The sequence below is a fragment of the Alligator mississippiensis genome, chromosome 4 (genome assembly GCF_030867095.1).
Source record: "Alligator mississippiensis isolate rAllMis1 chromosome 4, rAllMis1, whole genome shotgun sequence".
In the NCBI taxonomy this organism is placed as follows: domain Eukaryota; kingdom Metazoa; phylum Chordata; order Crocodylia; family Alligatoridae; genus Alligator; species Alligator mississippiensis.
In genome coordinates, this window is record NC_081827.1 from 149,076,929 (window position 1) to 149,144,481 (window position 67,553).

At 47.6% G+C, this 67,553-nt stretch overlaps 1 protein-coding gene, 2 pseudogenes and 1 gene segment (V, D, J or C); all 4 read left to right on the top strand.

Annotated features, from left to right (window-relative positions):
• Positions 1–13,377: 13,377 nt before the first annotated feature.
• LOC102569023 (trypsin-4-like) lies at positions 13,378–16,118 on the top strand (annotated as a pseudogene).
• A 2,120-nt stretch (positions 16,119–18,238) lies between these two features.
• Positions 18,239–28,210, top strand: LOC102568788 (trypsin-like). The gene is made up of 5 exons (XM_006271793.2): positions 18,239–18,275; positions 25,629–25,788; positions 26,828–27,081; positions 27,421–27,557; positions 28,061–28,210. The coding sequence occupies exons 1-5, from the start codon at positions 18,239–18,241 to the stop codon at positions 28,208–28,210; spliced, it is 738 nt and encodes a 245-aa protein (XP_006271855.1).
• A 5,432-nt stretch (positions 28,211–33,642) lies between these two features.
• LOC109283448 (T-cell receptor beta-1 chain C region-like) lies at positions 33,643–42,259 on the top strand (annotated as a pseudogene).
• Positions 42,260–43,843: 1,584 nt separating this feature from the next.
• Positions 43,844–56,039, top strand: LOC102568558 (T cell receptor beta chain MC.7.G5-like). The segment is given in 5 exon segments: positions 43,844–44,774; positions 52,252–52,596; positions 53,033–53,050; positions 53,867–53,973; positions 55,929–56,039. Coding segments are annotated over 5 exon segments (564 nt in total).
• The last annotated feature ends 11,514 nt before the right edge of the window (positions 56,040–67,553 follow it).

Below are 67,553 nucleotides of genomic sequence, written 5' to 3' on the forward strand. Positions count from 1 at the left end.
GAAATCCTTGGATGGACCAACCCCTTTCCCCAGTCACAGCATGAGGACAGGAAGGGAGGACATGATATTTTCTCTGACCCTGACTTCTGTAGGCAGAAACTGCCTCTCTACTTTCACCGTAGAAACAGTCTTAAAAGTGTTCCCTTTAAGGTCTTGGTACCTAATTTATGTGCTGGTTAAGAGGGGATGCTTCCATAGCCCCCACTTTGCTCCCCTTCCCCCCAGCAAGCAGGTGAAGAGCACACACTTCCAGAGACTGCTCATTTATGACCAGATTGCAAGTCAGCACCTACACACCTCTGCCTTTGAACTCTCTACCTCCCTAGTCAGAAACTGGGCTGGAGTCTGTAAACCCATTCATGAAACACCCTCCAATTTGCCCCTTGATGCCCTGAGCTCTCCAACTCCTCCCTCAAGGCTCATCAGTTTCCTCCTCACACCCTGAGTTCAGAGTTGTGGCCCAGGCAATGATGCAGATTGTCCCAGTATGAGAGGTAAGGGTTGCTGTCCTGGTAGCTGAAGATCCAAGGTCCATGCTCCCTTCATCTAAAACGCTTTGAACCTTGTGATCTGCCAGAACAGTGCTCTAGCCTCTAAGATATGGGGGGGGGGGGAGCGCTGCCTGGGTGCTAGGTCCCAGAAGCAAGCTGGGAGTGAGGGGAGGGGGAGGGAGAGAGCGGTGGGGAGCACATGCTGCATAGCTCATCCAGCCCACAGCTGCCCTGGCACTGCTCTGCACGGGGCCAAGTTGCAGGAGCAGCTGTGGACTGGGCAAGCTCTGCTGCACACAGCTTTTGGTGGGGCTGTTCCCAGGATGGCTGCAGCTGGTCAGGTGGTGCTCTGCTCCCCTTGCTTCCAGTGGGAGCTGCCGGGCTAAAGCTACCTCCCAGCCTGCCTGGAGCAACACAGCAGGGGCAGGAGTGGGAGGAAGAGCTGCTACTGGAGGTGAGAAGAGCAGCACCTGGCTAGCTTTAGCTGCACCAGAACAGCCCTGCTGGAAGCTACATGCACTGGCTGGGGTCTAGGACAGCAGGGCTGCTCTGCTCCCCTTACCTCAAGCTGCAGCTCCTGCTCCTGCTCCTGATGCACCTCTCTGAGCAGGGGGGAGTTTCAGCGGGGCAACTTTGGCCCCAGCATGAGGGGCTCTGGCTCCTGCTCCTGGCCACCTTCCACCTGCTCTGCTTGCTCATAGGTGGCTGCTTATTGCACCAGGCCAGGAGCTGCAGCCAGACCCCTGCACACTAAGGCAGGAGCTGCCCTGCTAGGCCAGATCCAGCCCATGGGCCATGTTTTGCCCAACCCTGGTCATTCTCCAGCCTCTTTGAAACAACCTTCATGTTGTTGAAGCTGTCATTAAATCTTCCCCATCTTTTTTCTTCTCCAGACTAAATAAGCCCAGTTCCCTCAGCCTCTCCACAGAAGTCATGTGCCCCTGCATCATAACCATTTTTTGGTGCCCTCCACTGAACTCTGTCCAGTTTGTCCACATTCTTTCTGTAGTGGGGGGCCCAAAAATGGATACACTACTACAGATGTGACCTCACCAGTGCTGAATAGAGGGGAATAATCATTTCCCTTGACCTGCTGGCAACACTCCTACTAATGCAACCTAGTATGCATTATGCCCTCTTCACAACATGGGCACACTGTTGCCTAATATTCAGCTTACTGTCCACTGTAAACCCCAAGTCCTTTTCTGCAGAGCTGCTGCTTAGCCAGTTGGACCCAAGCTTATAAAAGTGCATGGGACTGTTGCAACCTAAGTGCAGAACTTTGTACTTGCCCTTATGAAACCTCAAGAGATTTCTTTTGGTCCAATACTCCAGTTTGTCCAGGTCTCTCTAAATCTTAACCCTACCCTCCAGCATATCTACTACTTGCTGAGGGTGCACCCTATTCCATGATCCAGGTCATTGATGAAAATACTGGGGAGAGAGGGAAAAGCGGCCCCAAGACAGACCCCTGGGGCACTCCACTTGATACCAGCTGCCAACTAGACATTGAACCACTGACTACTACCCTCTTAGCCCTACTATCCAATCAGTTTTCTATCCATCTTATATGCCATTCATCCAACCCATACTTCCTTAGCTTGCTTGCAAGGAAGTGGTGGCAGATAATATAAAATATCTTTCTAAATTCAAGTTATATCACATTCACTGGTCTCTCTGTATCCACAGAGCCAGTCATCTCATCGTAGGAGGCAATCAGGTTGGTCAGGCATGACTTGCCGTTGGTGGCTCCATGCTGACTCTTCCTAACCACCTTCTCTTCCAAGTGCTTAGAAATGGATTCATTGAGGATCTGCTCCATGACTTTTCCAGGGACTGAGGTGAGGCTGACTGGTCTGTAGTTCCCTGAATCCTCCTTCTCTTTCTGAAAGATGGGCACTATATTTGCCCTTTTCCAATCATGTGGGACTTCTCTAAATCGCAATGAGTTTTCAAAAATGATGGCCAGTGGCTCTGCAGTCACATCAACCCACTGCCTCAGCACCCTCAGATGCATCCCATCCAGCCCCATGGACCTGTACACATCTAGCTTTTCTGAATAGTCCTTAACCTGTTCTTTTGCCACTGCTGGCTTCTCACCTCTTCCCCAAAGTGTGCTGCCAGGTGCAGTAGTCTGGGAACTGACCTTGCCTGTGAGGACTGAGGTGAAAAGGGCATTGAGTACTTCAGCCTTTTCTGCATCCTCTGTCAGTAGGTTGCCTTCCCCATTCAGTAAGGGACCCATACTTTCCCTGATCCTCCTCTTACTGCTGACATACTCGTAGAAACCCTTCTTCTTACCCTTCACATCCCTTGTTAGGTGCAACTCCAACTGTGCTTCAGCCTTCCTGACTTTGTCCCTGTATGCCCAAGCAATACTCTTATAATCCTCCCTAGATGTCTTGTCAGGCCAGGCCTCTCTTGGTCTGCTATCTGGTACCATGTAAACCAGTACAGCCTGCTCCATGGTTGGGTTGTTCGCAACTAAACTGGCGCCCCCACCAGGGCTTGCCTGGGTGAGGACCATGTGTGGAGACCCAGTAGGACTAAAAACAAGACCTGTCAAAGGGCAGATGGGCTCTCTGTGAGCCAGCAGCCATCCATACCTGGAGAGGAGATGGACGCCACCAGGTTACTCTACCCAAACAATCACCAACAATGCAAAGCAACTTAACTAACCTCATCATAGTGGAGGAGGGTTGTTACAGCATGTAAGGTGCACAGTGGTCACAACGGCCTCAGGACTGACCTAACCTCCATACCTGTTTGTCCAAGTTTCTACTTCTTATAAACTTCCTTTTTGTGTTTAGCTTACTGAAGAGTTCCCTGCTAAGCCAAGCTGGTCTTCTGCCATACTTCCAGCACATTGGGATGTTTTTTTTTCCTGTGCCCTCAGTAAGGTTTCTTTAGAGTACAGCTCTCCTGGACTCCCCTCCCCCTCAGCCTGGCTTCCCAGGGGATCCTGCCCATCAATTCCCCAAGAGAGTCAGTCTGCTTTTCTGAAGTCCAGGGTCCTTACTCTGCTGCTCTCCATCCTTCTTTTCCTCATGATCCTGAACTCAGTTATCTCATGGTCACTGCTGCCCAAGTTGCCATCCACTACTACATCCCCCACCAAATCTTCCCTGTTCGTGAGCAGCAGGTCAAGAAGAGCATGGCCCCTAGTTGGCCCTCCAGCACTTGCACCAGGAATTTGTCCCCAACACTCTCCAAAAACTTCCTGAATTTCCTGTGCACTGCTGTATTGCCCTCTCAGCAGATGTCAGGGTGACTGGAGTCTCCCATGAGGACCAGGGTCTGTGACTGGGAAACTTCCACTAGCTGTTTGAAGAAAGCCTCATCCACCACTTCCTCCTGGTCTGGTGGTCTATGGCAGACCCCCACCATGACATTACCCTTGTTGCTCTCCCCTCTGATGCTAACCCAGAGACTTTCAACAGACCTATCTCCAGTTTCATACTGGAGCTCTGAGCAATCATACAGCCCTTTTACATACAGCACAACTTCTGCTCCTCTTCTCCCCTGCCTGTCCTTCCTGAACAGTTTGTACCCATCCATGACCATGCTCCAGTCATGCGAGCTATCCCACCAAGTCTCTGTTATTCTAATCATGTCATAGTTCTGTCCAAAGTCATCCATTTCTTCCTGCTTGTTTTCCAGGCTCCGTGCATTAGTGTACAGGCACCTGAGGTAACTAGGCAATAACCCTATTTTCTCAGGAAGAATGAAAATGCCTCCCTATTGCCCGTTCCTGCTTGCACTTCCTCCAGGCCACTCATTTCCCTACTTACCTCAGGGCTTTGGTCTTCACTCCCTGGTGAACCTAGCTTAAAACCCTCCTCACTAGGTGAATGAGCCTATCTATGCAGATGTTCTTCCTTCTCTTTGTCAGGTGGATCCCATCTCTTCCCAGCAATCCTTCTTCTTGAAACAACATTCTGTGGTCAAAGAAACCAAAGCCCTGCTCGCAACACCACCTGCACAGCCACGCACTGATCTGCAGGATGCATCCACTCCTGCTTGGGTCCTTCTCCTTGACTGGATGGATTGAGAACACCACCTGAGCCCCCACCCCCTTCACCCTTGGACACAGAGCCCTGTAGTCACTTTTGCTCTGCTCAGAGTCTCCCCTGGCAGTATCATTGGTGCCCACATGGATGGGCAGCATGGGGTAGTAGTCAGAAAGCTGGATGAGTCTCAATAATAATTGATGTCATATATCTTGACTTCAAAAAAGCCTTCGATCTGGTTTCCCATGATCACCTCTTGGCGAAACTGGCCAATTGTGGCCTTGGGTCCACCACAATCTGCTGGCTGGGAAATTGGCTCCGTGGTCAGACCCAGAGGGTGGTAATAGACAGAAGTTAATCATTGTGGTGCTCTGTGACCAGTGGGGACCCTCAAGGCTCTGTCCTTGGACCCATACTGTTCAACATCTTCATTAATGATGTGGACATTGGAGTCAGAAGCGGACTGGTCAAGTTCGCCGATGACACCAAACTTTGGGGCAAAGCATCCACACCTGAAGACAGGAAGGTGATCCAGGCTGACCTGGACAGGCTGAGCAAATGGGTGGATGAGAACCTGATGGTGTTAAACACTGAAAAATGCAAGGTTTTCCACCTTGGAAGGAAAAACCTGCAGCATCCTTATAGGCTCGGCAGTGCTACACTGGCTAGCACTATGGAAGAAAGAGATTTGGGAGTCATCATTGACCACAAGATGAACATGAGCCTGCAATGCGATGCTGCGGCTAGTAAAGCGACCAAAATGCTGGCTTGCATCCATAGATGCTTCTCAAGCAAATCCCGGGACATCACTCTCCCATTGTACTTGGCCTTGGTGAGGCCGCAGCTGGAGTACTGCGTCCTGTTTTGGGCCCCACAATTCAAAAAGGATGTGGAGAAGCTTGGGAGAGTCCAGAAAAGAGCCACACAAGATCAGAGGTCAGGAAAACGGTTCTTATGATGACAGGCTAAGATCTATGAGGGTCTTTAGCCTGGAAAGGCACAGGCTCAGGGGTGATCTGATGGCCAACTATAAGTTTATCAAGGGTGACCATCAGTATTTGGGGGAACGTTTGTTCACCAGAGCGCTCCAAGGGATGACGAGGTCAAACGTTTATAAACTACTGCAAGACCGTTTCAGGCTGGACATAAGAAAGAATTTCTTTACTGTCCGAGCCCCCAAGGTCTGGAATAGCCTGCCATTGGAGGTGGTTCAAGCACCTACATTGAACACCTTCAAGAGTAAATTGGATGCTTATCTTGCTGGGATCCTATGACCCCAGCTGACGTCCTGCCCTTCGGGCAGGGGGCTGGACTCGATGATCTTCCAAGGTCCCTTCCAGCCCTAATGTCTATGAAATCTATGAAATCCTTCTGTGACATCTCAGATCCAGGCTCCAGGCAAGGAACAGACCTTTTGAGATAAGTCAGGCCAGCAGATGGATGCCTCCGTCCCCCTCAAATGTGAGTCTCCAACTACCGCTACCCATCGATTCTTCTTGGTGGTGGTTGTCTCGATCCTTCCAACCTTGGGGAGGCCTGTCCTGTCCTGCTGCACCAGTGGAACATATTCCTCTCCCTGTGATGCTAGGGCTCCATATCTGTTTTCCAGATGAACTGTTGCAGGTGGAGATGAAGATTTCTTCTTGCTGCCAGAGATCACAAGTTTCCAGCTTCCACCTTCCTGGGAATCCATGTCTTCTCTCTTCTCTAGTGCTGCCTTTGGCAGTCCTTCCTCCACAGTCCTAGAAGTCCCTCTCAGCATCGAATCAATGAAGTCTTTGTGGCAGAGGATGCTTCAGAGCCTTGCCATCTCCTCCTGTAGCTCTCTTGCCTGCTTCCTGAGGGACACCAGGAGGAGGTACTGTTCACATAGCAGACACTCCCTTACCTGGCTATCACTGGAAGGATCCTGCAAGCCACAATCTCCACAGTGCCAAACCCAAGACCTTGGTGGAAGTTTCAACAATAAGTGGTCCTGCCTGGACAGGCACCTCATAGGTGCAAGCAGAGACAGTGGCAGTGGTTCTGGCATTGTAACAACCTCCAGCCATTTCCGTGGGTCCGTGAACACCGCATGCCCCCAGAGGCTGGGGGGGTGGGCATGGCGACCACCTGCAGGCAGCAGCGGCGGTGTTGGCAACAGGGACATGTCTGTGGTGAGCAGGGAGCCCCCACAGGCAGCTGCGGCGGTAGCAGGGACGGGGGCTGGTGAGCACCTACCAGCAGTCGGCAACCACCCGCAGACGCCGTTGCCACTGTCGGCAGTAGCCAGCAGCAATCGAGGACTACCCAGAGACAACACCAGTGGTGTTGGCAGTGAGGGCAGGGGGGTGGCAAGGAGCAACCACCCCCAGGCACCACTGGCAGTGTTTGCAACGCTTTTTTCAGGGGGTGCACTGCCAAGCTCGGGGGGGGGGGGGTGTGCACCCGCGTGCACCCCCTACACTTCGCCAATGCCTGGGTGAAAAATTTAGCTCTTTCTTTCTTTTATTTATTTATTTATTTATTTATATTTATAAGAAAGAGCTACGTTTTTCACATTCCCAAAGTGTAGACTTTAAGAACAGTGACAAAAATCATGCAAGTTGGCAATACTGCATGCTTAAGCTTGTCACTTTCTTCCAGGACCCAGATATCTCCCTCTCATAGTCCTCCAGGGGCCTCAGCCTCAAAAAGGCAATAAAGTACAAGACTGAGCTATAATGGGCCTGGGATGCAGTGGTTTGAGTAGTCATCTGGAAGTCACAGAGCTGCTGCCCCCTCTCTTGATAAGAGAGTACCAGGAATCTGTGTCTTCAGTTCCCTGTGCCCTATCCACTCAGCAACTGGAGCTAAAACAAGGGAAGGGCTACCTCCAGGGAGTAACCTTAGCTAGCCACGGGTTTTTGGCAACTCTTGTTTTTGTGACTTAGCTGCACATGTGCATCCCCAGTGAGTCAGACACTTTTAAAAACTTGCAAGGGGTTTGGCTATTGGTAAAGGAAGGTGAGGATGGAGAGGCCTCAACTGTGGTGTTACACATCTGAGGAGATAATATTCTGCCTATGAGAAATCAAAAGACTCAGGCCAGGCCCTCTTTTACCTCAAAGTTGTCAAGTGGGTACATATGCAGCTTTCCGCATCGTAGTGCACAAACCGTGATCCTACTCCACTGTACACAGTAGCCACGGAAAAATTAGGGCACAGAAATTACTCACATGTATCCATTTCAGCCTGAAAACCACTAAGTGACTGCATTTAGCCTCCAACAGAGGGTCAAAGGAAATCCAGAAGAGCCAGGTTGGTTGTGTTTGCCATCTTCAAAGCTAAACTGCGATCATAATCTATCAGGAAAAGTACTCCCAATATCTACGTAGATCCCTGTACCCTCAGTCAGCAGGACACCCTGAACAGTGACTGTTTGCCATGATGGAGATTTTGTAGCAGAGCCCACAGGTGGAGATGACCTTTCTGGATCACTTCTAAGCATGTGCAGGGAGCCCAGTTCGATCACCTGCAAAACTCTGCACACCAAAGACACTCAAGGAATCCAGCCCCCTTAGTGGTTTTGTGGCTATTCTGCAAGATGGCATGGGATTACAGTTAGTGATTTTGATCAGGGCTTTCCAAATCATGGGGTAAGGGCTATATGTGGACTCTGAAGGGTTGTCCAGCCACCACAACCTTCCTCACCCCCAGGTGCACCTGGCCCAGCAGCCAGGAGGAGGCTGGAATACCCTCACATCCCATACAGCAAAGGGAGCCAGGCTGCCTATGCAGCAGGGGGATGTGGGGGGAGCTTTTTGCATGGCATATGCAGGCAAGAGAGTGTGGGACCTGGACTGTCTGTAATGTGTGTGCAGTAGAGAGGTGTGTTGGGCTCCCCACACAGAACATGGACAGAAGACAGAGAGGTGGGCTTCCTGCACTGTGCACACACTGTAGGAGGGTAATGAACAACCCATGTGATTTGGGAGGGCCAGGGACCTGCGTTCCAGCCCTCATGGTGTATGGGCCCTGGGTCTGTAGCTCCAGGCTGCTTGCAAATTGGCCAGCCCTCAGACAAATGAAAGTCAGGTATAGGATCTGGGCCTTCATCTTTCCCTTTGGGAAATCCCTCTAGCTATTTCCTCCCTTCCTGTCTCCAGTTGCTAACTAAATATTTCTAAGCTGATGCAAGATCCTGGGAAACAGCAACCTGGTAGGAGTGGGGTGTGAGGAGATTAACTCCTTCCAGAGGTATAAAGCAGAGGGAGGTTTCTACACCACATGGTCTCGCAGCAGATATCTGCAGACATACTATGAAGTTCCTCCTGATCTTGCCTACCTAGGAGCAGTTGGTGAGTTTTGCAAACCCTATTTTATTCACAGGATCCTCCAATTGTCCTCAGACCTCAGTGATTCTCTGTTGTAGGCTCTAGCTTTCTATACCTATCAGGTTTCTCTGCCTTTCTTTCAGTCTTCCCTTTCTCCGATTTTTCTCATGCTTGTCCCCTTCAGACCTGTAACTTTCTCTGCATTTCTCTGCTTTTGCTTACATTATTTGATCAAAAACTCCATTCAAGCATCCAAGAATGCCACATCAGGACAGGGAGAGGACAAGGTATGAAAGAAACCATCCCCAGCCTCTTCAGCCAGTGCCCATTTTTTCTGGGAGCCAAAACATCAGCTCATCTCCTAAACACAGCAGCAAGCCACTTGCCATTTTGCCATACTTGTCCACTTTCTCTTGGCCTTTGCTAACAACAGAAACACTGCACAAGGATTTATATTGAAGCTGGAGTTGAGCAGAGCTGTGCTTGAGAACAGCCCAAACAGTGGTTCTGCCACAAATAATATCAAACTGTCATGATATTATCAAGGGTCTTGTGTTGCGGGTCTCAAGGAAGACACTCACCACAAATTCAGCCTTCCTTACTGATGTATGTGTACTGTCTTTCAGTATCGGAAAAAGCCCAGAAGCTGTGTCCATAATCCTGGCAACGCTGCATTGGACCTCTCACCTCAGAGACCATCAGGTCTCATGCAGGAAAGATAGCCGAGCAGAGGGCAAACGGCAGCTCCATAATCCCTTCTGACACCGAGCAGATTCTTGGGTAGCAGTTTTGCATACTCTGCCCTACAGCTGGCTCTGACACAGAGTTAACCATAAAATAGCTAACACCATCCACCCCAGTGCTTGCAGGGAACTATCTCATCTTGGACACAGTCTTCTGGATCAGGATCATCCAAATGGTGGCCAGCATGTGTCCTGCAAGCTGCAGTTCACATGAGATGCCCATCTCTCCCACTGCCATGCAGCAGGGAAAGACCCAGGGGTCTGTGTACCACCTGTGCAGCAGGAGCAGGGGGCCATGTGCTGCCAGCACAACCTGCATGGTGAAGATGATCCCAGGGGCATCGCCTCTCAGTGTGAAGCCTGTGTAATATGTGACCCAGAGCCACACAACAGCACTGCATTGGACAGCACTAGTCTAGATGAACCAAACCAACCTGAGAAATACTGTTCTGAAGAACACTGCTTTTGGCTTGGTGCTTTCCTCAGTTCTCCTTTACACTGCAGGAATACAGTGACCTGAATCTGCCAGCAGGAGACATGCCTTAAAGCAGGGATATCAAATTCACCTGGGGCCCCAGGCTGGCTCCAGACTGCAAGGCTGCTGCAAGTTAGATCCATCCCAGGGCATGAGGGCTGCCACAGTGCCTATGCAGGGTTCAGAGGTGGTAGGGGCAGCAGCAAGTCCTCTGGTGGCCTGGTGGGCCAAATATAGAGGCTCTGTGGGCCAAATCTAGCTCATGAGCTAGGTTTCACAGTCCTGCCTTAAAGCAAATGTACATATAAGACAGAGCCTCAGGTACTGTCGTGGCACTAGTAGGTGCATCCTCCTGTGCTCCTCCATTCACTTTTTTCCTCTTTGTGCCTTTCCTTGGTAAGTCTGGAGGAGTGACCAGTTCCTCCTGTGTACCGCACAAACCTGTGAGAACTGTGAAGCCAACAGGAGCATCAAAAGTGCTTGCAGCTTCACATGCTAAACCCCCTTCTTTGCCTATCGATGCATCTCTGCTGCATGCAGAGAGGTGACAGGACTGTCTTCACTAACTTGGGCCACTCGTATGGTTAACGGCCTGCAGACCAAGTCCTACGAGGAGAGACTAGAGAAACTGGACCTTTTCAGTCTCCGCAAGAGAAGGTTGAGAGGCGACCTTGTGGCTGCCTATAAGTTCATCACGGGGGCACAGAAGGGAATTGGTGAGGTTTTATTCACCAAGGCGCCCCCGGGGGTTACAAGAAATAATGGCCACAAGCTAGCAGAGAGCAGATTTAGACTGGACATTAGGAAGAACTTCTTCACAGTTCGAGTGGCCAGGGTCTGGAATGGGCTCCCAAGGGAGGTGGTGCTCTCCCCTACCCTGGGGGTCTTCAAGAGGAGGCTAGATGAGTATCTAGCTGGGGTCATCCAGACCCAGCACTCTTTCCTGCCTATGCAGGGGGTCGGACTTGATGATCTATTGAGGTCCCTTCCGACCCTAACATCTATGAATCTATGAATCTATGAACTTCATCCCTTCCCTCAGTCTCATGGCCCTCACCCTAAAGCCATAAACAAACTCAATTTCCCAGGGTCAATTCAGCAAGTGAATTATGGCCTAAAATACCTGTAGTCCCAGCAAGGCTCAGCACAATCTCTAAGCGCAACAGCAGACAAAGGTGGACTCAACTTCTCAGTCCCAACACCTTGTTCTTATTTATGTTAATTGCTGCTCCAGATACTGAGAATAATTGTAGGAGGGGTCAAAAAATAGGCCCCTTTTTCCATACTGCCACCTGCAAAGACACTATATTTGTAAATGGCAATAACTATCAGCAAGGTAGTTTCTAGGGAAAGCACTGACCTGATCAAAGACCAGAATGTGACCCTCTGCTTGCTCCAGCTCCTGTACCGGCCTTCCAAAGTGAAACTGCCTCCCCACCAGTCAAGCAGGAAAACCGGCAGTGCTGCTGGTATTTAAATGCAGCTGCTACTCATAAGGAGGTTTGTTCCTGAATCAAGTTGCTGTGACAATGCTGAGTGATACTCAACATGTCAGCAAGGCCTGGTATTAGGACCCTCTAACCCTGCTGTGCCCTGCTGCTCTCTCCTTTCCTAGTCCCCTGTATTTCTGGGCACAATTCTGCATGAAGAATAGGCCCCGCTCTGCCAAAGCCATGACCCCAAGCAAGGGAACCCAGTCCTTGCTTATCAGGCATCCCCTCCCCAATGTTAAGGAACTGCAAAGTAACTGCCTGTTATTTTGGGTAACATGGACCTCTATAACCTGCTCTTTCACTCCAAGTATTTTACCACCCTGTGCTCACTTTCCAGTCATCTTCCCCAGTTACTGTGCCTTGGGTCAGGGGGGCACAAATACTTAGCACCAAAGGAGCAAAGCCAAGTACATCAGTCTGTGCCCCACTGAGTGCAACCCAGGATCCACCCATCTGTGCAGAGACGCTTGTGTACCTGAGTGTCAAAAAAAGTCTGCACTGACTCTTTTACACCATAAAAGAGTCCCTTTTCTAGCCCAAAACATAAGGCCCACTGCCATATGAGCAAGAGGAATCAGTGAGAGTACATAGTCTCTGTCTTCCTTGAAAATTCTAGAGATGGTGTCAATACGATGGGATCACATCCCTTTTTCTTCCCCTAAGTTAATATGCTTGCTGTTTCCCTCCATTGCTCTCTTCCACCTGACAGATTGCAGTATGTTAGCAGTAGGTAGCCTAGCTATGTAAAGCACTTTAGGACCGCTCAGGATTTAAGGCACTCCAATCCTCTTTTAATCCTCCAATCCTCTTTTAATCCTCAATCAGAAAATGATGCATCACACCCATCTTCCTGAGGGCCATAGGCATAATGTACAGAAGACTCATGGGGAGTCTTCAGAGAGGTGAAGGAAGTTCCCGATATACCAACACTGTGGGCTTTTGCCAAATCCCTGGGGGCTTACTGGATGCTGTGGCATTTCAGATCACTCTGCTCTGAGATATTGTTCTGATACCCAGTTTGCTTCTTTCCCTCAGTTACTCTTCCTGTTGAGAATGAGGATGACAAAGCATCATCCTTTTTACCTGCCCAAAGGGTTCAGTGCCCTGTCAGGCATCCTTGAATCCTGGATACCATTTCTTTGGGGACTCCCTCAACCAGCAATTGGTTGCATCAGCTGCTCACTGCTAGAAATCTTGAGTGATAAAGACAGAATCATAGAACCAGGAGGGACCTGTACGATCACCAAGTCCGGTCCCCTGCCATAGGCAGGAAGTATTGGGCTCAGATGAGCTCGGCAAGGTGCTCACATTCTACCTGTCTGATAAGCACAAATTGTCCAGGTGAGATCTCTTTGGGTTCACTAGCTAATCAGATTTACCTAGACAGGACCCTTGGGCCAGAGCAACAACAGAGTGTTGCAGGATGTGATGCGAATGATGCAGAAGAGGGTACTGCCTCCTACTGCCCACTCTCCTTTGTCCCCATCAGCTTGAGCATTGTGCCAGCAAGATGCTCCTCTCTACTCCCAGCCACTGCAGGTCCCAGGAAGTTGCTCTCTGCATTTAGATTTACAGTTGGCCACCTGTCTAGGCCAATTTCTGAACCTGTTAGTCATGTTCTGTCCCTCTTCAGGTGCTCTAGAGCAGTGGTTCTCAACCTTGTTAGACTCAAGACACCCCTTGGAAAATGCCAGATTTATTTTCACTTGTTTTTTGACTATGGTAAAATAATAAAGCAATTCTTGTGTTGCAAAGAATTCAGAAAGACCACAGTGGGTTAGAATGTTTTTTTTTATCTAATGGATTCCTGTATGATATCTCTGGGTTTTATCTTGTGAATCACGTTTGTACACCTAACAGTGCTAACGTAATGTGGCACCCCATGGCATACTTGAAAAAATCAAGGTACCCCACAGTGCCACAACACTCCGGTTGAGAAGCACTGCTCTAGTCACGTCTATTTTGTCTCTTCGTTGTCTAACCTAACCTGTTAAGATACATTGCTGTTTGGCTGCATGTCTGCCCCATCTTCCCTTGATATAACTATATTTTACTGGGGAGGCTGAGCTGATGACACATCTGCACACAAACAAGCCAAAACTTCCAACAGAGGCAGGGAACTTCTGCACTTAGTATCCAACTGAATTGGTGATAGCATTTCATACTGACTGAGGTCAAAACTGAACCTACTTCTTCAAAGAACGGGCTTGGAGATGCAAATAGGTAAGAAATGGTGAGCTGCTATTGCTTCTGCAACATTTACAAACAAGGAGCAGTCACCATTCCTTGATGCATTAAGGGCCTGGTGAGCTTAGCTGGCTATGAGCTGCATGGAACATCCTGAGCAGGCACCAGGGGATGGATTAGGCCAGGGTTCTCTAGCAACCTCATTAGGCGGACATGTCTCAAGAGAAGGAGCCTTCTAGCCCCGCACCTCCTCCCCTTGGTCCTCAAAGCCGTTAATTCTTTTGAACAAAATAATTGGATCTGTGGGCTACAACAGGAGAGCCTCTGGACTGGGTATTGCCTTGCCAGTTCTGCCTTACATGAACAAGTAAATATTCTGTATCACAGAGCACTGCTCAAGAAGGGCAAGGCATCCCACTTCTGAATGATGACCACTTGGGACAGACACAATATTCCCCTTTGTGGCCTGCTTTGGTTCTCTGATGCATTGAGCTTCTGCTCCCACTGAAGGCAGGAACCCAGAGCTAATAGACCCCAGTAGTTGTCCAACTGGAATAGAGACAGGAGACCCAGTCAGAACTGCTCCCTCTTTTGAACAGTGACTGAGAACAAGTGTCTGCTCTCCCCAGTATTCAAACTCTTGAGACATGGCCAGTACCGCGCTCATGCGTAATTGCTGTTTTACTGTTGATTTTGCAGTCACATGCAGATGTGGCGTGGAGAGTATGATCTCAGCACATAAGAAGGGACTGAACAGGTTATCAATCCTGCAAAGATCATTCAACACCTGTAATACAACCCAAGGGCCATCAATAACGATATGCTGATCAAACTGGTAACCCCAGCAAATTTAAGTATGTCAAATTCATCAGTCTGCCCTCCCACTAGGCAGCTCCTGACACCTGGTTTCTAATTTCTGGATGGGGAAACACCCTCAGCGATGGCCATGAGGTTGAGAGAACATTATATGTTATACATAGACCCAGTCCCATAATTCCTGGGTGGGCACCACATACATTTCAATCCCATTTTGCAACACTCAGTGTCATGCCAGGACTGACCTGCCCATGCAACACTGTTAAGGTTCTTCAGCCCGACCTTGCAATCACCATTTCCTACTGATGCAGTCACTGGGATCTTCACACACATCTGCTTATAGGGACCAACAGGTCTTGCTTCCCTCTATGTTTTTGGATTCTCCAGTCCAGATGTCTGCCACATTAAAAATAAAGTATTTCTTATTCTACTGTCTAAGGCAGAGCTTTCCAAACTTTTCATGTTGGTGACACACTTTTTAGACATGCATCATTTCGCAACACAGTAATTCAGTTCCGGGGGAGGGGCCAAGGGAAGCAGATGCGAGTAAGGGAGCTCTGCGGTGCCCTTCCACAAAATTTTCTGCATTTTGCGCGACACACCTACACACTGCTGCCGACACACTAATGTGTCGCGGCACACAGTTTGGAAAGCTCTGGTCTAAGGTGATTCCTAACCCAATCCCCTTCCTCTTGGGAGGTGACTACCCTGATATTCTCCAGTGCTTGTGGGCTCTGATCCTGCCTGATGCTGAGTGTGAATATGCATATCCAGGGGAAATCACGCACAATATGATGTGCATAGGATTCTTTGAAGGTGGCAAAGAGTCCTGCCAGGTGAGAGCCCTTTTCTGTTCCCTTTGTTTGAAGAGGGTGGTATCACCTTTTTTTTCTCTCACCTCTTTTATAACTTGTGCCAGAACTATGAGCACCTCTGGCATGATAAGAAAACAAAAATATTTACCAGATATAAGGGTAAAGACAAGACAAGACAACAGTGAACCACTGGCCATTTTATTTGGCCATTTCGCCTGGTGGACCAGCTTCAAACCAGTTTCTTATTGATGGGAATGACTAACATTAACAGAGCAAAGATTGAGTTGTGGGGACCTCTCAGCTCCTCATATCCAAGCATCCAGCACCAACCCATTCTCAGAACAGCAACATTTGGTTGCATGGCATTTTCTACCCCCTCTGAGTGCTGGATGAGGTGGCAGTCACCGGAGGGAATGATATGTAGTTCCCTTCCTTCAAGCCCACTTGAAGCACTGGAGCCTGTATTAAGCACTGCGTCTCACACCAGACTTCCAGGATTCTTGTGTAGCTAGAAGGAGGAAACCTTTCTGGACAGTGTTGTATGCTCACGGAGCTTGTATTGAATACTGCAACCCCAAAACCCTTTCCCTCAAAGGGCAATTCTGGTGGCCCAGTCATGTGTGATGGGGAGCTCCAGGGGACTGTGTCCTGGGGGATTGGCTGTGCTCTGAAGGGTTACCCTGGTGTCTACACCAAGGTCTACAACTATGTTTATTGGATTGAGGAGACTCCTGCCAAGAACTGTATCATCCACTTCCCTTTAGTTTTCTTGGGTCATTTCCCTCTCTCCTGACATATTCAGCTATGAAAAGAAAAAAAAAACCCAAAAAACCCTGGAGAGCCACACACACCAGAGGCTTCTTGTATCCCCCCTTCTCTCTAAAACCCTTCCTCCATGACCTCGTCCCATCCCTGTCTATGGAGGGACCCTCTGCTGCCCAACTCCTACCTCATCACTCACATAGGTATTCTGGGTCTCTCAGTGTTCCCACCCCACCATAAACCACTTCTTTTAAGTACATAGACTGGAGCAAAACTGCACTTACCAACAGCATGAACCAATCCAAAATCATGTGAACAATGAGAATAAAATGCAAGAACAGGCAGTGCAAAAATTTGTAAGCCTCATTAAAGCTCATTATCATGTTTCTCAGAACCCCACAAGCCTCAAATCACAGACTTGAAATAGGCAGCACCTACTCAGTCTTACCAGTATAAAGAATAACACCTGAATTACAAAGCAGACAGAGGGGTCAAAGAGTTCCTATGCACTCAGATAGCCGGACTGTTCAAACTGACATATAACCAAAGATTATTATAAGCCAAGGGTGTCAAGCACAGACTGTTTCCTGGGTCTGATCCAGACCACAGGGCTTTTTGCAGGCTGGATCTAGACTTGGCAGCAGCAGAGCAAATGGCAGAGGCAGCAATGGCAGTGGTTGCATCACCAGCTGTGGCATCAGGGCCAGGAGCAGGGCAAGCAAGTATGGCTGCTGTGACAGGGTGAGTGATGGAGGCATTGGGGTGAGCAGTGGTGGGGCAAGCAGCAGTGGAGCAAGCAAGACTGGGTCAGCATAGTCCTCACTCATTCTCCTGCTATCAACAGCACTGTCCAATAGCACCCCATAGCCCTGGGTTCTGGAGCAAGACCTGCCCCCATACCTGTTACTTAGGAGGCCCATGGGCCAGAGGGAACAGGTCTGCAGGCCAGATCTGGCTTGTGAGCCATAGGTTTGATGCCCCTGATGTAGGCAATAGGCAACAGACTGCGCCAGGTGTCCTGTCACATAGTTAAGTGATCTTTTTTGACCATATAGATAGAGTTTACTATATCACAGCCCCATGGTCTACCCCAATCCAGGGATCCTAAGTGCTGTGTCTGGAGCAGTCTTCAAAGCTGATGCCGTCTTCACAGCTGTAACAGGGGATTGCTGTACACATGCCTTATCTTCCCTCTCTCTACCCACCATTGTTTCCCCATTTTCTGAGTCATAACTCCAGTCTGGTCACCAGCACTCTTTCCCTCTCAGGTACCAGACTCTAGTGGCTTAGGAGCCTGCATCCTCTCAAAGGGCAGGTGTCTCAGTCCCACGGAGACCATATCCTTTGATTCTGCAGGCTTTAACGCCCTTTTCTGGAATGACCAAGGAAACCCCTGCTCCTCTGGGCTCCAGCCTGTCTGAAGCACATTAAGTCACTGCTTTCCAGTGCCTTGCCTTCACCACTCCGTGTTTTGTCCAAGGGGAGGATTTCCTCCTCACACCCCATGAACCTCCCCAGACATTGGCTCCCCTGGACTCCATCATTAGGAAAGGTTCCTGTCTGAGTCTGGTCTTTGCACCTCTGTGGTTTCTGGAACAGTGAGGGAGGGAGGGAGTAAAGCTGGGACTAGGGGAGGGGCACAGCACAGCCCATCAGCCACTCCCGGCCGTTCTGGAACCACCAGGGCACTGAGATCCTTTGGGTGTCTCCATTTCAGCTTGAAAGCCCTTCTAAATGACTGTACTTGGCTTCCTACAGGTGATCAAATGAGATTCAGAAGAACAAGTTTGGTTGTGCTTACCATCTCCAAAGCTCAGATGTAATCATAATTCACTTTAAAAAGCATTACATTTTTCCAGGTTGATCCCTGCATCCTCAGTCAGTAGGGCATTCTGCACAGTGACCATTTGCTATGGTGGGGTTACAGGTTTCCCTCAATTTATGTGGGTTCTGTATATGTGAATTTGCTCATATGCAATGACCCTTTTTATACCCCAAATTCATTATATGTGAATTAAGTTCACTCTTACGTGATTGGCTCTGGGGGGGGGAGCCGCTTGTCCCAACTCATCCCAACCCCTGGGCCGCGCCGTTACATGGTGCAGGCAGGTGGTGTTGGCTGCTCCCAGGGCTGCTGCAGCAGGGGCTGAGATGAGTGGGGACAAGCAGAAGCTCGGGGCACGGCAAGGTAAGTCTGTAGGGGAAGGTGTGGCGGAAGATGCGTGGTGCAGTCCGTCGGCCACTCCCAGGGCTGCAGTAGGGAGCAAAGCAGAGGGAAGTGTGAGTGCGGGGTGCGGGATGGAGGGGTACAGCTCTTGCTGCTACTCACACCCCAAGAGGGCTGTGGTCTGGAGGGCTGCACTGGGATCTTTCTGGGGAGTGCATGTCCCTGGATCTGTGCACGGGAGTAAAGCAGGCTCCCACTGCCAGCTGGGGCTGGCAGTGGCACCAGGCTCTTCCCAGCGCTTGGCAGCAGCGTTGTGAAGCCAGGTTGGGGGGGCTATGGCAAATTTTGTGGTGTCATCAGCCCCCCTCTTATTGCTGCTGCTTGCCCCGAGAGCTGGGAAGAGCCCAGTGCCACCAGCTCTCCTCCCGCATGCAGATCCAGGAGCACATGCCACCTGGGAAGAGCCCAGTGCAGCCCCCACAGCCCGCAGCCCTCCTGGGGTACATGTAGCAGCAAGAACCATGCCCCCTCATCCTGCACCCCGAACCCATCACAGTTCCCCCTGCTTTGCTCCCTGCTGCAGCCCCGGGAGTGTCCGATGGGCTGCGCTGTGCCCCTCCCCTAGTCCCAGCCTTACTCCCTCGCTCCCTCACTGTTGCAGAAATGTATCCCTATTTGTTACTTTATAAACTGGGTTTCCTTAATTATGTGAATTCAATTTATGCGCAGTTTTCCGGGAACACATGTACCACATAAATCGAGGGAAACCTGTATGCAGCAGAGCACAGGTAGAGCCGGTAACACTGCTGACTTTTCTGGATCAGCTCTGAGCATGCTCAGGGAGCCAAGTCCAATCACCTGCAGAACTTTGCAGACCAATGTCACTGGGGGAAACCAGCCCCCTTAGTGGTTTTCTGGCTTTTTTGCAAGGTGGAATAGGATTGCAATTAGTGATTTAGACACATGAAATCCACTTAAGTGCTATGTAAAATGTGTCTCTTAAAAGTGAAATAAGATTTATGTCTTTGATTTTCCGTTTTAGGAAATGCTCACACTGATATCATCATCTTCCTGCCTCCAGTTGGAAGCAGCATTTGTCCATGATGATGCAAGACCCTGGGAAGTAGCAAGCTGGTGGGAACTAGGATTGAGGAGATAAGCCCCTCTGAGAGGTATAAAGCAGGGTGAGGTTTCTGCGGCACATATTCTCACATCAGACAGTGCTACTGGAACATGAGGTTCCTCCTGTTTCTCAACTTCCTGGGAGCAGCCGGTGAGTTTCCCAAACCCATTTTACTCTCCAGATCCTACTTGTCCTCAGTGCTCAGCAGGACTAAGTTTTAAACTGTAATTCTAGGTTCCTTTCTGTCTCTATTTCTGCCTGTTCCTGCGATTTCTTTCCTCTTTCTGGTTGGTCACTCTCTCTGCTTATATTTATTGAGAGAGAACTTCAAGCCAAGACCCAGGAACAGCAGAGTCAGGACAGAGACAGGGCAAAGGTTCAGAAGAAACTATTTGAGTACTCATTCTGTGTCCATTTTCCCAGATTAGGCCCTGGCAGAACTCAGTTTGGAGGCCCCCTCATGGTGCATTGAATCTGAGCACATAAGCTCCTGGCAGCACAGGAAAAAGACCCAAAACATCTGTCTATGCCCCACTGAGTGAAACCCAGGATTCACTCATCTATGCAGAGTAACTTGCATATCTGAGGGCCAAAAAACCCCTCAGCACCGACTCTCGCTGCGAGAGTTCACCATGAGAACAGACATGCCTGTCTGCTGCCCTCTGGGCAGGCAGAGAAAATGAGAACCCCCACCCTCTCACTGCTTTTCACTTTGCTTCTGCCCCCCTCTTTTCACAGCCAAGGGGAAAGGCTGAGGGGGCGGTATCAATAGGATTGAATCATTTTCTTTTTTTTTCCTTCTCTAAGCTGATGGGTGCTGTTTCTCTTCTTCTCTCCCCAAAGATGGAGGGGGTAGCAAGCATGTCAGTGTTAGGTGACATTGCTACTATAAACTTGATATTTGTAAAGCACTTTGGGGACTTGAAGGATTTAAGGCCTGACAGGAATGTCCAGCACTGCTTTCCTAACAGAGGAGCAGCACTGTTGAGCTCCAATCTTGCCAGCTTCCTGAGCCAGAAAAATACTGGACACAAGCTATCTGTGTTGGTGGACATTAAGGGTGTTTGTACACGCCACAGTGTTTAATCCTCATTAATTTACCATATGATATCAGAAATGTACAGGGTTGAGAATAGCGGGTGGGTGTTGCTGCCCCAGGTGGTTGGTGATTGCAGCTGATGGTGGTGGTGAGCTCTTACTTTTCTGGCTTTTTAGGACTACATTTCCCAGCATTCCCAAGCTGCCAGGGCTTGGAACAGTTTCCATGGGGGTGCATCAATGGGGCTGCTTCCCACCGCTCTCCTTCCCTGCCCACCTGCCACTGTGAATCTATTTGTTTAGTGCAACATGCGGCTTTTGGAGGGATGTTATGAAATGTCTTTGAAATGGTGGGTTGTGGTTGAACTTGGGGTGGAATATGACCCTCGCCTCCCCAGCCACACTTCTAAGGCAGACTCCTGCTGCAGGCTCTTCACTTGGTCCCCATCCACCCACCCACTGCCCACTCAACACCCCCTCCCCCCCCCCCCCCCACAGCTGGCCAATGAGAGGTATACTTAACCCTTCCACCACAGGACATGATTCAGGATGGCTAGGTGTATAATGAGCCCTCCCACAACCACTGGCAGCCTCAAAGCACCACACATGGGGTGGTGGGGAAGGGTGTTTTGGAAGTGATGGAAAAAAGAAAAGCCAACCATTACACAGAAGAGTTGCTCTCATTCAAATGTTAAGGAAGCCTCTCCCATGCATGCCTGGCCCAGTATTGCCACTTGCTGCTTTTTCTTCTTGTCTGTCTGTCAGGATCTACGGTGGATGGTTGGGGGGAGGACAACTGTTGCTTGCCAAAAGGTGCTGCAAGATTGCAAGAAGGCTTGCCAGGATTGCTGTATATTGGGATTGGGGGTAAAAAAAAGCATTGGACCTCCCATAACAGTCCAACTCTTTCCAGTAAAGCCATCACTCCATAAATGCCCCCAAGCAAAGGAACCCCACGCTGAGGCAGGCAGCAGGGGCGCGGTGATCATGTTGTCTCCCAACCCACCCACCCTGAAACTGCATGGACTGATGCATGCCAATCTGCCTATGAAAGAAAACACGCCATGCATATAGACACAATTTCAAATCTTTCTTACAAACGTGGTGCACTTAAATGATTTTTTTTAATCAAAAAAGGCATAATTTAAAAAAGATTTAAATAATAAAGAAAATTTTAAAAAATAGGATAATAGACAAAATGTAGAAAAAATTGGGATTTTTCTCCTCAGCACCTATACAGCATTGTTTATTTACACTATAAAGTATCTATACAATACCTCTACAATACCATATGCTGGTGGCTCTGGTCTACACTTTAACTTTACTGTTCCATAAACTATAAACAATATACAGTATTACTAGAGGTATGCAAAGAAGGCCCTATTTGATTCGGATTCGGATTTGGATTCATCCTGAATCAGGGACAGTGATTTGATTCGTTGATTCGGATTGCTGTCCCCGATTTGACTCAGCTGAATCCAAATCTGAAGATTTGATGTTGATTCAGAGAGTCAGTAATTCGGACGTAGACACGGCTTTAAAAGTTTTTTCTACATACCTTGAGGTACCAACGTAGCTTGTGAATGCTGCAATACTGGGATACATGGAGCGTCCCACAGGAGTGCGGAAGGGGTCCTCCACATGCTCAGTGGTAAACCCAGAAATGGACCAGAAGCAATTCCGGTCCACTTCCAGTTCTGCCAGGGAGCACGTGCCCCACCCCCGCACATCCCTGGCTCAGCAATCGGCCACAGGGGGACCCTGGGTGCCCCCCCAGATCCAGGAGGCACCAGTCACTGAGCTGGGGAGCACAGGCGGGGTGCCCCCAGCGCACTCCCCAGTGGACCTGGAAGTGGACCGGAAATGCTTCTGGTCCTCTTCTGGGTCTGCTGCCAAGCATGCTAGGGAGCCCTCTGTACTCCTATGGGACACTCCATGCACCCCAGCATCGCAGCGATCGCAAGCCCCTGCTGCCTAGAGGTGTATAGAAAAACTATTTAAAGCTGTGTCTATGTCCAAATCTCCAAATCTTTCTGAATCTCTCTGAATAGATTCAGAGGGTTCTGATTCAATTTGGAGAGATTAAAAGGCCCTCTGATTTGACTCAGATTTGGCGATTTGGCCACCAAATCGGACCGAATTTCTGCCGAATTGAATCAGCAACTGAAGCTTTGCATAGCCCTAAATATTACACTTCCTTCCTCACTCAAAAAAATGCAAACAAAATCAAAGAACACACAAAAAAATCTCTTATGCTCTTAGTAGAAATATTGCAAGTAGTTGATGCTAGCTATTAAATTCTGAAATTGTGAATGTTATTTTTTGTGTTATTTTTTTCTCTCTGCCCCGCATGGGCACATGGGTGATTTCTCAGTGAATGCTTGGATTCATATGAATGTAACTGTGTCATGGTTTTAGTATTGCAAAGAAAAAAAAGAGTAAATAAAAATCATTATAGGATTGTCAAAAGAGAATGATTCATGTGACTCTTGTCTTTTGTGAAACTATCTTGCATATGTGCATACAGCTGACCCACGGTACCCAAGCATTGGGCTCGAAAGAGTTGCTAATTGCACACTTTCAAATGTTAAGGAAGGCTCTCCCATGCCTGCCCCAGTACTGCAGCTGGCCTGTTGTGCATGGGATGGGGTGTTCTGCATGGGCGAGTGGAAGTCTCTCTTGAAAAAAGTTGCTGCACCATCACCTTGCCGGGATCGCTGTGCATTGGGATTGGGGATAAAACAAGCATTTTGGAAAAGCATTTGACCTCCCATAACAGTCCACCCTGCAACTCTTTCCAGTAATGCCATCACTCAGATAAACCCACACAAGCAAAGGATCCCCATGCTGAGATACGCGGGCATGGTCATCCCTTCTCCCAGCCCACGTCACCTACCCCTGAACTGCACAGACTGCCAGTCTGCCTATGAAAGAAAACATGCACACATTTTCAAATCTTTATTTTAAAAATGGGGTGCAATTACAATATTTTTCTATCATAAAGGCATTATTTTTTTAAAAAATATAGATAATAAGTCAATTAAAGAAAATTTCAGAATTTGTTAAATTAATAGAAAAATAGGAAAATAGAAAAAGGTACAAAAACAAAGTCCTATTTAATGAAAACAAGTTGCTTCTAACAGGTGGGTGGTGCTGATTCATGTTTTCCTTAATGCTGAAAATTTTAAATTTTGGATCTCCAAAGTGTTCTGCAAGGAGGGGAAGAAACAAGAAGAATGGGGTTCTGAACCAACGAAAGTCCAAACACTGCCTGCAGACCCATCCCTCCTCCCAAGGTCGTGGGACATTTCTGATATTACCTATATATCACCAGGGATGCTGCATGTCTTGCGATATCTGGCAGGCAGTGCCCACCTTCCAAACAGTAGTTGCAGACGTACCATTCTGGTGATGCTGCTGTGCTCGGCAGTGCTGAACACTGTGGTGGGTGCAGTGGGCAGGGGGTGCGGGTTGGGGGCACACGGGCACGTGGTGCACATACAGTACCTCTGGTGGAGGTAGGTGCAAAAATGACAGAGGGTAGTAAATACAGTCACAGAACTTCACAATATGGGCTGCTACTCCATTTCTCTTTATTGATTATTTGGTGCCCCCACAGTGTCCTCTGGATGCCAGCGGTCAGCTGTGGAAGCAGGGGCGGGAGGCATGGATGGGCAGGAAGAAAAAAAAAATTAACTAGCAGCAATATCTACTGGCCACTACAGAAATAGCACAGCACCACCTGGTGGCAAAGGAAGGTATTTACAAGTCTTTGAGTTGTTCAGTGTTTGCAGGACACAAATCCATAGATAGGGTGGCATAATCGGTGGTGGCACCACAAAATAAAACGTGTCCAAGCAGCTTTAGTTTAACAGGCTGAAAAGACTTTTAAAGCAGCGGGAAATCTCGCTTGTGCAAACACAAATGCAGTTGTGGTGTTGGCTACAAATGTCCAACTCAAGATCCTTAAAATTCTCGTTTATTAGGCGGATTGAAACACTGTAATGAGTTAAATTATAAACCTTGGGGCTGGTCCTTCCACACACGCACACACACACACACACACACACACACAGTAGCAAGCTACAAGAGTCAGGTATACCTATCTTACAAGCACTGGAGTCTGTCGTCGAGGCTTCTTTCAGCGTGGTGTTATCTTCCAGAAGGGGGTCGCCGGCTGGTCCTTCTGGCTGGACAGGTCAGGTGCTGGTCAAGTTGGAGATGAAGAAGGTGCCACTGAGGGTCACTTTTCACTGCCTTTTATCTGTCCTTGGCAGACTTTGGTGACTCCCCAGTTTTCAGGTTTGCCCAATCCAGGGGTCATTGACCCTCATGGGACTTCCCCCCTCGGTGGCTACTGGACGGCATCTGTCAGCCCCAGGAGTCGTCCGTATGCACGTGCAGGTTTGGGAGTCTGTTGATGAATTTTGAGTAGGGCACTGGGAGTGGTCGATTTGGAGATATTCAGCCCAAAAGTTGGTCTCTGGTGTTGATTAACTCAGGCCAGGGCTTCTAGCCCTTGATCAGTGAGGTTTAGAGATTTCACGGTTGTTGCATTGTCTTCTATTGAGTTCTTCCGTTGGTTGATCTGCAGTTTTCTTAGGTGTTAATTGCTGCCTGCTACCGTGTTACACATTCAATCACTGATTCACTGGCTCTTTCAGGGGCCAGCCTGATACAGAGAAGGGCAGTTTGATTCCTGCCCTTGTTAACATTGTTACAATGTATAACTTACTTACGAAACTAAACACATTTAGTTGAAAGTTGAAAGGTGAGGAGTATAAAATATAAGCTACAAATGTAATGCCATAGCACACAAATAAATAAAAATACCAAAATACAAGGGGAGATACAAAATACACACATACACATTTCAAAACACAATTCCTTATCTTAAAGTGAAAGAAAGAGGAAGGAAGAAAAGGTAGAAGAGGAAAAACATATCCAAGGAGGGGAGAGCAACTGCAGGCAAGAGGAAAAGGGGCTTTCTGCTACAGCGGCAGGGTAAGCAAGAAAGATCGTGGCGTGTACAAATGCCCTAAGATACAAAACAGAGACAATTCCAGGGAGTCCTCAGAAATGTGCAGGGCCTGCCTGAAGTACAAACCCTTTGGTTATTGCCAAGTCCCTGGTACCTCACTTACTGCTGCTGCTTTTCTGGCCACTGTGCTCTGAACTATGGCGTTAGCACTGACTTTCCCTATTTCCCTCAGTTGCTGTCCCTTGTGACTACAATGATGACAGGATTGTGGGAGGCAACGCCTGTCAGAAGGGCTCTGTCCCTTACCAAGTGTTCTTGAATTCTGGGAACTTCTGCGGAGGTGTTCTCATCACCGAACAGTGGGTTATGTCGGCTGCTCAGTGCTACAATTCGTGAGTGATGAAGATCACATTCTATCCAGCCCCTTGCACCTGTAGGTGAGAATAGCTGGAACTCACAAGTTAAAGTTGAACCTGGCCAGGACCTGGGGCCAGAGTAACAGAGAATGCCACTGTGGCAGGATGTAATGAGGGTGATGCAGAAGAGGACAGTGCCCTGTATCCCCACTCCACTTTCCCTTCCGGGGTCCCAGCACTGTGCCAGCTAGCTGCTTTTCTCCATTCCCAGCCACTGCAGGTCCCAAGATGTTGTTCTTTGCACTTGCATCCACTGTCCCCCAACACAGGTCAGTTTGAAATTGTTATGTTCCCTCCCCCTTTGGTTCCCCCAAGATTTCCACTTGGTTTCATTCTCAATCCCTCCATTTCCCAACCTAACCTGTTAAGACTCATTCCTGTGTCTGTCTGCACACCTACCCCAGATTTCCCCAGACGTGGTTGTGTTCCTCTGAGGCAAGTAAGCTGGTCCCTTTATCTATGCAGATACATGCTTGCACACAAGCACATGCAAACTCCATACAGAAAGGCCACGTCTGCACTCCAGTATTCAGGGTCACTCGTAATAGTGCTTCATTCTGGCTAAGGTCCCATGTTTCAAAGAATGGCTTTCAGGTGAGAGTTGCCAACAAAATCTGGTCTCTCATTCCTCCTCCCCAAGCCTTAAGGAACAAGGAGCAAATCACCATTCCTTGGGGTATTAAAGGCCCAGTGAGCTTAGCCAGCTACATGTACCACAAAAGATGCTGAGTGGACTCTGGAGAGGGGAAGGCAGCAGTGGCAGGTTAGGGATTTTTCAGCACCCTCATTATGCAGGACACATCACCAGAAAATGAGGCAGCACTGAGCTTCCCTTCACAATCCTCAGGCTAGAATCAAGCTAGGAGACCCCATCAGATCTATTTCCTTAGAGCTCAGCAGTGGAGTCCAAATGTCTGTACTCCCCCACGTGCAAACTCCATGGCACTGCCTATGAAACATCCCCACCGTTTTATCTGTGGTTAACTGCTGCTCTGTTGCACTGTTGATTTTGCAGCCAAATCCAGGTAAGGCTGGGGGAGCATGACATCAGCGTGCAGGAACAGACTGAGCAGATCATCAATGCTGAAAAAATCATTCGACATGACCAATACAACTCGGAGAGCTCAGACAACAACATCATGCTGATCAAACTGGCATCCCCAGCCAGACTGAACAATTTTGTTGCGACCATCCCGCTGCCCACAGGCTGTCCAGAAGATGGGATCTCATGCTTAATTTCCGGGTGGGGAAACACCCTTAGCAGTGGCTGTGAGTATGAGTGTACTTTCCACATAACACACAGTTCCTTCCCATTATTCTGGCATGGGACAACCATACATATCAGTCCCACCTGGTAGCATCCACATTATGCTAAGACTGGCCTGCCCGTACAATCCTTGTGTTGAAGCCTCTCAGTCCTGCCTTGAAATAAATCATGTTTCCCCTGATGCAATCATAGAAGTGTGTGAGGATCCCAAAGACAGGCCAACAGCTCTCACTTCCCTCTGTGTTGTTGGATTCTCCAGGCCAGATGTCTACCCATTTTACACTAATGGGACTTCTGAATCACTACGATGATGGCTACTCTTCTCCCCTCTTTCCTGGTAGCCAACTACCCTGATCTTCTCCACTGCCTGTGGGCTCCAATCCTGCCTGACATCCAGTGCAACAGTATTTACCCAGGGCAAATCACCAGCAATATGATGTGCATAGGATTCATGGAAGGTGGCAAAGACTCCTGCCAGGTAAGAGTCTCTTTTTCACTCTCTGCACTGAGGGGAAAAAGCTGCTTCAGCCCCTCAGTTTCCACTGATTGTGCCAGGTATCTCAGGATTCAGGACTGAATGCAAGCCATCCCATCTGTGGGATACCATTTCCAATCCATGACGAATAGCATTGAGAGAGCAGAGACTGAGGTGTAAGGAGTTTTGAGTACTACATCCAGGTGTTCAGTCCTCCCCAGTCTCAGATCAGCAGGAATTAGATATACAGGACTTTTCAGGCTAATTTGTAAATCTAGTCACTTACAGTGTGGGGAGAGAAAGGGGTGTAGGGGCAGTCATCTGAAAGAGGAAGTGTCTTTTACCTCACCCTCTTTCCAACTCAGACATGGTGGAGCCTGCAGACTCCTTGCCCGGTGCTCTCAGGATGTTCCTAGAGCTGGGTGGGGAAGCTTCCTGGCTTAGATTCATAGTACAGCTGCCTGAGTCAGCATGTGCCTGTAACCCCTCAAGTCTCTACTGCACAGGGTGATACTGGTGGCCCAGCCATGTGCAATGGGGAGCTCCAAGGGATCGTGTCCTGGGGGATGGGCTGTGCTCAGAAGGGTTACCCAGGTGTCTACACCAAGATCTGCAAATATGTTACCTGGATTGAGGACACCATCGCCAATAACTGAATCGTCCTTCTCCCTTTGGTTTTCTTGGACTACTTCCCTTCTTCCTCACCTATTCGCCTTTGTAAAGTGAACAATGCAAATAAAAGTATCCTTAACAGTTATACATTCTGCTGGTGTAATTGGCTAAAGAGGCCTGAACATATATAGAAGACTCCCTGCATGCCCCTCTTTCCGCCAAAAACCTCCTTCAAACACCGATTCCCATATCTTCCTACGGGCAGGACACTATGTAGCCCTTCTCTCACCTCTTCATTCGTGTTAGGGGTTCTAGGAACCAAACCCTATTTCATCTTTATGAAACTACACACTGCTTTGTAGCCATTTTGGTAGCTTTGAAGAAGATAGATTCTATTTCTGTTTGGCATAAAATAGGAGCATCTGGGTTTGCAATTGCCTGAAAGGCAGCAGGGACTAGGATTCACTGAGGTTTTAGCCAATGGTTCAAGCGGTTGCATTAGCAGCAAAAGACCCATGCTGAAACAGCATTCCCCAGCTATAGCTCGGGCATCATCCAGGACACCTGCCTTCCTGAACAGTGCCATCCTAGAATTAGCTCCTCTAAGGAGTTTCTCCCAAACTTCCACTTCCATGCCACATCTGAGACCAGAGCATTGCAGACCTCAGCATAGGTCATGGTGAGTACTGATCCCAGAATGACCTTTTGCCAGTTTTCTCTTATAGCACTGCCACCCCCTTATAAGCTTTTGGAAGTGAGGGCCAGTGCACACAGGAACAGACTCAGATGACCTTTACATTCAACCATTTTACCTCATTACAGTTAAAACTAAACCAGGCTCAGCAGTAGCAATATTGAATACAATAAAACTCAAAGGAGTGTGTTTTACAAGGCCAGGCATTACAAGTTAGTAAAGCATAGTTGCCATTGAGACAATCAAGATTAAGATAACCAAGGGAGTACTATATCCTCTTTCTATCAAGAACCTATGCAACTACAGTCAGCTTCCTGAACATTTGCATAAATCTAAAATGGGAGAAAGGGCAAAAAGGTGCAGTTACATGGCTATAGAAGTGCCACTTAGGTGTCTAAGGTTGAAATAGGTTTTAGCACAATGTGACTATGTTTGACCATCAGCAGATGCTCAGAAGTGACCCAGAACAGCTGGTATGACAGCTCGGTTTGATTGTATTCCATCATGAAAAGGCATAAATCAATAGATAGATAGATAGATAGATAGATAGATAGATAGATAGATAGATAGATAGATAGATAGATAGATAGATAGATAGATAGATAAAAATATGGGTAGTTCCTTAATCCTTAGTCATAAAAAACCCTTCACAGTAACTACTAGACACTGTGCAGGTTTTGCAAGGGTCCTCAAGTGATGGTAGATCCTAGATAATGTTTCTGGGTCTCATTGGAACATATTCAGCAAAGCAAATCTAGTCACCTACAGAACTTGCAAGCAAACTGTGGAAGTACGGGTTGGATGAATGGACTGAAAGGTGGATACAAAGCTGACCAGATTGTGGGTAGTAATCAATGAGTCAATGGCTAGCTGGCAGCCAGTATCAAGTGGAGTACTCCAGGGATCAGTCCTGGGTCAAATCCTGGGTCAAGTTTTGTTCAATATCTTCATTAACGATTTGGAAGATGGGTTGGAGTGCACCCTCAGCAAGTTTGCAGATGACACCAAGCTGGGGGGAATAGTAGATATGCTGGAAGGTAGAGGTAGGATTCAGAGTGATCTAGACAAACTGGATGATTGGGCCAAAAAAAATCTCATGAGGTTCAACAAGAACAAGTGCTAAGTCCTGCACTTAGGACAGAAGAGTACCATGCAGTGCTACAGCCTGGGGACTGACTGGCTGGCATCAGCTCTGCATAAAAGGACCTGAGGGTTATAGTAGACAATAAGTTGGATGTAAGTCAACAGTGTGCATTTGTTGCCAAAAGGCTAACAGCATACGTTGCCAGCAGAGCGAGGGAAGTATTTATTTCTCACTATTCTGCATTGGTGAGGCCACATCTGGAGTACTGTGTCCAGTTTTAGGCCCCCCCACTACAGAAGAGATGTGGACAAGTTGGAGAAATTCCAGCAGAGAGCAACAGAAATGGTTTGGAGGGCTGGGCCACATGACTTATAAGAAAAGGCTGAGGGAACTGGGTTTATTTAGTCTGCAAAAGAGAAGACTGAGGGGGTATTTGATAGTAGCCTTTAACTACCTGAAGGTGGTTCCAAAGAGGATGGAGCTAAACTGTTCTCAGTGGTGACAGATGACAGAACAAGGAAAAATGGTTTTGAGTTGCAGCAAGGGAGGTTTAGGTTGGCTATTAGGAGAAACTTTCTCACTAGGAGGATGGCGAAGCGCTGGAACAGGTTACTTAGATGGGTGGTGGAACATCCATCCTTGGAGGTTTTTAAGGCTTGACAAAGCCCTGGCTGGAATGGTCTAGTTGGGGGTGGTCTACCTTTGAGCAGCGGTTGGACTAGATGACTTCCTGAGGTCCCTTCCAACCCTTATTTTCTATGATTCTATGAAATTTTCAGGCCCAAATGAAGACACACAAAGGATCCAGGCAACAATTCTTTTGCAGCTGTTCTCCTAGATGGAGTATGATTGCATTCAGTGACTTCAGCATCTGAAAATGATGTTAAGTGCTGAGTAAGAGAGCTCTTTTGGAGTCAGACTAGGAAGTGGGCCTTCATATTTTCATTTAGAAAAAAAGCTTGCTTCTGTCACTTAAGCACTTCCAGTCACTACCTGATAAGGTAACTAGATTTACCCAGCTGGATGCAACACCTGGGAAAATAGCAAGCTGGTCTTACCCTAGGAGTGGGGAGATAAGTCCCTCCAAGAAGGATAATGCAGAATGACATTTCCACAGTATGTGTTCTCCTCATAGCAGTCAGTATTACCTGCAGACATACCATGAAGTTCCTTCTGATCCTTGTCTTCCAGGGTGCAGCCGGTGAGTTTCTCAGAGACATTTAATTTTCCTGATCATCTGATTGTCAACAGAATAACTGCACAAAGTGTTTGAACTAAATCTTGAAGTGAGGCAGGCCGTGCCTGAGAACAGGCCAGATGGCAGCTCTGCCCTAGATAACGTAAAAGTAGTACTGCATTAAAAACTAAGAGGGACACTCAGAACAAGTCCATTCTTCCTTATTGAGGAAGGTCCATTGTCCCCCAATGTCCGACAAAATCCAGAAGCCTCATGTCCATAATTCTGGCCACTCAGCAGCTGATCCCAAATATGAAGTTAAAAAAGGATTCCATGGGCTCCTATGATCCTCGGCAGCTCTTCTGGGAACAGCTGTCACATTACGTGCTCTGCCATATAATTGGGTCTGCCATACAGTTAACCAGTTTATTCATCTCAGTACTTGAAGGACGCTCCCTCATCTTTGGAAGTGCAACAAGGTACCAAAGAGATAAACTTCTGGACAAGTCCAAGAGACAAGGTTCTGAAGAGTAATCCCTGAGGACCTCTTGGTAAACTAATTTCCTAAACTGTGAGAAAAGTAATGGCCTGAATTTTCCAGGGCACACACATCTTACAGCAAGTTTGTAAGTAAGACTGGCCTGACAAGCTGTAGTGGGAACAGGGCTTTTTTTTACCCTTAACATTAATCCACTGTTGTCCTATGGTTTTTCGCAGCGGCACCTGGGGCCAGATGAGTGGCACACTGTCAGTCTGAGGGCCAGATGCCATGCAGGGTCAGCACATGGGGTTGGTCCATGGGCCCAATCCTGCACACCCAGATCTGGCCACGCATTGGGTTGATCTGGCATGCAGAGCCACATTATCCAGCCTGTGGGGCTCCCCACAAGTCTGAAAATTTGGCAGCAGGGGAGCAGCAATTAACACTGCCACTACCTTACTTCCTCAAATTCCCAGACCCTTGGGGAGCCCCGGGAACCAGATGGCATGGCTCCGTGGGCCAGATTTGGCCCATGGGCCAGGGGTTGAACACCGATGGCTTTTTCAGATAATCCTGAAAGATGAATGAGTATTCTGTAGTGTCTGTCATGCAAGCTCCAAACACAACACGAGGGAAGCTTTCAACCCTGCGGCTCCAAACCAAAAAGGTAACAGGAATGTCATAATGAACATCCTCCATTCTGTCAGTCTCTCAGTCCATTGCATCACTCTCACCCTGTAGGCAGTAGGGAAACTCAGTTTCTCATTTCACTTGTGCTGCTGAATCACTCTGCCCCTTTCATTTAACTGGCAGTGGGTAAGATGGAGGGAATGAAACTTCTACTCCATTGCAGGCAAGGGCCCAGGCTGGAACCCAGGCCCTCCTGTTTTCCAGGGCAGCAGGTACTTCACCAAACTGCACACACTCTGCCTTTCTGTCTTCCTTCTGGCCCTATGCATTTCCCTCTCTTAGCTACTCAGGGGGCAGCTGCTGAAGCTGGGTCTGGATGATACCTGCCCCATAGTGTGGTAGTGCACTCTGGTGGGAAGACAGAGAAATACAGTTTCAAACCCCCTCAGAAGGAGGGTAGCAGGTGGGTCCTAAAACCCAGGTCTCCAGCATCCCAAGTAAGTCCACTAAACATGAACGACTGGTGCCTCCCCATTTGTAGGCAGCAGCAGGGACCACCTGCAGATGCCGGCAGCAGTGTTGGCGGCAGGGGGAGACAGGGATGGTGAGCGGTGGGCAGGGAGTGAGGACCGCCTGCAGACACCAGCAGCGGTGTTGGGGGGGGCAAAGGGGACCAACTGCAGAAGTCAACAGTGGCTTCGGCAGTGGCCAACCTTGGGGGGGGCACGTGCCCAGCCAGACTCCCTACGTGTTGCCTATGGTCCTAAACAGTCAGCTATTGGGGTTAAAACACAGATGCATCTGCCCCTCCTCTCCATGCTTTCTCTGGATTTATGCATAGGTATGTACATGTAGCAGGCCAATTCATAGCCTATTGTGCAAGCCCAGTCTATGTGTGCGTGCTTATGCATCCCACTGCAGGGCCAGCTGAATCACTATATGCAGTAGTGCCAACAATGCCAGGGCAGGGGCTAGAAAGCTGCCATACAAATGTCCAAGGGGAAGTAGACTTCTGCCTGTTTGGCAGTAGCAGAGGTGCACGCGGACAGTCCCCAGCACAGCAGCCTGCAAAACGCGCACAGAGGGAGAGCAAGCGCTGTGTCCCTGCCTCCCGCCCGCCCACGCAGGACTGAGCCGTGCAGCCCGGTCACCCCGGGGAGGGGAGGGGAGGGGAGGGCCCTGCCCGTGCAGATTACACGCCGCCGCGCTCCTGCCCGCCCAGGAGCCCGCGGCCCCCCAGCAGCAGCCCAGCGCGGGCCAAGGCTGCCCCCTGCCGGCCGACGCGGACAATCGCCGGGGACACCCAAACTCCCGCTTGGCGCTACGTCACGCGCGCCTAGCACCCTCCCTCCCATTGTGACGTGTCACTTCAGTCTGGGGAAGGGCGTATCAGTCGCGTGATTACGTCATTTGGCGTTTGGCGGTGGGGAGGGAGCGCTGTTCCTGGGCTGCCCGGGGGGCGGGCTGACCCCGCGGGGGTGCCCCAACAATAAAAGCGCTGAAGCCGCGGGTGAGGGGTCGCTCGCACGTGCTAGTGCCCGGGGGTGTGCAAGCCCGTAGTTTGGTGGCACGGGGGGGCGGTGCACGCGTGGAAGGAGGCTGGGAGCAGGCGTTACCCCCCCGCCCCCTTGCAAATTGGGGAGACCCGGGCCGTCCCCTTCCTTCGGGGCGCCGCGGGCCTCTAACGGGGCGCGGCCGGGGAGGCTCGAGCCCGCCCGCCCGCCCGCCGGGGCAGCCGCCGCACCTGCAGCGCAGACGGGGCGGGGGCTGCGGCGCGGCGCGGCGCGCGGCTGTTTTTGTACGGGGCTGTACCGTCGTGGGGACAGGGGGGGCACGGTGATACATTCCCCGCCGCCGCTTTACAAAAACCCCCGGGGCCCCTGGCCCCGCTCGCCTGGGAGCGCGGCGGGTCCCTGCGGACCCCACGTCCCGGGCTGGCGGTGCCGGGTGAGGCCTCCCGCCGGATACTGAGCCGTGCCCCCTTCGGACAGGGCACCCGGCTCTCTGCGCTAGGTAAAGGGCCAGGCTGGCACTGGGCACTGCCAAGAGAAAAGGCACAGCTGCCACCCATGCCCCAGGGTCTGGGGAACCCCTGGTTCCTGCTTTTCCACCCCGGCTCTGAAGCTCTCCGCTGTCACCTGTTACCCTCGCATCTGTCTGTCCAGCACTGCCCCCAGACTCTCCCCTCCCCTCAGCCCCCATGCCCTCCACACCGTCTCCCTCTCCTTCCCTGGTGCTGCCCTGAGGAATCCACCCAGGGCTCCGTGCCCTCCTCCGCTTCATTTGCCCTCCAGCTCGGCCCCCCGCCCAAGAGAAGCTCTGCACCTCTAGGGCCTGTTTTCAAAGCAAGACAGGATCCCTTAGCAGGGGGCAAGTTTCAGGCAGGGATTGTGCCTGTACCCACTGGCAGGTGTGGCTGTGCCTTCCCCCTTCCATGTGCAACCAGACAACAGACATGGAAAACCAATGATAAGGCAACTTCTTTGCTCCAGACCTTAAGTATATAGAGCCCCTGAGGGCTTCTACCACAGACTCCTGCCCTGAGGAGGAAGATGTTATTTATCAAGTTTGCAGGGCAGGTATAAAAAGGTGCCTTGCCACTGCCTTCCTGGAGTACTACACAAGTACTCCTAATTCAAGGTGGGCCAGTGAAGCTCATTGGGAATAAAAAATTCAAAACACTGGAGGTGATAGTTACAGCAAGCAACACTGCAGACAGACTTACCAGGTACAGTGATTTACCTTGCCAAGGAGCATGCCGTTATAATACATCTCAGAACAGCTCATGCATCGTCATGAACAGTAATTCCCTCTGTCCTAAAACAGCCTAAAGCTATGACTGACCCCAGCCTGACCTACATTGTGGCTCTCTTCTGACCTCTTTTCCATCATAATTTGGCCAGTGTAGAAATATTCCCTAGGGCTGTGTCCAATCCAATCCCAGTTTAAAGGTTTGTGCATTTAGTTACCAGTCCTTATTCCTCAGGAGAGAGCATTTTGTGCCATTGCAGAGCATCAGTCGGCACGTCTATATGAGACATTTACTGCTTAGTTGTCTAATTAGGTACACAGTAAATGTCACGTGTCTACATGTGCACCCGTTAGACCCCCGGAGTAAATTAATTTACTCTGCAGCAGTGTACATGTAAACGCTGCCCTGGCTGGCTGGGGCATGAGGGTGCTTCAGTACAAGGCTGCCTGCCAGCTAGCCCCACATTGAAGCGCCCTTGTGCCTCATCCAGCACCCTGAGCCCAGAGAAACAGCCTCAGGCTGGCAGGCTGACCCCCTGGACCCACTGCCAGCCGGGGCTACTCCAGCCCGGCTCAACATACTGCAATCCCAGGTGCACATGTGAACGTGTGCCCAGGAGCAATAAACTCAGATGCAATAAGCACTGGAGTTTATTGCAGTGCATTAATATGCCCATGTAGATTCACCCAGTGTGAACAAAATAGTCATCCTATTACTCCTAGCCATCTCCTTTGAATGCCTTTGAACAGGCCCTCCCTGCCTGCGTGCAGTTTCTCATTCAATGGGCAGTATCAAAATGCAGACGAGAACTAACAAGAAAAACAGAAGGCAGGGCAGGGTGGCAGCTGAGAGAGTAACTTCTTTAAAAATGCACAAATTTTCATAGACAGCAGCCTGCTTCATCATGTGCTTTGAAAAAAATCATTCTAGACATCGTGGCTGCGAGTCTTTAGGGAAAGATTAAAAAATGTGCTTCAATCATTAGCAGCTTAGAGATGGATCTTATAATGCTGCTCACCCAAAAGAATGTAACAGGGTTTTTTTTTTATCTGTCCATCTCTCAGTCCATCAGTCTTTCTCTTTGTTTTTCTGCCTCTTTCATATCTTCCCCAGGACATGCCTTGCAAGGCAGGGGAGGAAGAGATACTTTCTTTCACAGTGGAGTTTGGCAGATTTGTGATACAGGAAAAAAAGCCAGTGTAAACAATGCTCCTCTTGCCTAGTATTATCTACCTATTGCCATGTACTTCCTGTCTGTTTGCTCCCACCTTTTGCCTATTGTTTCATGATTACATTGCAAGTTTTTTTGGAGGGGGAAATCAGAATTTTTGTCCTCAGTTTGTGGAGCATAGAGGACAGCTTGGTCCATGACTCAGAGTTTCTATCTAGTGTCTATGATAGGTGATGGCAATACAACATTTTCCTCTCAACATCTGGACTCTTCCTAGAGACCCTTCTTCCAGCAGGAGATTGTAAGGATGGGTATGGAGAAGCAGGAGGGAGCTGGGGATTAACCCCTTCCTTGCCAATACCTGCTTGGGGTCTCTATAACTATCCCACTGTGCTATAATTTTGAATAATACTCTGTCTATTATTTCTTATTGTGCCTCCTGAAACATGCAGGACTCACTTGGAAACTGCTGCCTGCCATAACTTACAATGGTAACGCACAGTTCACTGGTAACACACTTCCTTTTGTGCCTTATAACATCTATGGATATTTTTCCTTTTCTGCCCAGTAAACAGTTTGGTCATTGTCTTGAGGGTCTGCTTGTTTTCTGATAAAGAGGGCACCAGGACCATGACTGAGGAGCAGCCTATGCATGTTGCTATGTCTTGGTTGGATGCAAATAATTAGTAACGGCAGTTATTTGGGACCCACCTATGTCATCCCAGTTAACGGTTTGTAAAGAGCAAAGACAATTTGGGTCAGAACCAGTTCCAGCTACTAGATGTATAAGTAAGTAGACTTAGGTACCTAAGTGTGACAGGTGGAATGGGGTCACACTTATAGATGCCCAAGAGGTAGAATAGGATCTGGCCCAGTAGATAGTCACCCCTGCGCAGGCATGCCATCTTCACCATGGGAGGGCTTCTGGCACCTATGGGGGGTGCTTGCATTAAACTCTGTGGCCATGCTGCTTTCTGTTCCAGAGGATGGGCTCGATATTACAGAGCCCAAAGTGGCCATCTTTGCCCCATCACAGAAGGAGATCAAAGAGAAGAAAAAGGCTACGCTGGTGTGTGTGTGGCCACCGAGTTCTACCCCGACCACATCAAGGTGACCTAGAGGGTCAATGGTGCTGAGAGGACAGAAGGTGTGGGGACAGATAAGCATGCCACCTGGGACAACACAACATGGACATGCTCCATGACCAACCACCTCAGGATCCCCAGCCAGGAATGGTTCAACTCCAAGAACAATTTCCAGTGTCTCGTCAGCTTCTATGAGAGTGATTCAGAACTAAAAACATATGAGAGAGTGTTCCAGGGTGTAGCAGGTGAGAGCATTTTATTATCGTGGAAACGAGAAAACTCTTTAAAGTGGATATGAAAACTAACGCTATCAGGGAAGGAGGAAACAAAGGACAAAAGAGATGGCATACTTCTGCACCTGTATGTTCAGGGTGAAATATGTACAGGTACCTGAACATGGTTGAGTGTGTGTTTGCTCCGCAAAGTTGCACATTTGCATGATTGTTATTATCATTGTTATTATATATTTTTATATAGAGATATATTTTCTCATTATACATTTTTATATGGAGGCACATTTTCAAGGCTCTCTGTAGAACTTAATTAGGAAATGTTCTGATAACTACAGTCTCAATACGATGAGTAAGAATAATTTAATATCATCTATGTACAACAGTTCAGAAACCCCAATGCCTCTATTCTGCAAATTTTGTGAAAAGGTATGACTTATATCCTTTTCTTTCTCTTACAGGATGCAGCATCACTGCTGGTAAGTGTCGTCTTTCACTGCATGTGTGTCTCTGGGAATTCAAATGCCTCTTCTACTCACTAAGACTTGCTCCAGAAATATGGGGGGAGGGGGGGAATGTTTCCTTTACTAACCCTTCTATTGATCAAAAACAGAGAAAACATGCACTTCTGACCTAAAATGTCCTGTATTTTAGGTGAAGAAAACTAAAAAAAAGGTAAAAATCTGCATATGACAGAAAGTGTTCTTCTTGAGCATGTGTGTGTGCATGCGTGCAGGTTGCAGTTTCCTATGAAGCAACTGGCTTTTGTCCTGTCAGAAGCTGGATCCAGCTGAGATGAGCCTCTACATTCTGATGAGGCCACCATCATATTTCTGCATATTGAGGTAAAGTGGGAGACCTGTACAAGGACACAGATGCCTGCTAGGAAGATGTTTCTGTTTCTGTCAGGGTACTAGATAGTCTCAGGTTGCTTGGGGGTCCAAATCACCATTGTGCTGATTCTAAGTTTGGTGCAAAGGTCAAGCGGGAAAAGGGCAAATATGGCATTATACCACCTTTATGCCTTCCAGGTTAGATCTAGTGATGAAGCCCTGCCTAGATCAGGTACAGAAAGTCAGCTATAAATGACAGGATCAAGAGCTGAAATCAGCTCAGGCAACTAGGGTAGTCACAGAGACAGCCTAGAGGAATGCTGAAGTAGGGTTCGGGCTTCCAGAAAGTCTTGGCTAGGATGATATAGTTGGGTATGGTATTAATTTGAGCAGGGACTGAACTAGATGACCTTCTGAGGTTCCTTCCCAATCTCACTGCTTATGATTCTATGACTTAGGCTTGACTGTACAGGCCGGCTCTACCAAAAGACCACTTTTCAACAACACCCTCCTTGTGGTATGATTTTCCATTACCCACAAAGGAACTGTGTCAGCTGGCTCTGCACAAATGACCAAACGGTAATGGTGGCCTGTACCAGGAAGTCCGTGACTGTCATGAAGAACCTCCTGGGATGCATACATCAGAAGATAGAAAGGGAGAACAGGACAGCTAGGGAAAGGGAGAATGGGTCTATGCAGCAGCCTCCTGATGCCACAGAGGCACATGCAGGATGGGATGGTGAGTGATGGTCCCTGATAGGAGCATGTTGCATGAAACACCACAAAAGTGGGCTAGTCCACTATAGAGTAGGTAGCCCTGCAACTGCTTGGCCTGGGATTTTCAGTGGTTGGAAATAATTTGGACTTTGGTTTGACCACTTGTACCAGACAGCTCTTTTCCTCTAGGACTGTAATGAGACGCTTAGACCAGTACTGATTAAGAGTGTGTCCTACTGAACCACATGTACACATCTCCATAGCAGGATGCCCCTTAACACCCACTGTTAAGGCTCTTCAGTCAATGCTACCCAAAAAAGACACTCAGACCATTTCCCAAATGAGAGGTCTTTTTCCTTGAAAACCTGTTGAAGTCCTGACTTCTCATAGCACTAACAAGTCAACCTCACTCAAGTCAAGTTGTCTGAAGATGGAAGGAGGCAGAGCTTAGAGAAGCCGAGAGCTGAGAGGATGTGGTGAGGCGCAGAGAGCACAGCAGATGTGGAGAGCAGGGTTTAATATTACATCAGGGCCCAATGAAAAAGGCAGAGGCAGTTTCAATTGCAAAGCTCTTGGGGGCTGTATTTTGCATGCGGTTAAACGTTTGGAGACTTGAGTGACTGGGAAGTCACTATCTGTTCTGCCTGTCAGGCAAGGCAGGTCTTCTTCTCTCTGGAGGCCTGTCTAGGACAGTTGCTTTCTCTGTGGTGTACAAACAATAAACAGGGTGTCACATACCTTGACACTGCTTTCACAACTGTTGTGCAAGCCCCTGCGCGTGACACACATCAAAAAACCTGCCCCTAGACGTGACACCATTTCTGACCCTACACACTTCCCACCCTCCCTTCTCAGAGGGGACTAAATGGATCATAGAAACTGGGCTCTCCTTTTCCTACTCAATGATCTAAGCCAGGAGCTCCATGTACCAGGAGATGGCAGCACAATAGTGGCACTGTGTAAAGCCTTGATTTCCATCCATGCATAGTTTCGTAGTCTGATGCCAAAACAGGATCAATCAATCAGGTAATGTGACTTCTCATATATAAACATTAGGGCTGTCAAATGATTAAAAAATTAATCATAATTAATTGCGAAATTTAAAAAAAGTTGCTATTAATCACAATTTTAATCGTGCAGTTAAACAATAATAGCATCCCAATTTATTATACTCTGCCACCAAATCTAGGGCTGTCCCTTGCCGCTGGTGATTAGAATTGGTGACACTCAGATAGTGGGACTGCCTCTGCAGGTGGAGCAGCTGGGAGCTCATGTCCCTAGTCTCCTCATCAGCTCTAATCCCTTTGCCAGCCTCATACAACTCAGGGAACTCCACTGCTGTGGGAGAGGGTGTCAATGCAGCCAAGAGGTTAATACAGCCCCTTGCTGCAACCACTACTTTGACTGCATGGTCAATGGGGATGAGCCACAGGGGGGCTGCATTAGATGGCAGGGACAGGGTCCCTGCACCTAACAGCTGCTCCATTAACTCCTTGGCTGCTGGCCATGCTGACGCTTCAACCTGCAGCAGCTGACCAGGTTGCAAACATTACCAGTTATGCCCCTGCCCCTTGGTCCTTCCCCGCAGGCCCCTGCTCCATTACTATTCTAGGCTTAGGCTCCCCACAATGCTCTGCTAGTATCCTCCAGTCCTGCTCTGCAGCTCCCCACATTATTGCTGTCCCAGGTGCCCCACTCAGCACTGTCTGCTAGTTCCCATCTCTCCTGATATACTGCAGTTCCTGTTTAGATTTCTCCAGGGTTAAACTGGACTGTTGCCCTGAATTTAGTGGTTGTCTCATTTTCAGTTAAGGCTGATATTCACTGTTATCATTTCATTTTGAGAGATATCATCAGATTCATTCCCATGGAAGAAAGGATGTCCAACTCCCACAGTGGGCCAGTGTATACTAGGCTCTTCATGGTCACATTGCATAGCTCTCCCTCAGCTTTCCTAACCCTTTTCCTGTTGAGAAGCAGCCTCAGGACTTTGTTCAAAAAAGGTGAGTAATTGTTGGGTCGCCCTGACCTCATTTCCTTTTTAAACCCTACAAACAGAACACTTTATGGCTCAAGGTGAGTGTTTTGTATAGAGGGATACACATCTCATCTCTATCCACTTCTTGGGCAGTTTCTTATTGCCCACCTCCCTCTCTAGTCCTCCTCTTGAAGCTAGCCACTGAACTTTACATTTCCTATTCGTTGCATAAAATTGATAAACAGCACAAGGAAAGATCCTGCCCTACTGGGGAACAGAATCTAGGGTAAAACCCAGGACAGCACCCATGTCACTGAACCACGTACCCTCTTCTTTCATTGTTTCCTCCTCCCATATAATTCCTGCCCTTGGCCAGCTTCAAAAGAAAGGCTGGGAAAGTGATTTAGATGATGTCTGGCCAGAGCTAGGTGGTGAGAGTGCTTTGCTCTGAAGATAAAATACAATTTTGAACCCTCTCTGGGTGAGGGAGCTTAGAATCTGGGTCTCTTGCTGCATGGGTATGTGTCCTAACCAGTGGGGTAGCAAATTAAAAGGTGGATAGGCTATCTTCCATCTAAAATGGGCTAGCTGTGTTACTCTGGGGCTAAAATAGACTGACATGGCCTTATTCACATACCTAGGCCATGCTATTTAACTGTGCAGCTGCCCAGCCAGATCTCAGCCAAACTGAACATGCTTGCTAGACTAGCATGGACAACCCCAAACTGCACATAAGTGCCAAAGGCTGCAGTTACACAGTGATATAATTGCCAGCAGGCATGTCTACACATGCATTCATGCACTTTTCCTAATGCGCATTAAATATGAGGTACTAAATAAATGTGCACTAGGCCTCATTAATGCACAGTAGCACAAGTGCACACCTTTTAGGTGATGCTTAATGTGCAGTAGCCTATTCTACTGTGCATTAGCATATTAACACATTTTATGCGCCGCTTTAATGTGCAGTACAATGAACTACTGTGCATTAAAGCACATGTGTACGCGCCCACATAGGCATGAAAAGTAACCAGGATTTAGGTCTTAGTGTCTTCTCAGCACTTGTACTTAACCTTGGGGATCTTGGAGGAGCACTGCCTACTAAGACAAGATTCAGAGATGTGATTGCATCATTTCCAGGGCTTCTGGTGAGTGTGTGTACATTTCCATCCTGTCCAAGTTTCTAGAGACAGGCAAAAAAAAATGTTCCTGAAAACACTTTACCCATGTTTTGTCAAATAAAACTTCCTGTGACCATTTACTGCCCAGTACCATGAACACATTTGTGGGGGGTTGTTTGGCCAAGAATGACCATGTTTCTGTCTCCCATGGGACTTACATGCAATCTCCAGCCCTGACTCAGCAGTTGTGGGATATTCATTGCTCTACTCATTTACCCCTATTTCCTCACTCATCTGTATGCCTGCATGTGCTTTTTAGGTGTATTTGTGCCTCTGTGTACAACTCATTGTTAACTATTTGCACCTTGTGCTCAAAGCCATGTCTCTGTATGTGGATCTGCACGATTGTCTCTGTAAAAATGTCGTTTGGGTAATTGTGTGGTTTCCAGCCCCTCCCCTGGCCCTCCTCCTCTGATATAAATACTAGGTTCTCTTAGCAAGTGGAAGTAAGGAGGGGGGGGAGACAGCACAGCAAATTGCTGCCTTAGGGAGTCCTAGAAATGCCTCTATCCGGCCAGGTGTCTGTGTGGTATGGTAACCCCAACCACCGTCATCCTCTTCCTCAGCTCAGTCAGTATGAACACAGTCCCCAACATGTCCGCAGTCCCCTCCCAGTGCAGCAGGGGCAGAGGCGGGACTGAAGGAGGGGCTGTTTTTGTAGAAGGCTGAAATGTAGTGCTACAGCGGGGCACGATGATACATTCTACAGGGAGGCCTTTACAAAAACTTACCTCCCTTTGTAGACAGGGTTGGAGGTCCCTGGGGAATGCCCTCAACAAGGAGAGCTGCGCAAAACACAGCAGAGCGTTGTTTTCTGGTGTCCATAGCTTCTCTAAGGGTTGCCAGCTTAGTTTCAAGCTATCATGCACCCAAAATCTGTAGGTTGTCCTGGGTCAGGCCTGCGGAAACAGACTCCTAGCCAACCCTCCCAGTGGAGGCTGTCCTGGTATAGGAGGCCCCGTTCAGCTCATCCCATGGTTTCTTGATCTGTAGGACTCCTCCACAGGACAAGACAATCCTCATCAGGCAGACATCTGCTGTGAAGAAGCAAGAGGCGTCAGTGAGAGTCACATCATGTAGCAACCTTGTTTCTGCATCGCTTCCTTTCTAGTCCTCCCACAGCCTTTCGAAGCTTCCTTCATGGAGGGAGCTGTGTTGTGGGATTTCCAAGTGCCAGGTGGCTGAGCCACCCCAAGAAAAAAACTGTAGTTGATTTTGCCAAGCCTACCAGCACTGTGTTCTGGCAACATCGTGTACTTTGGAGAGGGGACCAGGCTCACCGTCCTAGGTAAGTGACTTCTAGGAACAAAGGGTAGGGAATACCCTATCAAGCCCTCCTCCCCACTATGTTTTCAGTATCCATGTGGTAGACTTTCCACCTCTTCTCTTTGGGAGACAATGCCACTGGCTACTCAATCTCACCACTAGAAAATACCTTCTCACCCTTTTGAACTGTCCTCAATTACAAGTCCACTCCAACCTGCATGCTGACAAGATCACTATGACATTTTCCACTTTCCTCCATCCTTACTCTGGGGAGGGGCATATTTTGAGGTGGTCTCTGTAGCACTGTGAATCAAAATCCACCACAGTTTGGCTCCGGGACAAGATTGACTGTACTAGGTAAGGAAAAGGTATTAAGGTATTAAATACAGGGCATCCAATGAAGTACTTTTGACAAGAGTAAATGAGAGACTGGGTGTGTAGATTTGTTGCGAGTAGAGTCTAGAGGAAAGGTTTGTGGTGTGGGATACAGATATGAATTCCAGAAATATGCGGTCTGCAGGCTGGACGGGACCTGAAGGGTCAGAATGTGCTATTCCTGTGCTATCCGAGACCTGTCTATCCAGAAGGACAGGCACACACGGATAGATAGACAGGTAGACAGATAGATTCGCTATGTATTATCTCATGTAAGAGTCCTTTGCTGAGTCTCTTTGTATATTCCAGACCCCCTTGCCCAACTGACAGACTCACTATGGGCTCTTAATCATATACCTGAGGGTAGGAGATTCTGAAACCTCTTTATAGCACTGTGCAAATACACAGCAGTACTTTGGTGACGGCACCAAGCTGACCGTGCTCGGTAAGTTTTCTCCAGGCCATTGTGTTTCCTATGCCAAAGAGGTTCCTTTAGTTAGGGGACTTCAGAGTAGGGTCAATTGAAAGCTTCAGGAGGCAGGATTAAACGAATGTACTCACTTGGCTAAAAGGCAGCTTAGGGAGAGCATGAGAACCATTCACAAAGGTGCAGAGAGGCAAAAGAGCCCCTGTCCTCAGGCAGGCTGCCAGGGCTGGGACAAAACCTGAGAGAATGGACTGTAAGGAAGAGAGGAGCTCTTCTCTGTCTCTTACTCCTCTAATCTGAATCCAACATGCACATCCCAAAACATTGGCAAGCATTAGACAGGCCGACTTTTTGCCAGAGTAGATTCAGGACTTGAGGAAGGGGGGAAAAAGAATATAACTGTACAAAAAGAGTACAAGAAACAGCAGCCTCCTAGGAGGAGGGTATGTGTTTGCAGGTAGTGGTTCTATCACTGTGTTCATACTCTGAAGCGTACTTCGGCGAGGGCACCAAACTCACCGTGCTAGGTAAGAGAAATATATGTCATGGACCCCTGGGTGAGTAGACTGCAGGTTGCCACTAGGAAAGGGTTACGCCAATTTTGAGGTTTCGGGCAGGAGGGTCCTGATGTCTCTCCTGGCACCTGTATACTCTGCAGTGGATCAGGATTCAGGGATAGATGGGCACAGAAAGACGAGACATTTTTCTCTCAGTGACTGACACTTCCCCAATCACATCAAAGCACTTCAAATAGCAGAAAATATATAATACTGTGTGAGCTAATGTAGTTAATGGTCTCATTTCACCTATAGCTTTCACATAGCCTCAAGCTATGGAACAGGCTACCTAGAAAAGTTGTGAAATCTCCATGCTTAGAAATGTTCAAAAGCTGGTTAGACAGACATTTGGCTGGGATGGTTTAGTCAGGGGTGATCCTGCCTTGAACAGCGGGCTGAACTAGATGATCCTGTGGGGACCCTTCTAGCCCTGCTCTCCTATCATCCTAAGCTTTACAGGGGCATCTAACAGAAAGAGAAGCAATATTGTCTGGATAACCATGCCTCCCTCCTACTCTGCTCTTCAAAAAATGCCCCAAGAGGCTTCAGTCTTGTCCTGGAAAGCCCTGGCAAAGTTTGTTAGAAGGGAACTCAGTTTAATGTCTCCTCCCAAGCAGTTTAATGTGCCTTCCAAAGGAGTATCCTCCCTTCTTCCCAGTGTCATCACAGCCATTTGACTGCTGCCCGGGGGTTTTAGCAGCAAGCAAATTGGCTGTGTTAACAATCAACCGCTGAATTTTGGAGAGGGGACCAGGCTGACTGTCTTAGGTAAGGAAATGCATCTTACAAGGTATTTGTGAGCCAAATAAAGGGAAATTGTGAATTCTTGCTCTGGGAAATTTGCCTCTATATACTGAATGTTTACCTCGTAATTTTAGCTCTAATCTCCCTGGCTAACTTTGGCCACCAGTTACGCTGACTTCAATGAGTGGTCGGAAGAGAGCCATCCTTAGTTATTCATGTTCCCAAGACAGGCTTAGAAGTAAACAGAGAATTGGTGAGCAAAGAAACAGCAGAGGAGAAACTGGACTATGGCAGAGGCAGAGACATATGGGGAGAATGTGAGTGTGGAAGTTGTTTGAGGAAGGGATGAGAGAAAAGAAAAGAATTTTTGCTAGGTGTATGCCTCCTCGCACTGAATATAATGAATCTGGAGGTTACAGATTAATCCAGGCACCAGGCACTGCTCTGGCCTAGGCAGTCATCAGTCCAGTAGCTGAGGACTGGAGTGTCTGAAGAAGGACATCAGGAGATCAAGTCATGTCCCACGGCTGAAAGATTGCTCAAGTTGTGGCAGAGACTTGGTCAGTCTGAAAATCCCTCCAAGAGGATAATATAGATGACAAGGGATTATCTGCAGACTTGGAAACAAAGAACAAGAGGTCATAGCATGAGCAGGTGGAGGGAAAGTCTTAGAGAAGGGATTAGGGAAAGGTCTATGCCTTTTGGGACATAGCAGAGGGACAGCTGCCTGCTGGCACAAGCCAGTGAGCTGCTTATGCTCTGAGAGCACAATCGGGACCACTCTCCTTGTGTGAGGGCTCCTATACACAGCACTTACAGGGACTCTGCAACTCAGTGGGAGCAGAGGAATGAGGCTCCCTTGAGCTTTTCCTCTAGGGGCAGCCTCTGCCTTTGGGAGCTCTTCCTTTTGGCTATAGGGGTTTCACACTGTGTTCTAACACTTCACCACTGAATTTTGGACAAGGGACACGACTGACTGTGTTAGGTGAGTGGATACAGCCAGCCAAACTAGGGGCACCTAGCTATCGGGAAGCAGAATGTTAGGATGCAAAAGAGCAGCCAGGGCATCTTAGCAGTCAGATCTGCTAGGTGCTAGAATAAGAGGTGTGGGGTAGGATCCAGCCCAAGGAAAGAAATGCCCCTGATCAGGACAATTAAAACCAGCCCCATGCACACACAGAATACATGCAGTTCCCATTGGGAGGACAGACAGGCCACTGATCCTTGTCTACCACCATTCTTTGTGTTCAGGAGCAGTAAGAAGGAAGGAGTGGGGGAGGACTGGAAAGGGAAGATGGTCACACATAGTCTATGGTTCTAGATATCTGTTGGTGTACCCAGCACCCCAAGCAGGCAGGTCACCCCATTGCCAGAGGTCAGAATGGCTCCTCCAGGGGATGGGGAGTCACTGGGAGATGATGGAAGGGACAGGTTGTACTGATAATAGAGAGGAGGGAGAGCACATCTCTTCCACTGTGGCATCTGCCTCCTCTTGAGAAGGCTTTGTGTATGAGGGAACCAGGTTGTGTACAACTTCTATACCATACTTCGGAGAAGGAACAAGGCTCACTGTTTTGGGTAAGAGATATCAGCTCAGTGGCTCATGCTGAGCCAGCACTTACAGGTTGGCAAATATACTGAGAAGGTCTTGAGGGAGTGAGAGGGGGAGATGATGATGAGGGGTTGAAAAAGGAATAAACTAACTAATCCTATCATGACGACTGGGCACGCCTTGGGTACAGCTAACTGATGGGTTAACTTGAGTAGCTCTTCCTTGCCGTGTTGTTGATAAGATTACTGATACTGAGATCAGGAAGGAAGGATGTAAGGAAGGCAGGTAGGCAGAAAGGGAGCCTGAGTGAATGGGTCTAATCCCTTGTGATGAATGGAAGAATTTAGGAAGACCTCACATCTAATAGAAGGAAAGGGGAAGCTCTTGGGTACTAGAATAACAGCCAGCATTTTGGATGGTGCTGTTCATCTGGTAGACTCCCTGGTAACTATGTTCCATGCTCATGCAGTGTCCTGTCTGGACTCCTCTAGAAATGACCCCCATGTCCAACTAGGCCTCCACAGTTAGACTACACCTACGCAGGGGCTATGCGGCATCCAGAACTCACCTTTCTCTGTGTCCCATTAATATCTAAGGGGTCATGTGTGTCAGAAAAAGAGGTAAGAGGAAGAGGGCTGAGGTGGGACATGGACATACATAAAGAATAAAGCTGTGCAGGGAGCTGGATGCATGATGAAAAAGAATGGATTAGGAGTGTAATGAGGGTGGGGAGTGGTGCAGAAAATGCTCACAGGATAAGCATCGAGTCCTGGGGTGTTTGATAATGCTGGAACTTAAAGGCAGGAGTCAGGAGTGAGCTGCTTGACTGAAGGTAGGATGATGTGGAGTCATTTGAAATCTGAGGTCTGACCCAAGTCACCGTTAGGAAGTAGATGCAGGTAATTAATCTTCTAAATCCTGCTCAGACATGTACAGACAGACAGTTAGATAGCTAAATAAAAGCATAAATAGATGGAGAATGGATGGATGTACATTAATTTTTCCTCAGTACACTGTTGCTTGCTGCTCTAGAAGAGGCCAGCATTGTAAGGGTTAACAATAGGCTGTGTTGGGAAGTGGCCCAGTGTGGCAATGTGCAGTTCTGGCACTACAATGCACAGCTGTGCTCCACAGACATCCAGTATTTTGGGACAGGAACTCGACTGACCGTTCTGGGTGAGTGAAAGACCTAACTTTCATAACAGGGTGGGAGTGTCTGGGTTAGGATGTGTATGTGAAGGTCAGAATACTTGCAGGATGAATAGGAGGAAACTAAATAATGAGGGAAGCCTGTGGGGTTGGCAGTGGAGTGTGGAATGGGGATTGTTTCATTGTTTGAGTTATATAAAACTAGAAAAGGTTGCAGCCAGAGGAATCCTGTACTGCTTCAAAGGCAAAAGACCCAGCTGCTACATAGTAAAGACTTCACCCAGATCCACTGAAAGGGCTCTGCCCTGACCAGCTCTTCAGGCCTGCAGGGTGGTTTTGTGCGGTTTGGGCAGAGCAGAGGGGAGAGACAGACAGGAGAGCGAGTTTTGGAGCAGCTTTCAGAGGCTGTGTTCTGGAGCAAGCACCCAATACTTTGGTGAAGGGACACGGCTGACCGTCTTGGGTGAGTAAGGGGGAAAGAAAAAAAGAAATGGGATAAAGAGTCTGGGATAGAAAAGCAAACTTATGGTGACAGCTATCTCAGTTTGCTTCTGGATGAATTGATCTCAAGGGGGGTTCACAGGGGGGTGAGTGAGGAGATGACAGAAGATGAGACAGAGAGGGAAAAGGAGATGAACACTTAATAAGGAAAAGTAAAGGAGTGGGGAGGAGCCCTGTTGCCAGGAGAGGGGTCATTGGTACTAGGGAGAAAACGCTGTGCTCTGGTTATGGTGCACAGCTATACTTTGGAGATGGGACCCAACTCACAGTTCTAGGTAAGGGAAAACAGAAATTTCATTTTATGGTCGGGTCAATAGCTTAACTAGGGGCAGATACAGGGTCACCCACCCCAGATACAGCCTTAGAGGGGGCATGAGAATGGTGGCCCCTGGGGAGCTCTCACTGCAGGGTCATCAAACATGCTGGGAGCCAGGGATGCGGTGGCAGGGGAAGGGTGTATTCTGTGCAGCAACAGCAGCATCCCTGAGCCCCTACAGAGTTGGATGTTGCAACCATGGTACATGACTCTGCACTGCAGCAGCAGGGGTCTTTTGAGTCTCTGGAAGTGATAAAACTTGCTTGAAACCCCAACCCTTCTCTGCACAACATTCCCCCTCCATTTGGCCCAGGGTGTGGAAATAGATAGTTACGCCTCTGGGTCAGATGTCTTAGCAGACACTCAGGATCTATGCATTTCCCTCGAATAGCAAAAGCCAACAAAAAACTTTTTTTTTTCCTTGGGGAGGCATGATTCATGAAAGGAAAGTGAAAAAAAAACAACAAGGTAAAATTCTGAATCAAAGGCAAAATTAACATTGATTTTTAAAAGGGTCTGGATTCCACCCACTTATGTTTGTTTCTGGCTGATCAATGTGATTAGTAAGATAATTCTCTTCTGAATGTCCCCAACCTGCCTGGGACAGGTCCAGCTGTGCATTTTCAAGAAGAGCATGCTGGATTCCTAAGAAAGAAAGAAAGAAAAAAAACCCAGACACGAATGTAAATACCAAGGAGGGAGAGGATTAATCAATTTGCCCTGTGGAGTCCTGAGGGGAGATAAAGGAAACAGAATTCAATTAAAGGGAAAACATTCATATGGTGACTCAAGGAAACATTTCCTAGTGCAGAGAGCCTTCAAACTTGCTCCCAATGGAAATCAATTCATGGAAACCCTGTTGCTCAAGAAGTACGTACAGCAAGGCATAACCTTGCACTGCTTAAGCAGAGAAGGTAAAATACAAGTAATCAAGTTTTTTCTCCATTAATTCTGTGCACATGCAGACAGCCAGAATGTATTTATTTGCAGAGACAGCCTGAGAAACCCTCATCATAAGGAAGTGTCTAGTATTCAGCCTTTTTTCTTATGTTCTCCATTCTATTTCACACATTCCTGGTTACATTATACATAGGTGGAATTCACATAATCCTGCTGTTAAGCTAGGTAGAAGAGACCCTGAGATGGATGAGTGGCTGGGCTAACTAAAAAGTGGGAAATCTTCACTGTGAATAATTTTGAATGAAGCAATTTTTGTTTCACACCAGTTCACAGAAGTTTGGGGCTGGAAGGTTTCCTTGTAATGTGGTTCCAGAAATATTCTGGGTTTTTCCAATGAAATTAGTAGTGAAAAAAATTCAGTCAGCCAAATTATAAGTTTATTCTAAACCACATGCACACATACACACGCAAATGCTTAAGTACTCATAGCATGTATTCAATTAATAATGTAGTTGAGGAATAGGATTACAAAAATCTGTGTTAATATCCTTTATATGGAATATTTTTATCCATAAATCTCAAAGCTCTTTATGAGCGTGGGTGGACTAGACATTATGACTTGCATTTTATTCAGTGGGAGACAAACACACACAAGTTAAATGGCTCATCCAAGGTCTCATTCAGCATCAGTGGTAGAGTCAGGAACAGAACCTGTCACTCAACTTGCTGAGCTCTTGACTATGTTTTTTATCTTAGTTGAGCTCTTTTGCATGAGGCCCACAGAGCCTAATTCATTGTAACACTCTACTTCTTCCATCCTTGTGCAAATATCAGTCTCTTGAAGAAATAATATGAGTGAAGGAAGAAATAAGTTCAGTTCTTTCAGAAATGGCAGCACAGACAGGAAAAAACAAAGGCCCTAGAAACAAAAGTTTAGGAGAACCCTATACACAAAAGCTGCTGAGAGTCAGAAGGGGCTGGTCTCAGGAACAGATTTGCCTGGTGAAGGAAGCGGAGTTGCCCACTGCAGAGTCAAGGACAATTTAGGACTACAAGTGATGAAGACAATAAGCCCTGTGAAATGGGGAGCAGGGTCAAAGTGCAGAATCCAAGGGCCAGATTCCATTCCACTTATTAGGTGCTTAAGTGGATTTGGGCACCTAAGTGTAATTCTAATCCACCCTGCTAGAGGCCCTGAAAAATACTTAATGCAAAAAAAGTGTGAGTCCTCCTCCTCTTGATTCATCTTTTCTGACTTAGTCTTAAGGGTAAAATGATATGTTACAAGATTAGATGCATTTAGGGATTTTCAGCTACTTAAGCTGAATATAATAGAATCACCTATTCCACACCTAAGTCCAATAGGTGCCTCATATGCCTTTCATGGCCAAATGGGCTTGTACAACATGGATTCTTCCTGATTCCTTGAAGAGACTCTGTAGGTCTAGTCCTGTGGCCCCTGTTTAGGCAAATTGCCATTGACTTCAATCAGACTTTGGCCTGAGTAAGAAGTATAAGAGCCTTAGGCTATATAGGCAGCAGAGGCAGTTTTACTACATCTCTGTGGCTCTGTGCTCTTCATATGAGCAGCATTTTGGGACAGGAACTAAGCTCACTGTCTTAGGTAAGGAAAGGTGATCTATAGGGTGTGTTTTCTTACTCTTGGGCTCCAAACTTCTTTGGGGTATTTGGTGGGAGGGGGTTGGGAAGTCTTGCTGCACTCAATTTTTTTTCTTTCCCCCTTTTTCAAACTGGGAGCAAAAGCAGGGGCTTTGCTGAGGGACTGGAAATCAAACTGAGCGAGCATGAAGCTTTACTTTAAAGGCTTCATTCTGAAGTGAAAGAATGTACTGCGATACACCAAGTGATGAAAGAAAAATAGGTCTCAGGACAGGACTAGACAGACAAACAGACAGACAAAGATAAAGTACATTTACCTGGTATTGATATATGCCAAATACTAGACCCAGATTCTGCAGCTAGTGAAAGTCCATGACTTCAGTGGAAGTGGCACCTACAGAGTGACTACAGGTTCAGCCTCTGATCCAAAATATTTAAAAATGTATTATAAATTTACTTAAATGTATAAAATATAATGTAAATGTACTTCTGTTTGGGTTTAAAATATTGGGCCCCATTTGAGGAATCCAAAAGGTAGCACAGAATCTCCATTCATTGATTATTCTGCCACATGGTTTAATTGGTAGCTTGGAGGGGGCTTCTGACACAGGGGAGGGCATGGGTGCTTGTGCTAAGCTCTGTGGCCATGCTGCTTTCTGTTCCAGAGGATGGGCTCAATATCACAGAGCCTGAAGTGGCCATCTTTGCCCCATCACAGAAAGAGATCAAAGAGAAGAAAAAGGCTACGCTGGTGTGTGTGGCCACAGGCTTCTACCCCGACCACATCAAGGTGACCTGGAAGGTCAATGGTGGTGAGAGGACAGAGGGTGTGGGGACAGATGAGCATGCCACCCGGGACAACCAAACAAAGATGTACTCCCTGACCAGCCGCCTGAGGATCCCCAGCCAGGAGTGGTTCAACCCCAAGAACAATTTCCAGTGTCTTGTCAGCTTCTATGGCAAAGATCCAACACCAAAAAGATATCCTAAAGCCATTCAAGGTGTAGCAGGTGAGTCCAAAGCAGCAAATCTGTCAAGGTATTGAGCCTGATCCATATAGCCTTCCCAGCCCTGGATGTAGCAGTAAGACTAGAAAGTTGATCTCATGCCCAGAACCCCAGGCCTCTAGTACCAGGGTCACTGCTAGCCTGAGAGAAAGAATAGGAACATAGAAATTGGCATACTGGGCTCCTGCAAAGCAGAACACATTGCTGCACTTTATGGCCTTTGAGCCATTCTGTGCAACACTCCTAGCCTTCGCCAGCCCTTGGAAAGCTGAGACCAGGCCAAGGAATCCAAACCAGGTCTCCTCCAAACAGGAAGAGAGAGATGTAGCCCTCCTCCCCACACCCACAGATAGTTGTGGGAGCTGGGAATTCTCTATTAGTGGGACAGATGTCTGGGCTCAGGTACTAATTGTCACTCTTCTTCTCCTTCTGCTTTCAGGTTGCAGTGTCACTGAAGGTCAGTTAAAAAAAAAACCCTTTTCTCTTTTTAAGTTCATGCTGTCATGAAACATGGATTTATATGTGTGTGTGCAGGCAGCCTCATATGTATGTTGGATATATAGAAGTATTTCTGTGCTTGTGTATCCAATGTGGCAACATGCATGTGGGGGCATGCACAGGCATGCAGATGTGCATGTGTATAATTGTGTATGCAGGGGCATATGTGTGTACACATGTTTATTGGTGCACAGAGGTATGTGTGTGTGCCTATGTGGATGTGGTTGTATGAAAGTGAGCATGGGTGGTGTGTGTGCGCTCAGGCCTACACCTACAAAAATCCTTTTACTATGTGCAAATGTTCAGTACTCCAGCTCTCTCTCTGCTAAAACATTACACCCTCAGCAGCAGTGCACCCCTCACAATCTAGTGGGAAATTCAGTACTGACTCAGAGGGGAGAGCATCTCCCACGGAGGTGTCCACACCCTTCCCTAATGCTTATCATCCCCTTAAAGGAGAGTGCTGGGATTAGTATTGTCTCCGAGGGAATGGTCTCACTCCTTGAGTTACCAGGATGAGGTCTTCACATTCTTAGGTTCTCTTTAGCAGTCTTCAAATCTATTCCAGGTAGGGCCAACTATCTTTACTTTGTGACAACCAGTAGGATTATAACCCTTCTTGGAGATAGAGCCATAGGCAGCCACATAGATCACCACCAGAGTTTATAGATAAGCGTTAAAATTTATTCTCCTAAACAGGGCTGAGTAAAGACTCCAAAGAAACCTTCCACTTCCCTGTTGGTTTGGATTTATTGTTTCCTTCCTTGCCTTTCAGAGTTGTACCAGAGAAGTTCCAGAACTGGGTATTTTGTGTACCTGATGCTTTTTTTCAAGAGTATCTTGTATGGGTTGTTTGTGATGGGGCTTATACTACGGAGCAAGGTGAGAGGAATCTTTTTTTCTGTACTCCCTTAGAATCATAGAATCATAGAAAATTAGGGTTGGAATGGACTTCAGGACGTCATCTAGTCCAACCCCTTGCTTAAAGTAAGACCATCCCCAGCTAGATCATCTCAGCCAAGGCTTTGTCTAGCCAGGTCTTAAAAATCTCCAAGGTTGGAGATTCCACAACCTCTCTCGGTAACCTGTTCCAGTGCTTTACTACCATCCTAGTGAGAAAGTTTTTTTTTTTTTTTCCTAATAGCTATCCTAGACTTCCCTTGCTGTAGCTTGAGACCTTTGCTTCTTGTTCTGTCACCTGCCACAATTGAGAACAGTACAGCTCCATCCTCTGCAGAGCCCCCCTTCAGGTAGTTGAAGACTGCTATTAAATCCCCCGCTTAGTCTTCTCTTCTCTAGACTAAATAAACCCAGTTCCCACAGCCTCTCCTCATAAGTCACATGCCTTCTCCCTGAATCATTTTTGTTGCCCTCCACTGGACTCTCCAATTTGTCCACATGCTTTCTGTAGTGGGGCCCCAAAACTGGGCACAGTACTCCAGATGTAGCCTCACCAGTGCTGAAGTGCATTCTAGCTCGAAGATGTGGTGGTGGGTTTGGAGGGAATCTGGCTCAGACAAAATAGGGGCCAGCTTCCTCCTTCTCTCCAGAATAAAACATCCACACTTTTTAAGGTGCAAAATGCTTATTTAAAGAGTTTTTCTTTCTCATTTTCTTCATGTATCCCTCCTTCTTGGTATTCAAGCAAGTGCAATGGCCAGAGAGAGGGACAGAGATAGAGAGAAACAGAGAGGAAACACATGATAAAAAGAAGAGGAGTAAAATGTGACACAATATAGAGCCTCCATAGCAATAAGACAGGAGTGAAGGAAACTAGACACTAGAAGAAGAAGTCCAGAGATGAGCCAAGGAGGAAACAAATGACCAGAAAATTAGAAGAGAGTGAGGGCAAGTGATGGAAACTATGAGCAAAAGAAACAGAAAAGGGGCACGGGAGCGGGGGGGCGGGCAGGGAGAGAGGAAGAAAATAAAGAAGCTTGTTTCTCTAGGGCTGTATTCAGCTGTATGTTCTATCTTATTTTCATGATGCTTATCAGATATATCTGGGGGCCTTCTGAGCTGATTCTTGTTTTTTCAGTTGCTTGTGAAGTCTCTAGCATGGCCAAACAGAAGCCATGATGTTTCCATTATGTAGAAATATTTGTAGCCTTAGTAACTAAATGGAAAAAAATACAGGGTGAGGTTTTTCTCATCACATATGTCTCTTTAGTTAACAGGAAACACCTACAAAAAAGCAACTGTTAATCCCTTCCACCTAGAGCAAGATCTTGTGGAAGCAGCAATCTGAGATGTTTGAGATAGAAAACATTTAGGTCAACATTTTAGGTCACAGTTTATCCATTTCCAACCAGTAGAGAGGAGTTGGTCCTTGAAGTCTAGTTTCCAGGATCAATGCATGTCTGCCTTCGATGTTTATACCGTACAAATACAGCAACCATGATTTATCTTTGTACTGGTTTTATGCCAATGTGATTCCACTGACTTAAATAAAGATACCCCTTTTTTATACCAATGGAAGGGAAAGAAAAGCCAGTTTCATTCTTTTCTCTTTACATCTGTCTGTCTGTCTGTCTTCTCTCTCAATATCTGTTTATCTACCAAGCATTTACTTACATAATCACCTGACCTAATGCCCCTCTGTAACTATTCCTTTAAATGGATCAGTTTGGCTCTGTGCACCAGATAGGGATAGGGGTGGGGTTGTGGACTGACAAACTGGGACAGGGGGAGGTTGTGGACTGACAAACTGAGATACAGAAATATGACAATTTCCCCCATCCCATTTCACTGGGTGTTTCACTCTCAACTGTTCACTGCTTGCAGTTCTACAGCTGAGGGCCCAGGACTAATTTGTTTTATCTCCTTTTCTTCTTTAGAAGATGCACTAGAAGCTCACTTTCATAAAGAAGCAGGCCAGAGCCTTCGTACAGGGCTACATAATGGAGAAGATGCACGTACACCAGCCCCACAACTCCTGTTTGTTTCAGGAACCAGCACAGTGCTTTGGCTTTGGTTCAGATGAATGCTAAGAAACTGCAATTTGAAGATTTCAGTCTGTATTTTCATGCTTCAAAACTTTGCTTCTGATAAAAAATGCATGCAATCATTATGGGTGTTGTAAGCATTTATGTTTTGTTTTTTAAACAGATGCTGCTGCAAGAAATAAAAATGTCCTTTTCATTTTCATGTCTTTGAAAATGCACTGGATTGGACTGGCCTTGTATGTGAATATGAATGGGTGACAGAAAGGATAAGGGATCTAAAATTACTGACGGCTCCCCCAGGAGTAGGGTGGGCATGCATTTTGAAGGATGCATGCTTAGTATTCTACCCCCAAGCTTGTGAGGGCTATGTTGAATGGGACACTTAGCATGTGCTAAATGTACTTAAAACACAAGAATCTGCACATTCAAAGAGGATAACACGTGCTAAGTGCTATCATATTGTAGCAAAATTATGCCTTTTTCAGTAAGGAGTATCTCCAGATTGTATTAAGTAATATGTGCTGAGTTAACATTGGACTGCTTCATGGAGACAATATAATCAATTGTAATCCCAGGGCTGGGACCTACAGCCAGTTGATTGCCAGTCCCAGTCCTGGGACTGCACTGGAGTCTCCAACCAGCTCTGGTGTAGGGCACTGGCAGGATCCTGTAATGGAAAGAAAACATGCATAACGCATACTGTGCACAGGTTGTGCCTGTTATAAGATTGTTGTAAGCATTACCATGCGACTGCTCAGAACACATTCTACTTTTAACATGTTCTAATGTTAAAACGTGGTCCATGCCACACCACCCTGTGATGTCATTTGGTAGCAATTGCATTGGGTGTCTGAGCACATGGATTCATTGTAAAAGGGGATCTCTGTACTATGGCATCCTTGTGTTCATTTAGGCGGGTACGCTACTCTCTGTTTTGCCAGGAGAAACCAAGTTCCTGCTTCACTGAAAGAAATCAATCATCCCTCCCTCCCTGCCTAGATGGATCACGCCCGCCACTGTCCTATATTGCCCCCTATTACCTCATCAGTTATTTCAGTGTGAGAAAACCAGGCATCCACCCATACTAGTATCTTATTGTCCACTGTTGCAGAACAGATGCAATAACTGATTTCATTGAGTTCCCTATTTCTGACAATGGATAATGCCACATGTTTCAGAATAGTGCTTTACCCTACATGTCATTCATCCACATCTAAATATCTGTCCCAGTTAGTCTATATAACACCACTGGACTGTGTGGCACTCTGCATAAGAAACAAAAGCCCTTCCTCCAGGACTTTTCACTCAAAGCTTGGCAAATAAGCAACATATTATATGTTATAACAGTAGTCTATGGTGAATGCAGTTGAGAGGCAGCTATGTTGGCTTCTTCCTTTCACCACGTGGCAGCTGAACTGCTCAAGTCAGGCAGCATCATTGCTATTATGCGGTGCTGTCAGAAGAGCACTAGGACATTTTGCTCCAAGCTGCTTATCTTTTTAGCACAAAATCCTAGAGAGGCAAGGAATCAATAATGATCAGCAAGAGCGAGATACTGCTTTAAGATGAGTGCTGGGTTTTTACATGTAGAACAGCTTGTACAATTTATTCCATTTCATACATTTTTTGGAGTCTGAATGGTAAAGAAACAGGATGTGGGGGACAGATGTGGTGAGGAGCAGTACTGGAAGCTATCAATTAACAGTGCATTTTGCCTGGGGACTAGGGGTAACCTTCCTGGTCATAGCCAGAAAAGCATAAGAGCTGAAGATACCAGAAGCTGATCCTGCAGATACCATAGTGTTAGAGTGATGTTCTAGCTGTCCCCACTCTTTTCTAGATGACTAATATCTAGTGGCAGTAGGTTCCACAGAATAAACTCTAAGTAATTTAGAGGCAGCTCTCTCAGCGCCAAATGATGGAGAAAGGAGGGATAAGTATCTCTAGAACCCCCAAGATGCTGGGAAGCTGAAACCGAGATCCAAGCCCTGTGGTTCATGTCCCCGTCTAGGCCAGCATTGCTGGAAACAGTCAGAGGTTCAGGTGGCAGTGCCCACCATGGAAAAGGAAGGGCCTAACTTAAGGAATGCACCTTCCCATTTCTCGTTAATGGTTCAGTAACTGCTACTGAAGGGCTTTGATGCCATCTCAGCTCATGGAATGCACCAAAAAGACTTAAGGGGAAAATGGGCAATTTAAGGTCTGTCTGTGTACAAATCTGCTTAGATAGACTCTATTAAAAGCATCTTGGACTTCTTCAAGGACTTCAATATTATACAGTGAAATTTACTAAAAAAAATGAAAGCCCCAGAAGATGAATAATAGAGGAAGATGAACATCAGTACCAAAACATGGCTGCAGAGGTGGGTGAAGGGTTCAGGGCACACACAGGACCGGAAAGCTGGAAGTGCTGTAGTGCAGCATAGAAGGGCACTGGTGGAGTTTCTTGAGGTGGAAGCCCAGAACTGGCATAGAATCATAGAATCATTGAAGTCGGGTCGGAAGGGACCTTGTAGATCTTCAAGTCCGACCCCCTGCCTGGGCAGGAGGAAAACTGGGCTCAAGTGACCCCAGCCAGGTAGGCATCAAGCCTCTTCTTAAAGACCCCCAGGGTAGGAGCCAGCACCGCTTCCCTTGGAAATTGGTTCCAGATCCTAGACGCCCTGACTGTGAAGTAGTTCCTACGGATGTCTAATCTAAACCTACTCTCCAACAACTTGTGGCCGTTATTCCTTATTATTCCTGGGGGTGCTAGGGGAAACAAGGTTTCCCCCAAACCCTTCTGGTCCCCCCTAGTGAGTTTATAGACGGTCACCAGGTCCCCCCTCAGCCTTCTCTTGTGAAGGCTGAACAGGTTCAGGTCCCGTAGCCTCTCATTGTAGGGTCTGCCCTGCTGTCCCCGGATCATGAGAGTGGCCCTCCTCTGGACCCTCTCAATGTTGTCCACATCCCTCTTGAAGTGGGGTGCCCAGAACTGAACACAGTACTCCAGCTGTGGCCTGTGTCATGTAGAGAGGGAGGATCACCTCCTTGGCCCTACTTGAGATGCACCTGTGGATGCATGATAGGGTCTGGTTAGCCCTGCCGACCATGACCTCACATGGTCGGCCCATGTTCATCTTGGAGTCAATGATGACTCCAAGATCCCTTTCTGCCTCCGTGCTCTCAAGAAGGGAGTTTCCCATCTTCGTAGAATCATAGAATCATAGATGTAGGGTGGGAAGGGACCTTGTAGATCTTCAAGTCTGACCCCCTGCCTGGGCAGGAGGGAAACTGGGCTCAAGTGACCCCAGCCAGGTAGGCATCGAGCCGCTTCTTAAAGACCCCCAGGGTAGGAGCCAGCCCCACTTCCCTTGGAAGCTGGTTCTTATAAGTGTGTTGCCAGTTACTACTGCCCAAGTGCAGCACCCTGCACTTGTCAGTATTGAAACGCATCCTGTTTTTGTTAGCCCACCCCTGCAACCTATCCAGGTCTTTCTGCAGTCTTTCCCTCCCTCCTAGCGTGCCCACCTCACCCCAAATTTTGGTATCATCGGCAAATTTGAACAGGTTGCTTTTCACCCCGTTGTCCAAATCATTGATAAAGAAATTGAACAGTGTGGACCCAAGGACCAAGGCCTGGGGGACTCCGCTGCCCACTTCCCCCCAGGTCAAATATGATCCGTTCTCCACCACCCTCTGAGTACGACCCTTCAGCCAATTTGCAATCCATCTGACTGTGTAGGCATCGATGCCACAGTCACCTAGTTTTTTATGAGAGTGAGGTGGTCAACAGTGTCAAAGGCCTTGCTGAAGTCCAGAAAGACTACATCCACGGCGACACCTGCACCCAATGCTTTTGTGACCTGATCGTAGAAGGCAAACAGGTTGGTCTGACATGACCTGCCCCTAATGAAACCGTGCTGGTAGCCCTTGAGCATCATCCTCCGATGCCAGCCCATCACAGCAGGAGGAGTGCAGCACAGGAGTGAGGGGCATTGGCACATCAGTATGGGGAGCTCATGGATGGAACTGATGAGGCAGCATGAGGTCCCAGGACTGGAAAACCCAGAGGTGCTAGGGTTAACATAAAGGTGCATGGATGTAGTTATGATGAGAAGGCCTGGAACTGAAATAGCAGCAGGTGCTGCAGGGCATTGTCAGTGGGTGCTGCCGGGGCTAGTTTGTGAAATCTGTCAGAGGCGTGGTATGGCAGTGAGCACTGCAGAAAGTTTTCTTAATTGTTGTGAGGGATGGAAGTTAGGTCACATAATGAACCTGACCCCCTCCTCCTACCAACCCTTTACAGAGAGCTTTTAAGAGAAAAGCAGTTGAGTTTTAGGCATAACAGGATGCGGTTTGACATTTGTTTGTGAAACCGTTTCTACAGCTTATCAGCACCTCTTACCACAGAGTCCCCCCACCATGCCTGTGTGAGGCACAGAAAGCCCCCACCCCGCCACCGCACCACTCTGCTGTTAGACAGAAATAGCAGTGCCTGCGAGTCCTCGTGTGGCAGGTGGTTTTGGTAACTCATGTTATCACACTATCTCCTCCTTTCACGGAAGGCTGCAGTAGGTTTGGGCAAGTGCAGCTGTTGCACCCACTTGACAAAGGGGAAGGAGTACGGGGGGTGGCTGTAGAGTTGTAGGTATTTCGAGGTCAGTGACCTGTTTTTGAGAAGAAGAGAAATGAGTATTTCTGGGTCTCTCCAAATGACAGACATCTGGGATGGAAATAGAGCTGCTGACTCTGCACCTACTCCCTCTCAGCTCTCCACAGGGGCCAGGGTTGCATCCCCCTCTTTATATCCCAGGGTTTTGTCTAGTCTCACTTCAAATGACACAAGTAATAGCGCTTTCATCTTCCATTCCCTGGAGAGTGAGACTGCAGTCCCATGGTTCTTCTTCCTGTAAGGAAATGTTGCCTGAGGTTCAGCCTTGTAGCTCAATGTCACTTACTCTGAATATCTGATACAGTGCCATGGATGTGTATGAAGCTTTATAGGAGAAGACGTTTGGCAGATTCTTACCCTGAGGAACTGCAATATAATTAGACAACATTCATCCAAGGCTGAAAACAAGAAAATATGTAAAACAAATAGAAAGAAGGGCCAGTGCATATTTAGAAAATGTCTGAAGTCTGTTTTAACAGATTTAACACTTTATTAATGAATGTTAAAAACATAGTTAATTACTTTGCCTTGTAGAGACTAAAGCAAGCATGGTGGTTACATGAAATATAGTTGATATATGTAGATGCAATCTAGGTCATTTCATTAGCCTATGTTAGCTTGGGGTAAGGGGAGTGAAAACATTTAAATGTAATGCTATGCAGAAAACAGAACAAGACCCTGCACATGGTAACTGCATCAGTACAGAGTTGTAAGGTGGCAAGACATTCTTAGACAATAGTTTAGCATGTGGTGTACAGTTACTGAGTTGGGGAATAGTCCACAGCATACAAAGCTGTTAGTTAACGGCATGTGTGGGAGGGGTTCAGTCCATCCCCTTGGTCTCACTTCTGGCTGGTGGTCTCATGTGGCTCTCTTCATATTGGCACTAGCCTGTGATGTGCTCAACACAGGTGTCTCTCAGCCATTGGATAGTGTCAGATACCATGATGCACCTCATCAGTATTCTGTAGTCTCACAGGTTCTACCCTTTATCTTGGCCAAAAGGCTAAGATGTGACCACACTACACCTTTACCATACTATACCTTTACCCTTTTCCAGAAGTCTGCAATTTGCTTGGGATGGATATCTCTTGGTATATGCTGCAACTGCAGCTTGTGAAACACACACATGCATGCACACCATTCTGTTTCATGGAGTCTGCTTTTATGTTTCCTTGTTTTATGGCAATGCAGGCTAAGTGGTAAAGTCCTAACACTAAAGAGCACCTCACATCAGGAGCAGTCCCTCTCAAGTCAACACCCCTGGTCATGCTCAAATGCAGCTCTTGGTAACTGGAAAACTGCTGGAGAATGAGGGTTCTGATAATAAGAGCTCATGTTCTGCACATCTCATTGATTCCTCTTTTCATTGCCTGTTTTCAATGTATTAGTAAGATTGGATGACAGTGTTCATGTGAGCATGAGTTTGTGACTGCCTGTGGCCTTTTCTTACTGGGTACTGGGTCCTCGCACAAGGCACTTAATTTTTATTTTTTATTTGTGCTGCACTGCCACTTATGCTGTCTGAATGTCTATAGGTAGTTTGGCTGTTCACCTCATGGCCTTCTGAGAGAGGTCTACCAGCTGTGTTGTGTGGCTCAGGTGTTTATGGGGTGAGCTCTTGGCCAAGTGGTTGTGTGTTCCAGTTTGGGTCCCTGAGTCTTCCAGCCAGAAACAGGGCCAGATTAACCCTTTAGTGGGCCCTATGCAAACAAACTTGTGGGCCTGGGGCTGGTTGAGACTCCCCTCCCCACTCTAGCACTGTCGCCTGTGGGGAGATGGGCTCAGAGCCAACACTAGGAAGCAGCTGCTTCAGTCGCAAGGCCATTTGCACCACTGCTGCAGAGGGAAAGACAAGGACCCCTCATAGCTCAGGCCCCTAGGCATGTGCCTAGTTTGCCTATGTGTTTGTTCATCCAACCCTGGCCAAAAAGAGCAGCCTGCAGGATTTGCAAATTTTTTGTTTGTTTGTTTTTTGCCCCCAGACATATGGCAAGCTCAGATCGGCTCCAGAGGTCACCTGAACAATGCCAGGGCTTGGGGAGGAAAGATGTGGGGCTTGGTGTGGCATGCTGAAATCCCCTAGGGGCTTGGCCTGGGCTTCATGGAGGTTAAAGTCAAAAGAGGGCTTTGAATTAGGACATATAAGCCATTGTTGCTGAGGAAAGAGTCTCAAGAAGCATCAAAGGGGAGATAAGATGAAGTAGCTGAGTGGGGAGACAGTATCGGATGGTGGGATAACTGCAGGCCTGGACACACTGGGAGGCAGGTGTGACTTCTGCTGGAGGAAGCATTTCATTCTTTAGCCCAGACAGTAGAAGCTATTTCTAGGTATGGTAAAACCTATGAGTTAAAACTTTCCATGCTTTACAGCACAGGGAATAAGAGGCAAGCAAATGCAAGGCAGAGCTCTGCAGCTCCTTCAAGGAGAATTAATCCTCATTTGCCCCTTCTTGCTTCCTCCCTTCACAGAATCTTAAAAAAGCAGGGCTGGAAAGGATGTCCTTAACATATGTAGGACCAGGCAGTCTAATCTCACACAAGCTTGCAAAGAATTCCTAGCATTGGATGCCAGTCATCCTGTGCAGGGTTAGTTCTTTCAGTCTTCCCCCTATATCCCCTTTTTGCAGGCCCTTACTGAATGGGGTGGCTGCTTCCTGAGTATTGAATGTGTATCAACTCCACATAGTGAGGGCAAACTTGCAGAGTGAAGAGCTGAATGCATGTTCTCTGATTCCCCCTGATCCGTAACCTTCTTGCAAGCAGGTGTGCATGAGTGGAAGTGCCACTGCCACCTGCTGAGCAGGTGATGTCAGATGGTAAGAAAATGGATAAGGGGAACCTTGGTTTTTTGGAACACAAGTTTGGGATTTCCTTTCACCATGGTTTACAACTGCTTCAGACTGATAGGAACTGTATGTTGTAACTGTGACACGTCAACACGGTGACTAGTTAAGGGGACACCCTGTGGGGACATGCTTTGAGGCTTTCACAGAGATCCATACTGAGAGGAACTGCTCTGCCTGTGATCCCCTCTTTCCTGAACCTGTGGTTTGCTAGCGTTCATATGCATAAGGAGCTGTTTCTAGGTCTGTGTTGAGAAGGGAGGAGCTACTTGTCCTGAGGGAGGTTTTTGTAGAAGGATAAGGTGATAGTGAAGCGCTGTGTCTAAACTGCTGGCACAGAAATACGTGGCTGAATGATCCACCAGCACAGCTGAGATATTCATATTAAAGTTTTCAGTGTTTGGCCGGGAGGGATGGAAACTGTCACTGTTGTCACCTTGCTCCACATTTTTGTTTCCAGTTCCAATGGAGTAAGAGATCAGCTTCAATCCCTGTCCCTGCTTCTGCTGATACCAGTACATGTTATTATGATCATCATTTTGTTTGCACGTCAGCTGAGCTTCTCCTCCTCTCCGCAGGATCAAACTTGCTATTTGCGTGATTTTAGCATCTGTGATTCCTGTAGACAAATACAAAGAAAATACACCGTAGAATAAATGAGCTGTGTCTTGCTACACCAGAAGAGTGAAATCATGTCTCTTCTGATGACTTACTTGCTCCCCAGAGACACACAGCCAAGCAGAAGGCTATCCGCAGCCCCATCTCTGTCTCAGTGAACAATAAGCATTTTCAAAGCAGGGGGATATATGTCTTTGCTCTGTGGGGCTGCTCTTGCAACAACCAGCATAATCCATTGTGTCAGAAACACCACACCCCCTCTTTCTGGCAAGAAATGTCAAAGCAAAACCCTGGTTCCAGAGTCCTCACTTGAAACCATTTCACTTTTCCTACAGGCACTTTCAGACTCACTTAGGATGATGGATTTATTTTTTCCTTTTCATTTCAAATTGACTTTTCATCAAAAAATGACAACGTTATGTTTGCTCCAAATTAAAATGCTTTATTTTAGTGTTGGGAGGGGGCCAGTTTAAAAAACTTACAGTGATTTTAAGCCAAAAGAAAAGAAAAATTCTTCAGATAAATGCTTCAGCCTAAAAATATCATTTTTCTTTTCTATTCCTTTTTAACCAAAACCCAAATGAGATGTCATTTTAAGCCAAAACAAAACAAGTGCTTTTGTTTTGATAGTTCCCATAGGAAATAAGGCTGGTCTCACTGGAAGTGACATGTTTAGTGCTATTACTCCATCATGACCCTCCAAACCAGTGGTTCTCAACCTTTTTGAACTCAAGGCACCCCACAGAAAGCTCTTCACTTTAACTTGTTTCATAGACTTTCATAGACATTAGGGCCGGAAGGGACCTCAAAAGATCGAGTCCAGCCCCCTGTCCTAAGGGCTGGAAGTGAGCTGGGGTCATAGGATCCCAGCAAGATAAGCATCCAATTTTCTCTTGAAGGTGTTCAAAGAAGGTGCTTGAACCACCTCCGATGGCAAGCTGTTCCAGACCTTGGGGGCTCGGACAGTAAAGAAATTCTTCCTTATGTCCAGTCTGAAACGGTCTTGCAGCAGTTTATAACCGTTCGACCTTGTCATCCCTTGGGGCGCTCTGGTGAACAAATGTTCCCCCAGATCCTGATGGTCACCCCTGATAAACTTCTACGTGGCCATCAGATCACCCCTGAGCCTGAGCTTTTCCAGGCTAAAGAGCCCCACAGCGCTCAGCCTGTCGTTGTAAGGTCTGTTTTCCTGACCTCTGATCATGCGCGTGGCTCTTCTCTGGACTCTCTCAAGCTTCTCCACATACTTTTTGAATTGTGGGGCCCAAAAATGGATGGTTTCTTGGTTACAGAAACATAATAGAGCAATTCCTCTGCTGTGAAGAGCTCCAAAAGACCACGACTGGTCAGAATGTTTTTCACACTCTAGATTCCTATTTGAGATTTCTGGGTTTGTCTTGTGAACCATGTGTAGGTATTTGCACACCTAACATTGCACAGTACCTCACTCATCCTTAAAAGGATCTTACAGCACCCCAGGGTTGAGATTCCCTACTCTAAATCTTAATTCGATGGATGAAAGTCAGAACTCATCCTCTCCTCTACTGCTAGCTCAACTCTCAGATGAACACATCCCACACTAGAGTTAGCTCCAAACACATACAGAAGGCAAAAAGGAGCTTGCGTTCATAATGAAGCAGGTCCTACCTTTCAGTAATATGTACTAGCAGGGGGGCTGAATGCCATGTTCTTGCCCACATAGAACCATAGAAAATTAGGGTTGCATGATATGAGAGCACTATCCACCAACATGCAGAGACACTTTGAAACCCAATGCAGATGTGCTCTGAGTGGGTTATGGCTGGGGTGAGGATGTCCACCCCTGCCTCTGTAACTTGTCCCCCTGACCTGCTGCTGAAAACAGGAGGTAGGTCAGGTCTGCTTGGGTGAATGCTGCTTCTATTGTTCTCCATGGGGAAAGGACACCCTCTGGTGGGCATGGATGGATTTTTACATACAGACCACACTTCATGCCCTGGCATATGTGGAATAGTATATGTAGAACTAGTGGACCAAGGGTGAGAGGAGTCCCAATTGCTGCATAGATACTTCTGGTTCAGAATCACCCAAGTGAATCCTATTTCTTCACAGTTGGGAGAGTCAAGAAAAAGGTCTAGGAGTAGATTCACAAGACAGATGGAGAGGTAGCATTGTTGCCATGCCTAAAATGTAGATGTTGGAGCAGTTGAACTGACTCATACTGCACATATATGTGCCTGGACAGTTGGACCAGCTCATACTGCTCATATATGTGCCTGGGCAGTTGGACCCTAAGGTCCCCTAAACAACACAGGAAGGGAGTTCAGGTCTTCAGAAAGGATTTACAATAGCACACGTGCTGGGGGCCGGAGATCTGCCCAAGGCAGCCCAAAGGAAGAGCTGCATCAAGGAGTGTGTCTTGCGCCTTGCTTTCAGAGTTAGGCACCAAAGCATGGTCTGTGGGGATGGAGGAGGCAAGGGGGGATGAGGTGCCTCCTTTCATCCAGGCTTTATAGCCAGGATCTCTCTCTCTAGGAGCCAGGCCCCTTAGTCAGATCTTTGTTGGGGGGGGGGGGGGGGGGGGGGGGGGGGCTTTGAAGGGATGGAGGTGGGAAGTGGTGTGGGTGCTGTCTTTCTGTCTGATGATTAGATCAGTCCCATGGGTGATGCAGGAATGAAAACCTGCCTCTGCCTGCCTTGGGACTTTGCTGTAGGCTGAGGCCTCCAACCTCGAGACTGCCCATGACACTTGAGGGGTGAGAGCATTGCTTGGGGAGGTGCTTTCCCAGTACCCCCTGTGGAAGCTGTTCCACTTTGTTTCATCCACTTAAACACTCACTGAGCCAGAGAAAGCACAGCCATGGCTTGAGAGCCAGGTAGGTATGGCATTCACAGGCACAAGGCAGGTCCAGATGTTCTAGTCCCTTGTCCAGCAATATGCAGTAAAGTATTTTATATAAAAAAAACTTCTCCTTCCCTGACAGGGGTGGTGGGCAAGGGGGATCTTATGCTCTGGGGCATGGCGGGGAGGGAATAACAATTGCTACATCCTGACCGTGCTGCACTGGGGCTAGCCTGGCTTAGCCCATCCCATTGGAAGGACAGAAGGAACAAATCCAGCCAGGCCTTGGGCATCAAGTAATTCACTGCTGCCTGGCTGTGGAAGCTCAAGGCCATAAAAGCAAAGGCAGATACAGGATTTACCAACAAAAGAATGGGCGCTTTAGCTGGGTTGCCAACAGTCTATAAATGTATGGATAATCAGCAAAAAAAAAAAAATTATGTATGGTCAACCTAAATTTGCCTGCCCGTAACATCTCTAAACAAATATTTGATCCATCAATAAAAATTAAGAATCCCTGAGCTTGTTTCAAGACCCTGAATATATGTGTGTGTGTGCATATGTGTATGTACACACAC

Excerpts from the sequence above, each read along its gene's own strand:
- LOC102568788 (XM_006271793.2), top strand. The coding sequence starts at position 18,239 with ATGAGTGGGGACAAGCAGAAGCTCGGGGCACGGCAAG. Across the intron at positions 25,789-26,827 it reads GCTGCTCAGTGCTACAATTC|CCAAATCCAGGTAAGGCTGG; the intron begins GTGAGTGATGAA and ends TTGATTTTGCAG. Across the intron at positions 27,082-27,420 it reads AAACACCCTTAGCAGTGGCT|CCAACTACCCTGATCTTCTC; the intron begins GTGAGTATGAGT and ends CTTTCCTGGTAG.